This window comes from Pan troglodytes, chromosome 11 (genome assembly GCF_028858775.2).
Source record: "Pan troglodytes isolate AG18354 chromosome 11, NHGRI_mPanTro3-v2.0_pri, whole genome shotgun sequence".
NCBI classification, from domain to species: domain Eukaryota; kingdom Metazoa; phylum Chordata; class Mammalia; order Primates; family Hominidae; genus Pan; species Pan troglodytes.
The window spans coordinates 26,792,501-26,853,437 of NC_072409.2; the positions used below are offsets into that span (position 1 = coordinate 26,792,501).

At 41.3% G+C, this 60,937-nt stretch overlaps 3 protein-coding genes and 1 long non-coding RNA gene across 13 annotated transcripts in view; 2 read left to right on the forward strand and 2 right to left on the reverse strand.

The window, feature by feature from the left end:
• The window catches only part of SHOC1 (shortage in chiasmata 1), a 108,851-nt gene extending 108,628 nt beyond the window's left edge, over positions 1 to 223 (forward strand). For all 8 annotated transcript variants that reach the window (XM_016961425.3, XM_016961426.3, XM_063788422.1 and 5 more), the window contains one exon: positions 1 to 223. This exon is cut by the window's left edge and continues 529 nt beyond it. The gene's annotated coding sequence lies outside the window, so the exon portion shown is untranslated.
• A 15,896-nt stretch (positions 224 to 16,119) lies between these two features.
• Positions 16,120 to 24,787, reverse strand: GNG10 (G protein subunit gamma 10). Of its 2 annotated transcripts, none has more exons than XM_024345482.3 (3): positions 24,638 to 24,787; positions 19,397 to 19,528; positions 16,120 to 17,073 (listed from the first exon to the last, which is right to left on the reverse strand). In XM_024345482.3, exons 1-2 carry the CDS (start codon positions 24,716 to 24,718, stop codon positions 19,403 to 19,405), a joined length of 207 nt encoding a protein of 68 aa, XP_024201250.1. In that variant the 5' UTR covers positions 24,719 to 24,787; the 3' UTR covers positions 16,120 to 17,073; positions 19,397 to 19,402. The 2 variants fall into 2 exon arrangements, with proteins under 2 accessions (XP_024201250.1, NP_001316664.1); NM_001329735.1 differs by having other exon boundaries at positions 16,189 to 17,076; positions 24,638 to 24,778.
• A 7,207-nt stretch (positions 24,788 to 31,994) lies between these two features.
• On the reverse strand, positions 31,995 to 52,212 carry DNAJC25 (DnaJ heat shock protein family (Hsp40) member C25). The gene is made up of 4 exons (NM_001204969.4): positions 51,821 to 52,212; positions 39,088 to 39,240; positions 36,433 to 36,903; positions 31,995 to 33,247 (listed from the first exon to the last, which is right to left on the reverse strand). The coding sequence occupies exons 1-4, from the start codon at positions 52,154 to 52,156 to the stop codon at positions 33,125 to 33,127; spliced, it is 1,083 nt and encodes a 360-aa protein (NP_001191898.3). The 5' UTR covers positions 52,157 to 52,212; the 3' UTR covers positions 31,995 to 33,124.
• Positions 52,213 to 52,254: 42 nt separating this feature from the next.
• Positions 52,255 to 56,656, forward strand: LOC129136046 (uncharacterized). Of its 2 annotated transcripts, none has more exons than XR_008537304.1 (2): positions 52,255 to 52,691; positions 56,129 to 56,656. It is a non-coding gene; the product is annotated as an uncharacterized LOC129136046 (long non-coding RNA). The 2 variants fall into 2 exon arrangements; XR_008537303.2 differs by having other exon boundaries at positions 52,305 to 52,526.
• The last annotated feature ends 4,281 nt before the right edge of the window (positions 56,657 to 60,937 follow it).

Sequence of the window (60,937 nt, forward strand, 5' to 3'; positions counted from 1 at the left end):
AGGAAATATTTGCAACCCAGATAATAGGAAAAAAAGTTTACATTTCTCATATGTAAAGAATTCCTACAAATTGATAGAAAGAAGACAACCTGATAGAAGAATGGGCAAAATATATGAATAGATATTTCCTCAGAAAAAAACAAAAATTGTCAATAAACATTTGAAACACAATGAAGCTTCATTACTTATTTAGACAAATGCAAATTAAAACAATGTTACTGTTTTTTCACCTATCAGTTGCCAACATTTTTGAAAATTCATACTATCCAATTTCTACATATTGAAGAAAAGAACACTTTCCTATATTGTTTGTACAGCTTCTTTAGCGCAGTTTTCGTAAACCCACTAAGATGAAAAATGCTCCTATCTTTTGACTCAACAACCACATTTCCAGGAATCTGTCTTAAAGAAATATCCAATTACACAATGAAATGCCATATAATTTGTAATAGTTAAAAATTATAGACAATAAAAATGCTAGCAGTAGGGGAATAGATCAACAATTTAGACTGTAGAATATCATGAAACCATTAGAAGAAAGTAAGTCTGTGTGCTCTGACAAGGCAGGATGCCCATAACATAAAGTAAAAAAAAAAAAAGGGAAAAACAATATATAAAATACTATATGTTGCACAACTCCATTTCTGTTTTTTAAAAATAGACCTTTGAAAATTCAAAAATTTTCCAAAATGATCACCATATCAGGGAACAATGTGGGCATAAGATGAATTTCACGTTCTTATATGCAATTTTGTTCACAAGAAACACTAGGTGAACTAAAAAATGACACCCAACTGAAATAAGCTGCATAGGAATACACAAAACACACATACACACCACACTTCACAGGGTCATTGAGCCACACAATGTAGCTAATGCCACATTCGGTGTCTCAACTTTTGGCTAGATAGCCCACCTGCTACCATCTCACAGTAACTCGCCAGTTGCAACTCAGCTAAGCAGCTTCCTACCATCCCCTTTCTTTAATTGTTCTCTACTTTCCTCTCAGGTCTCTGCCATTTTTCTCTATTTATTCTCTCACTCTTTTTCTATCTCTCTTTTGTTCTTTTCCTTGAGCAGAAAGGGTACCGGCCATGGTCGCTAGGCAGGGCTGGCCAGTGGGGCCTACAGGCTCAAGAGCAAACTTTGAGTATTTTTCAAGGTAAGGAGCCATATATATTATAGTATTTGTGTATTCCTTAATCATTTAACATGTTTAAAACTGTGCTATCATTTTCATTAGGTTTCTGTCTTTTTTACTGTCACTGGCAACATTTTTTAATATTAAGTCCCAACTCCATTTTCCCATAGGCCCTGTGGTGGTTATTGTGTGATTTTATATAACTTGGTGATTTTTAGGAATGCCTGTGTCATATTATAGCAGCACTACTGAATACATATTCTTCTTAGCAGCTGCTTAATATAGTCTGCCATAATATATTTAATCATTCTCTCACTAATGAACATTTAGGTTGACTCCAACTTTGGCATGAAAAATATATGGACAGATATATTCTCAAACTTTCAACAGTGGGAGATAGAGTAATAAATACAAAGGTTGTCATTCTTTATGCATTTGGATATATTTTGAAGGTACAGTGGAGGAATCAGGGATAGCACCAAGGTTTGTGGCCTAAGAAGAATGACATTGTCATCTATTGCAATGGGGAAGATTATGAGAAAGGTATAATTTACAGAGCTTGGGAGCTCAATTTTTGGGCAAGTTAAATTTGAAATACCTACTAGACTTCCAAGTGGAGTTACTAAGTAGGTATTTGTATTATGTAAGTCTCAAGTTCAATAGAAAATATAAATCTGGGAAGTATAAATTTGGGAGTCATCAGAGTATAGATGATGTTTAAAGCTATAAAAATGGATAAGATTACCAAGGTAGTGAATATAAACAGAAGATAGAAAAATTTCAACCACCAAGCCATGGGACAACATTAGACAGAAATAGAAGAAAATGGAAAGGAGATTGAGAAGAAGGGATCAGTGATGTAGGAGAAAAACCAGGAGATTTCCTGAAAGCCAGATGAAGAAGATGTTTCCAGAGGAGACAGTAATTGGTTGTGTCAACTGCTATTGACAAATCAAGTGAGAGGAGGAAAGAGAACCACTGGATTTACCAATGTGGAGCTCTTTGGTGATCTTGATAGGAGCAGTGTTCGGAGCAAAGGTGGGGGCAAAAGCCTGATTATCATAGATTCCAGAAAGCATAGGAAAGGAAAACAGGAGATAGGGAGTTTAGACAACTCTTTCTGAGACTTTTGCTGTATAGATGAGAGATGGGGTATTGGCTAGAGGAAGAAGTCAAGAGAGGGTAGTTTTAAAGTAGAAAAATCTCAGTGTTTGTAAATGGATGGGAAAATTCCAGTACAGGAGCAAATGCTAATGGAGACAGAGAGAGATTTGCTGGACACAAGTCCCTGGGAAGGTGAAAAGAGATGGGATATAGTGCAGAAAAGGAGGGAGTTGGTCTTGGCTAGGACCATAGAGAGTTGATCCACAGACATAAGAAGAACCATTGAGATTATGGGCAGAGATACAGGCAGATGTGGTGGGAGATTATGGCCATTCTCTTCTGATTGCTTCCATTTTTTTTCCTCTTTACTTTTCTGTTTTCTTTGATCAGAAAAGCAGAACCACTGAGAGTTATAGAATAAAGAGTTTATTATAAGGATTAGGCCTTGTACAAATGTGGGAACTGGTTTAAAAGTTATGTAAGACAGTTGTCTTTGCATCTGGTGTTGGGCCTGAAGTCACTTCAGATCAGCCAAGCTCATTGTCAGGAGAGTTGGAAGCAAAATGGGGAAGATAAACTGGAACTTGCCAGGACAAACTAGAGTCACTTTCAACCTCAGTGATATGAAAGCGAGGAAGCTGAGAGTGAAGAAGGAGAAGGTATTGGAGATTTGAGAAGAAATAAATCATGAAACAATCATCTAGGAGAGTGAGAGAGTGAAGGGAATGGGGAACTGTAGGGTATGTTTGCCCGAAAATATAAAGATCCTCTTAAATTAGTGATCATGACTCTAAAGTGAGAGCATTAAGTAGGTCACAAATGGAGGAGGGGTGCCCACTAGAAAGGAGGAAAACAAAGAGAATTGCATTTAAAGGGCTGTGGTGCAGGCACGGTGGCTCACGCCTGTAATCCCAGCACTTTGGGAGGTGGAGGTGGGCGGATCACGAGGTCAGGAGATCGAGACCATCCTGGCTAACACAGTGAAGCCCCGTCTCTACTAAAAATACAAAAAATTAGCCGGGTGTGGTGGCGGACGGCTGTAGTCCCAGCTACTCGGGAGGCTGAGGCAGGAGAATGGCGTGAACCCGGGGAGGCGGAGCTTGCAGTGAGCCGAGATCCCGCCACTGCACTGCAGCCTGGGCAGCAGAGTGAGACTCCATCTCAAACAAACAAACAAAAAAGGGCTGTGGCTTAGTCAAGACTGTGTAAGGAAGCAAAAGTGAGAGTGGGGTAAGGGAGTTGACAAAGTATGCAAGGCAGTGACCATAATAATGATAATGTTATAATGTTAACATTGTAAATGGGACACAAAGTACATTTTATTATAAACTGAGCTGTGCATATAACCCCTATATAGAGCTTTCTCTAAACCATGTTCAAAACTCTGAGGCTAAATCTGAAGTCCACATGGGGTCTCCCTTCCTTCCTCCCCTCAACAATGGCCTTCCCCTTGACATTTAAATGTACTTAAGCTTCTGAAGGAAGCTTTTCTAGACTTCATATCCTCTCCAACTACTCCTGCTCTGTTCTCTTTCACAGCTGAACTTCTCAAGATGATATATATCAGAAGTCTTTAGACTGAGGTACACCTACCGTTAGGGCATATTACAAAGACATTTCAAGGAGTGAGTACATGGGCACCAACAGTTTTAAAAGAGTAAATTTCCAGGGCTTCAACTTCCACAGGCACTCTTTCCCAAGCCAGAGAACACACCTGAGACCTACCCATCACAATGGTTCTTTTTTTCTATCGTCCACTTTTACAATTGTCCTTCCACTTTGTGAAATAAATATATATCTCACCCATCCTGAATCTTACTAAGCCAAGACCTAAGATCTAAATACTACCAGAGCAAGAAATAAAGGAATAATTTGAAATATTGGGATCAGCAAAATCTCCTTTAAACCACCGTAACATCCCATTCATCTCACTAAGAGATGCATTTCCATTACATCTACTTTTTAAAATTTAAATAAATTTTCTTTTTCTTTATTTTTTTTTGAGATGGAGTTTTGCTCTGTCACCCAGGCTGGAGTACAGTGGCGTGATCTCGGCTCACTACAACCTCCGCCTCCTGGGTTCAAGCAATTCTCGTGTCACAGCCTCCCGAGTAGCTGGGACTACAGGCGCAAGCCACCATGCCTGGCCGATTTTTTGTATTTTTAGTAGAGACAGGGTTCCACCATACTGGTCAGGCTGGTCTCGAACTCCTGACCTCAGGTGATCCGACTGCCTTGGCCTCCCAAAGTGCTGGGATTACAGGCGTGAGCCACCGTGCCCAGCCAAAATTTAAATAAACTCTCAATTTTAGAATAGATTAACAGAAAAGTTACAAAAATAGTATAAAGAGTTCCCAAATATAAAACACCAAATTTCTCCTATTATTAATATCTTACATTACTATTACTATGGTACATTGGTCACAACTAATGAACCAATATTGATACATTATTATTAACTAAACACCATCCTTTATTCAGAACACATTAGTTTTTCTTTAATGTCCTATTTATGTTATAGGATCTCATGTAGGATATATCCTTATATAGGATATATATACCCTCATGTAGGATATATCGTTAGATTTAGTCATCATATCTCCTTGAGCTCCTCTTAGCTGTGACAGTTTCTCAAACTTGCCTTTTTTTTTAATGACCTTGAAGTTTTAAGGAATACTGGTCAGGTATTTTATAGAATATTGCTCAATTTGGATTTGTCTGATGTTTTCCTCGTGATTAGACTTGGGTTATGTGCTTTGAGGAGGAAAACTACATAACGAGTTAAAGTTTCATTCTCAATACATCATATCAAAGGTACGTGTTATCAACATGACTTATCACTGATTATGTTAAATTTCATCACCTAGATAAGGTACCATTTGCCAGGTTTCCCATTAAAAAGTTACTCCCTACCCTTTTCCATATTGTACTTTTTGGAAATAAGTTGCTAAGTGTAGTCCACACTTAAGGGGTAGGGATTTATGTTCCACCTCCTTGAGGAAAGAGTATCTATATAAACTATTTGGAAGCTTTCTATACCGGAGATTTATCTCTTCTCCCCCAATTTATTTACTTATTCAATTATTTATTTATATAGTACTTGCTCATAGATATTTATGTATACTAAGGGTTTGCTATGGTTTGAACATGATCCCCAATAGGCAAGTGTTAAGAACTTAATTCCCAATGCAACAGTTTTGAGAGGAAGGATTTTTAAGAGCTTATTAGGCTCTGCCCTCGTGAATGGATTAATGGTATTATTGCAGGAGTTAGTTAGTTAGTACCATAGGAGTGAGTTCCTGATAAAAAGGATGAGTTGAGCCCCCTTTCTCTATTGCCCTATTGCACTCTCTTGCCCTTCTGTCTCTTCCATGGGATGACACAGCAAGAGGGTCCTTGCCAGATGCTCGTGCCGTGTTTTCGGACTTCCCAGCCTCCAGAACAGTGAGCCAAATACATTTCTCTTCATTATAAATTACCCAGTCTGTAGTATTCTGTTATACCACATAAAATGGACTAAGACAGGTTTATAATCCAATATGACATTTAAAAAATATTATTGGCCAGGTGTGGTGGCTCATGCCTGTAATCCCAGCACTTTGGGAGGGCGAGGAAGGTGAATCACTTATGGTCAGGGGTTCCAGACCAGCCTGGCCAACATAGTGAAACCATATCTCTATTAAAAATACAAAAATTAGCCGGGTGTGGTGACATACCCCTGTAATCCCAGCTACTTGGGAGGCTGAGACACGAGAATCTCTTGAACCCAGGAGGCAGAGGTTGTAGTGAGCCAAGATCGTGCCATTGAACTCCAGCCTGGGCAACACGGTGAGACTCTGCCTCAAAAAAAAAAAAAAAAAAGAAGAAGAAGAAATATTGTTAAAATTATTCCAGGTATAGCCACTGGGAGCTCTTTCAGTTTGCTCCTATGTTCCTTAGATAAATCCCCACCATTTAGGTTTTTGACCACTTCTTTACTTTCTCACATTACAAGATATCAAGACTCATCTAGTATATTCATTGCCCCAGCTCTAGGATCAGTCATTTCTCCAAGAAGCTCTAGTACCCTTTATTGGAGAATGGTATTAGCAACCAAAATCTGGGCACTGGATATGCTCATTGCTACTGGAGTATCCTTGCTCTAAGGCCCTCTGAGCAAACAGAGCTAGAAATAGATGTGTTATAGTTATCTCTGTATAGACACATATCTACAAGTTTATCTACATCTATCCATCAGTATCTATATTAAGATAAACATGAGTTCGGCTGGGCGCAGTGGCTCACGCCTGTAATCCCAGCACTTTGGGAGGCCAAGGCGGGTGGGTCATGAGGTCAGGAGATCGAGACCATCCTGGCCAACATAGTGAAACTCTGTCTCTATTAAAATACAAAAAAATGAGCTGGGCGTGATGACACATGCCTGTAATGCCAGCTACTCAGGAGGCTGAGGCAGGAGAATCGCTTGAACCAGGGAGTCGGAGGTTGCAGTGAGCCGAGATCGCGCTACAGCACTCCAGCCTGGCGGCAGAGCCAGGCTCCATCTCAAAAAAAAAAAAAAGAAAGAAAGAAAAAAGAAAAGAAAGAAAAAAGAAAGATAAACAGAGTTCATTCTTACGTTTGTATTCTAATCCAGTACCACATGGTTCATTATAGCTTCCCTGCTTGCTTATCTGTAAACCCACACCCCACTCCAACAGTGAGACACTTAACTCCCACCATCCTCTATCCATTTACTTTTTTGTTCAATCCCAATATACATCTATGGTAGGTTCAGATTTGTTAACCCATACCCCATGAGAAACAACTTCACCAACTAGTGTACAATGCTTATGAACAATCCATTTGTCTTTAGAGTTCCAGTCATTTCCAAAGTCAGCCCCTCCTTTCTCTACCCTCTTAGTTATGTCATGCATTTGTAATATGTATTTTCTTTTTATATTTAATTATCAAAATGTGTAATATATTTATGTGGTTTTGAATACTTGTACTTAAATAAATTGAATTAGTAATTAAGAAAAACGATTTAACTTAGAGTCTTAAGGTCACAAGAAATATTTTTTAATTATTTCAATTTATATCCTATTACAGAGAAGTATGATAGGTTGATCATAAAAGGCTTTCAAGCATAAACATTACATTAGGATTTGCGTCAATCTGGGTTCAACCAAGAGAGAAACTGCACAGTAATTTAAATAGGGGAAATTTAATATAAAAAATTTTTAAGCTGTGAATGAGAACTCTAAGGGTACCCTAAAGTTGAGGGAGAGCCCAAAAGAAAGACAAACCTGGTCACCTATTTGAAGACCTCTTTGAAGAAGGTGTGGTTGTAGCCCACTGGACGACAAAGTAATTTTATTTTATTTGAGGCCAGAATTGGTCCATAATTGCTGGGAAAACAAGAACAACCCTTTGGGGCATTGGCAAGCCAAGGCTGGTAGGCCCGATAAGGCCTGTAGCACACAATGTTCATGACAGGAGGGCTGTGGGGAAAAAACCTTTTGCACACAGGAGAGCCAGAGTTGATGGAGGTGGGGGACATGGTGAGAGTTGTGGCACCACTGTGGGCATTGCTGAAACCAGGAGATAAACAGACTGCCCTCTGTCGAAACCTAACACACTTCTGTGTATAGCTTGGGCTTGGAAAGCTCTGGGCTTTGGTGCAGAGCAAAGGTCAGTTGGCTGGCTTGCTAAATGGCCATCACTGCAGGGCCCCAGCAAGTACGCATGAGGCGCTGAGGATAGGGTATGAGGAGCAGCAGAATGGGCTAAGACTCAGAGCCACATTGTCTGAGGCTCCCAGCTATAGCACTACTGCCTTCATGAAGAGCTAAAAAAAAGCTGCGCTTTACCTAGCATTGGAGAAAACCACGTGAGACCCAGGAAGACATACCCATTCCTTCCTCCTGGAATATCTCTCCAACACCTTCTATGAACAAATCAGCATTATGCCAGTTGGCAAAGAAAAGATATTTAAAGGATCCAGATCCATTTTCACAAAACCAATGAAGTATGACTTTGTAGATGAGAGGCAACAAAAGGGTAATTGAGACAGGATTAAATTTTGTGGGGAAATTAAATTGGAAGTATGATTTTAGAGAAGAAAAAAGAATCATGTAAAATTTCTGACTAAAGGAGAGTATGGTTTGTATATTTTTAAATGGATGATGGTAGGTTTCAAATGATGATGGTATTTGTATTCCATTGAATATATTTAAAAGAAGAATGAAATAATTTCATGTTAAAATGCTAGACTTTTAATAAAATTATATATTAAAATATATACTTAAACTTACGATGATATATATAAACTTATGATGATATATATTATATATATTTAAACTTATGATAAACATTTAGATGCCGACTGTAAAATGCAGGTACACAGGGTTGACATTATTTCATTTAGGTTGCATATAAGCAAAAATGTTTGAAGACCACAAGTATAATCCACCTTTATTTCCTGACTTCTGAAATTATCACCCTATCACTACCATAATTAACCTCTACCTTCTTAGATCCAAAGGACATTCAGACATCACCTTAATTGACCTCTCTTCAGCATTTGATACTTCTTCCTTTTTTAAACAAGCTTAACTTGACTTAACACCGCCTATCCTACTTTCCTCTTTCTACTACACTTTCACCGTCATGCATGCTTGCTACAGGAATACATTCTCAGAAATGCATCATTAGGCGATTTCATCATCGTGTGGACATGATAGAGCGTAATTCACAAACCTAGGTTGGGTAGCCCACTACACACCTAAGCTGTATGGTGTAACTTATTGCTTGTAGGCTACAAACCTGTACAGTACATTACTGTACTGAATATTGTAGGCAATTGAAACACAATGGTAGGTATTTGTGTGTCTAAACATAAAAGGATACAGTAAAAATACAGTATAAAATACTGCATACAGTGCAAGAATACAGCACAAAATACAACATCCGCATAGGGTTCTAATGGGAATTGCTGGCCCTTCAATTCATTGCTGGTGATAGTGATGCTCACTTCTGAGGTCTTTTGAGGGGCTTTACTCCAAGTCCCTAAGCCCAGCCCAAGTCTGCAGGCCTCACCAAACATCAGCTGTCTCTTCCAATTATGGATGGACATAAGATATTCCTTCCCTTGCCACTGAGACTCAGAAGATAACTAGGGAAAAATACCAGGATGTCCCATTTCCTTGCCTCTCACAATAGAAGACTCCTTAACTACACCCAATAATTAGGCCTGCCCTAAAACAAGGGATCCAACAATTTTAATAAGTGGAGTAGCCTGGGTTGAGGGGGATGAAGAGTGCAAACTATAGTAATCCAAAATGAGAGCTGAGAAAAAAATGGCATGTATTGAGGCAATTATTGGACTTATTCCTAATTCAAACATAATACCCATAAAGAAAGGGATCAATGTGGGGGTCCATTTTGGATCCATGATCTATATTAAATGGCAAAAAAGGAGAAAGTGTATTTGCAGAATTATCTGGTAATACTAAGGGGCCTGCAAAATGAGAAGGTAAAAAAAAATGTGCATTACATCCTGTAACAATCTAGAATTAAAGGAGCTGTGAGGGGAAGCTTATGCTACTTCTATAGGATGGAATCCCACTGTTATGGGATTCCAAACCATCCTGTTGATAGAAAGTATTTTGGAACTGTTTGATTTTATAGGCAAATACCATCCCTCAATCAGTTAGGGTAAACTTAACATGATATATGGAATTGTTTTGTTTCCACAGACGATTTATGGTGATATTCCAGTCACAATCTTTTTTTAAAAATCTTATTTAGAAATGCTGAGACAAGCTTTTTCTAGGTAAATAACTAGATAAATAAAAATTAAAGGAACTTTTAACAAATATCTGTTTGATACAGGACAATAATCCAAACAAATTTTGAACAAAAGGCTTTAGACTGCAATTTTTGGAAGGGGCAGAAAGAACGCAGTATACCTTACTGAAGAATAGTAGTCATGGCCAAATGTGGTGGCTCATGCCTGTAATCCCAGCACTTTGGGAGGCTGAGGCAGGCAGATCACTTGAGGTCAGGAGTTCAAGACCAGCCTGGCCAACATGGTGAAACCTCATCTCTACTAAAAATAAAAAAGTTAGCCAAGAGTAGTGGTGCACACCTGTAATCCCAGCTACTCAGGAGGCTGAGGCAGAAGGATCATTTGGACCTGCGAGGTGGAGGTTGGGGTGAGGCGAGATCATGCCACTGCATTCCAGCCTGGGTGACAGAGTAAGACTCCATCTCAAAAAAAAATAATGGTAGTCATTATCAGTCCCACTTGCTTCTCATCAAAGAGAAAAACCATCTCTATGGCAGTTTCTGCACATCTCAGCTCCCATGTGAAGATTTTTGCCATAATTTCTCAGAACCTCTTAAACTGACCACCATCTATCGACACCCAAAGTGTCAATATAACCAATCCACCATTCTTGTCTGCCCCTGCAACTAAATAGAAGCACCTTAACTTAGTAATCAAAAAGCTAGATAAGGGATTCTGGTGTGATGACTTGAGCCTATTTAGTTTTAGCATAACTATGAAGAAAAATGAATTTAATATGAAGCAGTAGGAAATTAAAAACTAAGCCATTTGATTTAGATGACAGTTGACTATCATCTGTGAAGCTGTAAATATCAACTATGTTGAACATGGGGAATATGGGGATATGAGACATGGTATATGGCTACAATGTCAACTCAGCTAAGCTGAAGCTACCACTTCTTTAATGTTATATGGTTGACGCTTGAACAACAAGGGTTTGAACTACCAGGTCCACTCACAGGTGGATTTATTTCAATAACATGTGAATAGAAAATACAGTATTTTGGCCAGGCGGGGTGGCTCACACCTGTAATCCCAGCACTTTGGGAGGCCGAGGCGGGCAGATCACCTGAGGTCAGGAGTTCAAGAGCAGCCTGGCCAACATGGTGAAACCCTGTCTCTACTAAAAAATACAAAAATTAGCTGGGCATCGTGGTGTGCACCTGTAATCCCAGCTACTCGGGAGGCTAAGAGAGGAGAATCGCTTGAACCCAGGAGGTAGAGCTTGCAGTGAGCCGAGATTGTGCCATTGCACTCCATCCTGGGCAACAAAGAGCAAAACTCTGACAAAAAAAAAGAAAAAGAAAAAAGAAAAGAAAGGAAGGAAGGAAGAAAATACAGTATTTGCAGGTTGCAAAACATACTTATAGGGAGGGCCAACTTTTCATATACACAGGTTCTGCAGGGCCAACAGCCAGACTTGGTATGAGTGGATTTTTGTAAACTGGAGTGGGGTGGAGGGGGCACATCCTAAAACCAATCCCCCATGTATATTAAGGGAAGACTGTACTTACTATATCATAGATATCTTTCTAGGTTGTATTTGTTACAGTAATACTAGGTGCTGTAACAGAAAAGCCCTGAAACCTCAGTGGCTTAACATTGAGAAATGTATTTCTTGATCATCTGAGATCACTTGCTTAGGGCAAGGAGAGTACTCCACTCCACAGAGTCACAGAGAGAGCCTGTCATCTTCAACATATGGTTGCCAGCCCACCCAGGGTATTTACTTCCAAACAGACAGCAAACAAGGGAAGAGCAAAAACATTCCACTGGCCAGAGGCACATGGCCACATCTAACTAGAAAAGAGGCTGCAAATTGTAATCTATCTAGCAGGGTGCCCAGAAAGAAAAACAAATGGGATTTGGTGAAGAGCTAGAAAGTCTCTTCTCTACCGCACTCTACCATTCTGGTCCCCAAATAGCCATTTCATTCATCCTCTCACACGCAGAACACAGTGAGTCCCACCTCAAAAGAGGAAAACCAAAGCTAGTCACTGCAGGCAGCTCAAAGACCAGGATTATGAGGTAATGCTCATTTTTCCCCATCGGGGCTAGATATAGCTCCTCAAAGTCTAGTGACCTAGGAACTTTTTGGTTATCTATTGTCATTTCCCCCACTCTCACATACCAATATTAAAAACACAATGGCGGAGCAGAGACTCAATGAACTTCGCTGTAGAAGGGGAAAGAATGAGAGACACATAGAAGTCAGCGGTCAGCATTCTGAAATCCAGCCGTGCAGATGTGAAGGCCCTCCTCTGGTAGGTCGTCATTTTACTCTCTGGAAGAAACCCTTATCCATGGTTTTCCATCCTCACCCCATCCTCAGCTCCTCCCTCTGGAAGTCCTCCCTTATCCATTATTCTCCTTGGACCCCTTAAGAGAGTGTCTTCCTTAGGGACTACAAAGCTTTCTCCTCTTACTTTCTGAAATGTAAGTTTAAGGGCCTCAAGTTAAGTTTACTCGACTTCAACAGTTTTAGGGCCATTTTCTCAAATCCCCTCAAAAATTTGATGGGTTCTGATCTATTTGTTTCCAGTGAGTTTCATGTACCAGCAACTACATCCAATGTTCTTGTATAGACATAATCCTCATCCTTAATTTCTGTATTTATTTATTTTTGCTTCCTTGTACCATGCCTCTCCAAACCTGAATGACAGTTAAGTTGAAGCCATGAGGGTTAATCTGATCTCAGACTCCTCAATCTTGTTTCTTTCTGATTGGGATTTAAAGAGATTTTGCCAAATTCCTCTCCCAAAGGGTTGTAGCACATTACACCCTAATAAGGTATAAAACTGCCCAGTCTCCTTTATCCTTACCAGCAATGGTACACAGCACAGTGGTTTAGGGTGTGGGCTCTAGAGCTAGACTGCTCGACATCGGATACTAGTTCTATCATCTATTAACTGTTGGATTACGGACGATGTTCAACTCACCTGCGCCTCACTTTCCACATTTGTGCAAAGGAGATAAAGCAGATATTCTTATCCAAATTTAAAAAATAATTATGGGTGATGAAACTGAGACCCAGAGAATTTGATTTGTTCAAGGTCACACCAATAAGGAGTAAATGACCTAATACACATAAATACTCAGAACATGGCATGTAAGTTCTTAATGAATATGCTCTTTTATTTTTTGTTTTCTAATTTGAGGGATTGAAAAATGATACCTCATTATCACTGTCTTTACATTTCCCCTGCTTACTAGTGGAGTTATGTGCTCTTTTGTTTGGATTTTCTCCTCTGTGAATTGCTTCTTCACACTGTTTACTCATTTTTTTCTCATCATGCAATCAGAATATTCTGTATATTAGGGATATTAGCCCATTATCTCTCCTATACATGGCAGGTGTTTTCTCTGTAGTGCGGTTGTGCGATCTTGGCTCACTGCAACCTCTGCCTCCCAGGTTCAAACGATTCTCCTGTCTCAGCCTCCCGAGTAGTAGCTGGGATTACAAGTGCACAACACCATGCCTGGCTCTGCTTTTTTTTTTTTTTTTTTCTCTGTAATGATTTTTACAAGAGGTGTTTTTTTTTTTTTTTTTTAATTTAAAAAAAATAGAGACATGGTCTCACTATGTTGCCTAGGCTGGGATTATAGGCATGAGCCACCATGCCCACCCCCTCCTCATGTTTTACACTTACTTACACACACACACACACACACACACACACACAATGATTAATGATTAATTAAGCAGAAATTTTATTTAGTAAGATTGACATTTTAATGAAATTGTCTTTTTTGGGGGGGTTTTTTTGAGACAGATTCTCACTTTGTTGCCCAGGCTGGAGTGCAGTTGCGTGAATACAGCTCACTGCAGCCTCAACCTCCTGGGCTCATGTGATTTTCCTGTCTCAGTCCCCCAAGTAGCTGGGACTACAGGTGCATACCACCACATCCAGCTAATTTTTGCATCTTTTGTTGAGATAGGGTTTCACCATCTTGCCCAGGCTGGTCTCGAACTCCTGATCTCAAGCAATTCACCCACCTCGGCCCCACAAAGTGCTGGGATTACAGGTGTGGGCACAGCACCTGGCCAAAATTGTCTTAATATCCTAGAATTGCCATGTCCCTCCATTTATTTACACTCCGTTTTATAACATCAATAAAATCTTTTTTATGGCCCTTGCACTTTTGTTTATTCCCAAGTATTTTTATAGTTGTATCATTAAAGTAGAAAGGGAATATAATTTCCATTTCCATTTTAAACTAGCTATTGTCAGTATAGAAAATGTTATTTTTCTGTCTTTTTTATCCAGCTAGCCTCCCAAATTCTATTATAAATTCAAGTATTTCTTATACGAGAATCTCACGAGTTTTCAAGGTGTACAATTATATAACCCATAAATACAGATAATTCTTCTAAAATGTTTACATCATTTCATTTTTTCAGCTTACTGCATTAGCTAAGACTTCCAAAGCAATGCTGAATAATAGTGGTGATAAAAGGTATTCTTGTGTTGTTCCTGATAACCTGAATGTGTCAGCCTTTCACCATGTAGTATGATATTGGCTATTGGTTTTGAAAAATTGTCTTTATCATCATAGTAATTTCTTTCTACTCTCATTTCACTAATCCACTTAGTTTTTATTCAGAACAGCTTTTTTTTTTTTTTTTTTCTGAGACAGGGTCTCTCCCTCTGTTGCCAGGCTGGAGTGCAGTGGCGTGATCTCGGCTCACTGCAACCTCCGCCTCCCAGGTTCAAGCGATTCTCCTGCCCCAGATTCCCGAGTAGCTGGGACTATAGGGGCGTGCCACCATGCCCAGGTAATTTTTGAATTTTAATAGAAACGGGGTTTCACCATGTTGGCCAGGATGGTCTTAATCTCTTGACCTCGTGATCTGCCTGCCTTGGCCTCCCAAAGTGCTGGGATTACAGGCGTGAGCCACTGTACCCAGCTCAGAACAGCTATTGAATTTTATCAGATGACTTTTTGGCATAGGTTCCCTTCTTTAAGTGATTCAAGTAATGAATTACATTGATAGATTTCCTTATGTTAAAGTAGTTTTATCCGGCTGTATTTTCTCTAACTACTGAATTTTATCTGTTTATATCTAGGACATTTGCATCTATATTCATCTATAAGTGAGATGATTATAGTTTCATTGTGCTATCTTACCAAACGTTTGCTGAAAGGGGAAAGTGGAATCAAAAAAGAATTTTGTTTTTCAATGAGGATTTTTAAAAATGCTGTTGTTGTTAAGACAGAATGGAACATGCTAAATTGTGATAGAAAGGGTCCACTGGAGGCCAGACACAGTGGCTCACGCCTATAATCCCAGAACTTTGGGAGGCTGAGGTGGGTGGATGGCTTGAGCTCAGGAGTTCAAGACCAGCCTGGCAACATGGCGAAATTCCATCTCTACAAAAAATACAAAAATTAGTCGGGTGTGATGGTTCACGCCTGTAGTCCCAGCTACTTGGGGGGCAGAGGTGGGAAGAACACTTGAACCTAGGAGATTGAGGCTGCAGTGAGCCAAGATAGCGCCACTGCACTCCAGCCTGGGTGACAAAGTGAGACCCTGTCTCAAAAAAAGAAAAGAGAAGAGAAAAGAAAAGAAAGCGTCCAGCAGAGAATTTGAAGATGAAGGAGAAAGGATCACTGGTAGTGTGCAATTTCAGAGAAGGTGAAACAGATCCAGAGAACAAATAGGTTATAAAAGGGATGCCTGAATTATGACTGAATGGAAGGGATTCCAATCACTAGATCTAGAAGTTTAGCAGCTAAAAGTTAAGGGAGTTCCCATCTAATGACTTCTGTTTTCTCTATTGTAACACTACTTACACTCACAGATATTTTTGTTTATTTATCAGTTTATATATAGCTATTTCAGAGAACAAATGTTGCCATTAATAGAGATATTTTCTTCATGTTATACAGTTATCTATTTTTCAGGACATTTGCAAAATTCTACAAAGACTTAAAAACAACAATTTCACTCTCTCATTCCAGCACTCAATCTCACAGGCAAACAGAAATCCATGAGTCCTTAATACAAAATCAGACACAAAATATTGCTGTCATAGAAAAATGATTAATTAAGCAGAAATTTTATTTCCAAGCTCTTCAAAGACCGTTGCAAACACGAATAATGTATCCTTCTAAAAAAGTGTCCCAAATTAAATCAAAGGCACATCGTCGAAGTAAAACACTTGTGAAGTTAAGAATTCTTTTAGGTTGTAATATTTTCATGTTAGTTTTTAATCATTTACAATGTTCTGTGGGTCACATTTTAAACATTTTTAAATATATGAAATTCTGTATTTCTTTAAGTACAGCCACAACTACAAAGCAGAGGAACGTAAGAATACAAAAATCAAATCTGCTTCATTTATATACACGATGGGGCAGCCTAATGCACATCATAACATTAACTTTTCCAAAGAAGTTTGCTAAGAATCTGCTCCCATAATTAGTGTTAAAAATAAAGCAATCTTCCCATTTAGAAAAATCAAGACATCAGTTGATTAATAAAGCCTATTCTTCCTCCCAGCAATTTGTGCTTTCTGGTCTTCATTTAGGAATTATAAATTCATGAGAAAAGAACAAATTTTTTATGGAATAAATATCTTCCAGGAACAACAGTTTATAAGTATTCAGTTGTTTAAATAAACAACACTATTTTCCTTCCTAAAATGTAAACATCCAGTAAATGAAACATACATGATATTCCAGGTATAGAAATCTTAGTAACTCACTTATGAAAGAGGTGCATTTTGGTATGTTTTGTGATAAGGTTTTTGTTTATCTTATGTATAAAAGTACTTGCACAAAAAAACAAGCAGTTATTACTATTTAAAATTCTATTCCTTCACCCAGTTTCCTCACTCAAGTAGAAACTCATGAATATCTGTGATTTTGGCTATAGGACCAGGCCACAGGAAAGGGCTGAAATATCTCTAAAAGTTAGGTAAAAGTGTTTTCTTGAGACTTGAAGGCAGTCATTCATCACTTTGTGCTTGAAGGCATTCCTCAGCGAACTTCTCTCCTACTGGAAAAAGAGTTTGTTTGGTTTTCACTTTAGTAAGACTTATTTATACAATTAACTAGTCATCATTTAATAGGGTACTTTAGTATTCACGAAATAGAAAGCAACAGGTGAGCCAGGCGCGGTGGCTCACGCCTGTAATCCCAACACTTTGGGAGGCCGAGGTGGGTGGATCACCTGATATTGGGAGTTCAAGACCAGCCTGACCAACATGGAGAAACCCTGTCTCTACTAAAAATACAAAAAAATTAGCCGGGCATGGTGGCAGGCACCTGTAATCCCAGCTACTAGTGAGGCTGAGGCAGGAGAATCGCTTGAACCCAGGAGGCAGAGGTTGTGGTGAGCTGAGATCGCACCATTGCACTGCAGCCTGGAAACAAGAGCAAAACCGTCTCAAAAAAAAAAAAAAATGAAAGTAACAGGTGAATACAAAAGACATCTAAACCACACCACTGAATGAGCAGCACCCATGAAAGTGCTTTATGAGGCCAGGCGCAGTGGCTCACGACTGTAATCCCAGCACTTTGGGAGGCCGAGGCAGGCAGGTCACCTGAGGTCAGGAGTTTGAGAACAGCCTGAGCAATACGGTGAAACCTCATCTCTCCTAAACATACAAAAATTAGCCAGGCATGGTGCTGCACACCTGCAGTCCCACCTACTCGGGAGACTGAGGCAGGAGAATTACTTGAACCCGGGAGGTGGAGGTTGCAGTGAGCCAAGATCGTGCCACTGCACTCCAGCATGGGTGACAGAGTGAGACTCCATCTCAATTTAAAAAAGAGAAGGAAGGAAAGAAGGAGGGAAGGGAAGGGAAGAAGAGGGGAGGGGAGAGGAGGGGAGGGGAGAAGGAAGCTTTGTAAAAAGAAAAATGCTATGCCAACATAAGACTATTATCTTAACACCATAAATATGAACATTTTCCATTAAAAAATACAATAAGATTTGATCGATTGCTTCCTTCTTATAAATGTGAACAATTTCCTTTTGCTACTTGTGAAGAAGGACCTAAGATAATTACTCACTGTATAAACACCCCTTAGAATACATCATTTGAAATATGTTGGTCCCAAAAGACTCTAATAATTCATGCCCTTGTCCTCTTAAAAAAACATTGTGTCACACCTGTAATCCCAGCACTTTGGGAGGCCAAGGCAGGCAGATCACGAGGTCAGGAGTTTGAGACCAGCCAATTCAAGACCAGCCTAGCCAACATGGTGAAACCCCATTTCTACTAAAATACAAAAAAATCAGGCGGGCATGGTGGCATGCGCCTGTAATCCCAGCTACTCGGGTGGCTGAGGCAGGAGAATTGCTTGAACCCAGGAGACAGAGGATGCAGTGAGCTAAGATTGTGCCACCACACTCCAGCCTGGGTGACAGAGAAAGATGTCTCAGCGATGAGGGGGGAAACACATTGTGAAAATGACCCCAATACAAAACATTCGAACCCAAGAAATTTCTAATATGCCACCAGAGAGGTGTTTTCATTTATCAATTTTTAAAACTCTTTTAACCCCACTCACACTTTTTCCCAATAGCTATATTTCTTCCTCCATTAAAACAGAGATATATTCTGAAAACCATTGAGAAAGAAATCACAGCGGGTGGTAGGCACACATCTCCCACTCTGGGGAGTCCTTATTCCCAAGAGTAGCAAGTCAGTTGATAGCACTAAGTAGCAAATCCCAACCCTTGGATGCTATAAGGACAGAGAGGGTGGGCTTAAGGTCAAGAAATTACTGGCCAGGTGTGGTGGCTCACACCTGTAATCCCAGCACTTTAGGAGGCCGAGGCGGGTGGATCACCTGAGGTCAGGAGTTCGAGACCAGCCTGACCAATATGGTGAAACCCATCTCTATTAAAAATACAAACATTAGCCAGGCATGGTGGCAGCCACCTGTAGTCCCAGCTACTCAGGAGGCTGAGACAAGAGAATTGCTTGAACCTGGGAGATGGAGGTTGCAGTGAGCCAAGATCATGCCACTGTACTCCAGCCTGGGTGACAGAGCGAGACTGTCTCAAAAAAAAGAAAGAAAGAAAGAAAGAAATTACTACCAGCCAACTCAAAGGGCTCAAGTACAGAAGGATGTTGGCATCTCATGACTTAGTGCCAAAGAGACTTCAGACTGTCCTGATTAGATGTATTCTACAGGCAAGGTAACTATACACTAGAATCACACTTCAGGGAAAGTTGTGCATTTTGCTGGCTGTTGTTTTAATTTCCCCAAGAATAGGAGACATTCAAAACTCAGTTGCTCAAGTCCTTTGGGAAGCCCTGTGATAATGCTATGGGCCCAAGACATCATGGTGTATCATTACTCACGAGTCTTCAGAGTAAAGCACAGGATCTAGGCTCCCGGAAGGGGTTACTTCCAGCTGGAACACCCACCAGCAGGGCATCCTTGCAGGCATTCTGCATACAGTACTGTTGAAGCTCTGCAGCTGCCTGAGAGACCTGAAACAAAGGGACAGCAACATGGCACCCTGCTCACAGCCAAGCCACCCGGCAGTCAAGGATATTCTGAAAACGATCATCCAACTTGGTAAATATCAACTTTTTGTGACCTCCAAAAGTCTCTTTCTGCTGAAAGTTCTAATACTTGAACTACAAAGAGAAAAGGTTACAATTTCCATGAACGTCAATTTAGATATTTTTTGGTTTAGTTGCTTATTCAACGAAGGCAAGAAAAAGCTGTATCTTTGATCCATTTAGAAATCTAGTTTTGAGACTGAACGGGTAAAGAAATAGCTCATTCTAGCATTCCCTTTACAAATTTTTACTTATATAAAACATGCATCAATATATCCAAGTTTGCCAAATGAGCAAATTGTGTTAATGTTTACAAGTCTGAAGCCTTATTCAGTCTGCTCCAAACAAGTGATAAAGTTCTTCCGCCTTGCTTTTGAGGCGGTATAGCTTATTATTTGGGAGTATAGCCTCTGGAACCAGACTGCGTGGACTCAAATTCAGCTCTGCCACTACCTATATAACCTTGGGCAAGTTACTCAACGTCTCAGTAGCTGCTTCCTCATCTGAGAAATAATTAGAAATAGTAACCCACCTCTCTGGGTTGCTGTAACAATTAAGTGAGTTCACGCATATAAAACTATTAGAATAGCGCTAACATATAGCAATACATTTGTGGTAGACTGCAAACGTGATCACAATAGTTTGCAGCTCCTTCCACGAAGAGGTAGAGTCTCTTGACGCACCCCTTGAATCTGGGCTGACTGTGGCCGGGCGCAGTGGCTCACACCTGTAATCCCAGCACTTTGGGAGCCCAAGCGGGGGCAGATCACGAGGTCAGGAGTTCGAGACCAGCCTGACCACATGGTGAAACCCTATCTCTACTAAAAAAAAAAAAAAAAAAAAAAAAAAAAATTAACCGGGTGTGGTGGCGTGCACCTATAATCCCAGCTACTCAGGAGGTTGAGGCAGGAGAATCGCTTGAACTCAGGAGGCGGAGGTTTCAGTGAGCCGAGATCGCACCATTGCACTCCAGGCTGGGTGACAAGAGCAAAACTCCGTCTCAAAAAAACAAAAAAAGAAAAGAATCTGGGCTGACTTTGACCAGTAGAATGTGGTAGAAATAAAGGGCAAGTTCCAAGCTAGTCCTCAAGAGTCTCTGCACCTATCTCTCTTGGTGCAGGTGGAACTGTAAGACAACCATCTGAAGGAGCCCAAGATAGCCTCCTGGAGGTCTTGTAGAGGAGAACTGGTAAGCTACAACCAGCACCTGCCTATCAACCTGCAGACATGTGAGTGAGGCCATTCTCAATCACCCAGACACCAGCCAACACGAGTTAACACTCTATCTGATTACAGATGCATGGGAGAGCCCAGAAGATCAGCAGAACTGTACACCTGAACCTAGCTCAAATTGTCCATCTAAGAACTGTGAGTATAAATCTTTTAAGCCACTAAATTTTGGGGTGGTTTGTCAGGCAGCAAAAACTAACTGATACAATATCATTATCCCTTTTCTTATCTTCCATTTGATGCATATTTCTACTCGGAGGTTTTCCTCATTGTACTTTTTTTTTTTTTTGCATTAAAAGGCGTTTTGAATAAAATTCACCCATATTGTACAAAAATGGTTCCAATTGCTGTTCAGGTATTACTACTAGTTTGTGTTAATTTTCCAAGCCTTCAAATAACTGGAAAATTAACTGTTTATGTTACAATTGCTACCAAGTTTCTGGACAGCTCCAGGAATTTTGGTTGCATTAATGTAATGACAGTTTACTCCATATTATATGAATATAAAACCATAATATAATATTACCAGGCTAATGCTAAAGTTTGCTTTTGCTCTCAATAGAAGCTCTGACATTTTCATGTGAATTATAATTGGAATTAATGGTTATATATACCAGTTATTAATTCAAAAGAAATCGAGAATCAATTATGCTCAGGCTTACTATCTTTGCATTGGGGTGGCAGGTAAACTCCACACATGGTAGGTGGAAGGACACTGTCTCCAGGACTCCTGGAGAAATGAGACTAACTGAACTCTAGGCTCAAGAACATGGTCAAAAAGTTAAGGTAAGGGGATACGCAGAGAAAATAAGAGAAGAGTAAACGTGATCAGCATCTCTCTAACACTAGCAAGGGAGAGACGCTGTGGGCTGGGAGACTATAAGCCCAAATACTTGCAAGCTGTCCCCTGCCATTGGCGGTGGGATAACCTCCACCCAGGTTACCTGACTTTCCTTGGTTTGAGCCCATGTTTACCCAGCAACTTCTGTGAGGCTCCTCTAAAGGAGGAGTTCTTGGAAGGATACCAAGCATTCCTATAGCTGGGAAGGGATGTCCTCTATTATATGTTAGAAAACTGGTGTCCTGGTTTATTTTTCAGATAGCAAGTCTGTCAAAGAGAAGACACCTCTGGCTATGCTAAGCACATCCAACACTGAATGAGGATGTGAGGTAGACCAGACCCTGGAATGTTGTGACTCTCTAAGGTATTGTCTGAGGGAAGCCCTGCCAAGTACCCCAGATCATACTTCCATGAGCGCACCTCTTAAATAGGCTTATTATCCTATCAGTAAATAAGCTTACTGTGAGCTCAGGCAATTCACCTGAATTATATGGCTCTCAGTTTCATCATCATTTTTAAAAGGTAGATAAGCACATCTTTCCGGCCAGGTGCCGTGGCTCACGCCTGTAATCCCAGCACTTTGGGAGCTTGAGGCGGGAGGATCACCTGAGGTCAGGGGATCGATACCAGCCTGGCCAATATGGTGAAACTCCATCTCTACTAAAAATACAAAAAAAAAAAAAAAAAGCCAATTAGCAGATGTGGTGGCAGGTGCCCGTAATCCCAGCTACTCGGGAGGCTGAGGCAGGAGAATCGCTTGAACCTGGGAGGCAGAGGTTGCAGTGAGCTGAGATCATGCCATTGCACTCCAACCTGGGCAACAAGAACGAAACTCCATCTCAAAAAAATATATATATATATATCTTTCCTCTTTCTTAGCTACTTGGCGGGTAGACAGGCATCTGACTGGCTCACAGTTTTCCTTTCTACCTCATGTCCCCACATTGTCTTTGTGAATTTCCAACAACCCTCGTTTCAGTTCCCTGACTTCCTCCCCTCAAACAGCCTTCTCCTCAATGCCAACAGATATAGTTACAACACCTGTAACTGCTCCACTTCTGAAATTTTACACCCCAGTATCCTACTCTCTGATCACAATCTCTCCTTCCCATCCAGGGTGCTGCCTCCTTTATTCTTCCTTTATTCTGCTCTGACCTCACCGAGGTCACCAGGCATCACCTCCTCCCCTTCTGTCTCACCTATCACCAGGAGGCTGGCTGCATTCCTTCTCTATCCATCTAGGCTCAGCCTCTTTCTGGCCAGACCTTCACACGCCTTGCCCTCCGGCCCCACCTCCACCTTTCTGGCATACCTCCCCTGCTAACTTACTCCTCTTTCAACTACCGTTCACCTTCAGCACTCACATTCCAGGATGGTCAAAGATTGCTGCAGGAAAAAAAAAAAATCACAAATATGACCAGCAGTCTCCCTTGTCACAGCAGCTGGGTCTTCAGTCACAGCGCATCTGTGTGCCTGCTCAGGGGCCACTCCCTTAGTCCCCTTTCCTCTGCCTTAGAAGAAAACCTGGCCTCCTATTTCACAAAGAAAAGTGTCACCATACAAGTTTAGCCTATATCTAGAAACTTATCTTTACACACACCCTTACCTTCTTTCTTTCTGTCTCAGAAGCTGTGCCACCAATCCCCCGCCCCCCGTAGCCCTGTCTCCTCTACCAGCAATTGGCTTCCATTTGTTTCTTCCCTGGAACCTAAAAATATAATTTGTTACTTCCTCTCAACCCTAAAACATGGCTTTTCATTTCCTAAGTTAAAAAAACACGTTATTTCCTCTTTAAAACTAGGTTTCTTTAAAAAGAAAAACGTCTGCCTACCCTATGACACTCCAGATTCTGCTTTTACTAACACATAAGCCACCAGACTTCTGCATTCCACAGCCCTCTCCCTTTACCCTGTTTATTATCTTCACTCCACTTAGTACGTGAAGCGATGCTATGTATCCGTTAAGCTGCTGTTTACCTTCCCCTCCAGAACCACCCTATTCCCTGTAGCAGTGCCAGGCACACAGCAAAGGCGCCACTGAGGCACAGGGACTATCCTGGTTGTGTTCCTTCTTACAGATCTTCTGCAAATAATGCTGCACTCGTAGCTAAACACAGCTCTACAACAGACGCCTTTTAGCCAACTGACTAAAACGCTGGACATGTTGACTGAGCCCCCAGTTGTTGGAAATCCCTACTTCCTTGCTCGGAAACCTTGCTGTCTCTTATTTCCTCTTCTCTAGGCCTTGCTCGGAAACCTTGCTGTCTCTTATTTCCTCTTCTCTCGGCCACCGGCCATCGGTGTGGCTGGTCCCCGGGTCCCAGGCTCTGAGCTCTGCTCTTCATAGAAGAGGCTTTTTCGCCCCAATGCACTTGAATGACCTCTTTCAGCCCTGGGCGCTGAGCTTCAGGCCATGAGGACAAATACCTCCCGGATGACTCCCCGGAGTCCCCAGGTCCGCAGCCGAACTCATCATTTCCCCAAACCTGTTCCCCCTCCTCTCTACCTCGGCGGGTGGCAGCGCCGTCCACCCTGTCACGACGACAGAAACCCGAGCATCCTGGCTCTCCTCCCTCTCGCTCTCATCCTACCAATCCATCACCAATTCGCCGCCCTGCGGTGGCCTCCCCAGCCCTGGGTCCACCCTCCCGGCCCGCGCGTCGCCGGCATCCCGTGTGCCCTCCGAGGAACTGACCACGGCCGCCTTCTGGAGTGGGCGCACCCCCCAGGGACCGGGACCGACCACGACCGCGGGGCCCCCCAGGCGCGGCCTCCTCCCGTCAGGCCCGGGCCCCCGGCTTGCCCCGCGCGCTCCCTCACCGCGGACCCCACCGCCCCCCGCGCCCCGCCGAGGCCTCGCCGCCGCCACCGAGTCCCCCGCTGGCGCCCGGTCCGGGCCGCCGGCCTCCTCTTCTCACGCCCCGCGGGCGGAAGGACCGGAGCGTGGGTACCCGGGGCCCGCACCTTGATCCTCTCCACGCCAGCCTCCAACTTGAGCTGCTCCACCAAGCGCTGCAGGGCGCTCGCGCTAGCCCCGGAGGACATGGCGGCGGCGCTGGGCTCCTAGGGGCTGCTGGGCCCGGCTGGGCGGGGAGGAGCCGCCAGCCCCGAGCGCGGGTGCCGCCCCGGGGCGGGGAAGCAGCTGCGCCCGCCCCGCCGCCCCAGCCCACCCGGCGCGGAGCCGCTTGCCAGAGACAGCGGGGACCCCAGCGAGCTGGCAGTGCTCTCCGCTCCTCAGCGCCTGAAACCTGGGTGGCACCTGCAGCTGGGCCTGGAACCGAGGCGGGGACCCGCAGAGCGGGGCGTCCTCCAGCGAAGCTGGCGCCCCTAGGATGAGCAGGAATCGCGAGGGCGTGGGACGCGAGGATGGAGTGGGCGGCAGCAAACACGCACCCCTGAGAAATGAGAACTGGAGCCAAGGTGTGACATGAGTTGGAGAGATAAGGGGCCTTGCCAGACAGTATCACCGGGGAACCAAGGAGAGTTCATAGGATTTTCATGAGGCAGCAACAGGTGTCTAAATGACCCTGTTACTGTTTCATGGAGATCCTACCAGTTGATTTGGTGGAGTGAGTATGGTAAATTGGATAAAATCCCAGACCCTGACATCTTTGTGAAACATACAGAATAAAATTAAATTCAGCTTTTCTCACTCTCATCTCACCATTTAACTGTCATCATTGTTTCTATTCTGCTTTTTTTTTTTTTTTTTTTTTTTTTGAGACAGGGTCTTGCTCTGTCACCCGGGGTGGAGTGCAGTGACATGATCACAGCTCCTTGTAGCCTCCACCTCGTGGGCTCAGGTGATCCTCCTGCCTCAGCCTCCTGAGTAGCTAGGACTACAGACACACACCACCACGCCCGGCTAATTTTTGTATTTTTAGTAGAGATGGGGTTTCACGATGTTGGCCAGGCTGGTGTTGAACTCCTGGGCTCAGGTGATCCTCCCACCTCAGCCTCCCAAACTGCTGGCATTATAGGCCTACTGCATTTTTTAATAAGTGTTTTACAAAACTGGGATCATTACTATATTTAAAATTTTTGTGTTGCTTTTTTCCATGTATCATTAATACATCATTATTCTTGTACACCATTGTATTTGTCAGAACTCACTTAAACTGAACATTGCAAAAGGTAATATATTGGCTTGTGTAACTGAAAAGTCCAGGGACTTTAAACTAGTGAATTCAATTACCCAAATAATAATTTTGGGGCTCTCATCCTCCTTGTTTTGACTCTGCTTTTTCTGAGATTAGCCTCATTTTCCTTGGTGGGAGATGGACTTCTCTAGTGGTATGAAGGAAGGCACCACACTTTCACTGTCCCCATCTAGCAAACCCAGGAAAAATAGTACCTCTTTTCTTTCTAGTCGTTCCAGCAAAAATCCCCATAATGAACTTCACTGGCTGGTATTAAGTCATGGGCCCACCCCTGGCCCAATTACTATTTGAAGGCAAGGATGTGTGGCATTGACGTGCTCAGATTAGCTGTGCCTGGGCCAAAGGGAAACTTGCACATTTGAAAGCCCTCTCCAGTGGCCAATTTCCTCCCCACAAAGAAATTAATATGTATCTTAGTAAAGAGATGAAAGAACATGTTGGGAACATTCAACAATCAATTCTGAGACTGATGAATAGGACAAAATAGAATTATTTCATATTTAAAAGATATGGCAAATAACTCAGTGCAAACATGTACATACTGGATTAGGAAAGGCTCATCATAGATCCTGAGAGCCGGACTTTGGAGATACGTGTCTTGCAGATGGCTCAGAAGGAAGAACATTCCAGTATGGAGGAGAGCTGGAGGCGATGCACACATGTAGAGTGAATAAATTTAAAAACAGAGATACAAAGTTGCTAGGGCCAGAAGTCATAGAAAACCTCACATACACACAGAAGTTTATGGTAAACAGTGGGATAGCCACAGGGTGAGACATTTTGGGAATATTAATCTGAGACGAATGTGCAAAATGAACTGAAGTTGAGAAGATAAATGGCTGATGGTGGGGGAGTAGCTGGAATGAGGCCCTGGGTAGGACTCTTAGAGTAGGAATGAGGGGGAACAAATTTAGAAGACGAAATCAGTGGTACTTCATGGTGGTTATGAAATGCAAAGAAAAGAGGACAAAGGGTTCTGTAGCAGAGAGTGGGCCAGAACTAATGCCAAAACAGAAATTAGGAAACAAGACTTGGCTTGAGATGAGTAAAAAATAATGTGGGGTTTGGTTTAGGAGTAACGAAGTGACTTCCATGGCACTGCTACATGCCTTTAGGCTGCTGAAAATGTTGAGTAGCCAAGATGTTAATGTGAGAGATGTCTCCACAGCAATGGCAGCTGAAATAATGAGATTACCTCAAAATCATTAGAAATGAAGGCTTTGGAGTTGCCCTCAATGAAGGGACACACGTCAGCCATGTCATACTGTGTGTATCAGCCACGAGGTAGCAGGAAAAGTCTAGGGGTGTGCTGTGTCTGCCTCCTTCATGCCCTACACACCCACTGCCCCGCCCACCTCAGTGTTACTTTGCACCGTTCAAGAGGAATGGTCTGTGATCCATGGATAAGCAGGCCGGGTGCCGCTTGTACTTGAGGAAGGCTGACCATCTGTGTGATGCTCCACACTTTCCCCAAAAGACTTCTCATCCATTATTTTTGCATCACGGAACTTCAGAGTTGAAGGGAACCATCAGATACTGCGGCGCGTCTACAATTTCAGAGATGAGGAAACAGATTCGCTAAGGAAAGTGAAGTGACTTGCCCAGTATCACAGAAAGTGGGAGCAGGGAAAAGAATTTCATTTTAGCTTTCAAGAGAATTCAGGCCGGACGCGGTGGCTCACACCTGTAATCCCAGCACTTTGGGAGGCCAAGGCGGGCGGATCACTTGAGGTCAGGAGTTCAAGACCAGTCTGGCCAACATGGTGAAACCCCGTCTCTTCGGGGTTTCTGCCACGCCTGGCTAATTTAAAATACAAAAATTAGCCGGGCGTGCTGGCGTATGCCTGTAGTCCCCAGATACCTGGGAGGCTGAGGCACAAGTATCGCTTGAACCCGGGAGGTGGGGGTTGCAGTGAGACTGCGCCACTGCACTCCTGCCTGGGCGACAGAACAAGACTCCGTCTCAAACAAAGAACTCAGGGTTTACCTAGAGGACCAGAGGCCTTTCCCACATGTGCTGTGATTTCCAGAGCTCTGAAAGGTGAGGGATGGAGACAGAGTACCCTTCTTTCCTTCTCACTACAGCTAAAATGCATGGGTAACCAGTAGAATATCTTTCAAATTTTGTCACACATTTTTTTCCCTGGTTAAGCACAAACTTATCTCATTTCCAAGAAACTTTCTAGAAATGTCATTACCCTTGTAATGACAAATGTTTCATTTGTTTCCCTGTTAGGAGCTACAGTTCTTCACTCCTCTGACTTGTATTTTATCACCTTTCTACTAACAGTGGATTATTCTTCCAGGAAAGGGGTTTGTGAGTCAATCTTCTCCATAAAAATAATGACATAATGGGAAGATATTTCTGCCAATGTTATATCAAAATGACAATAATATATACCATCTATAGTTTGCAAAATGATTAAGAGTAGGAAAACACATTAATAACTATATCTAATGTGACACAGTATCATGTACTATAAAAATTATTTTACTTCTTTTTGCCTATTACATTATTTTTAGAACCCAGAAATAATGAATCAGGAGCTGAAAGAATCACCAGCAGGTTTGTAGATTCAGAATGGCTTTTCTGGAGAGATTTTCACAGGTACTTTTGAGACTTTGGGAGACCACAGAACTTAGGGCTATTAGATGTCTTTTTGAGCAACCATTCTAAGCATATCTGTTTGCTACACTGAAAATGTCCCTTCACTAAATGTAGGCCTTAGACTAGCAACTTGCTGATCATTCTGTCACCTCTGAAAGTTTTTCTTTCTTTCCTGAGTCGTCATCTCGGCTGCTCCACCTTGCACACTGGTGGCAACAGGGCAGGCAGCTGCTTTTTAAAATACACAATTCCAACCCTAAGGAGCATCACTCCTTCACTCTAGCACCGTGCCTTGCACAAGGGATTAAAATATGTATTAAAAGAATAAACAATGGGTTTGTAATCATCACAAAACACTCTCCTGTTACCATGCATTTTTTTTTAACAAATGGGACTCTTTGTTATTCCCTCTGAAGGCAAAATAACTCACATTTCCTGATCACTTAATATATGCCAGGCATTTTACGCTTGTTATCTTCTAAGAACTGTCTGAAATAGTATCTTTACATGAAAGAAAACAAGGCTCACAGGTTAAAGTAACCTGCCTAGTCAACTTTGTTCTATCCGGTTATAAAGCCAGTCATTCCACTATGTCCTGCTTCGGGAGCTTATAAAGGAGAGACTGTCACATGACAGAAGTTTCTCCACCCCCGAATGAAACCAGGAAGGAGGAATCTGTGACACTGATCTGAGACCACATGATCCATTCCATACACAATTGTTGAGGATATCCTAAATCCTTTAAGAATTACGAAGCTAAGGCCAGGCCCTATAGCTCATGCCTATAATCCCAGCACTTTAAAAGGAGGATCCCTTGAGCTCAGGAGTTCAAGATCAGCTTGAGCAACATAGTAAGACCCCCGACTAAAATAAAAATAAAAATAAATCAAAAAATTAGCCAGCCATAGTGGCATGAGCCCCTGTAGTCCCAGCTACTCAGGAGGCTGAGGTGGGAGGATCATGTGAGCCCAGGAGGTCAAGGCTGCAGTAAGCCATGATCAAGCCACTGCACTCGGCCTGGGCAAGAGATGCTGTCTCCAAAAAAAAAGCTGAAATATGTACAACTATCATATATCAATTAAAAAAGAATTAAGAGGCTAAAGTTTACAACTAATTATGTAGGTTTCTACTGAAATAATTTTATGAAGTAAATTTAATTTAGTTATTAGGTTCTAGATTTGGCCTTTGCCAATATTTAAATGTTAACATCACATTTTATAAATATTTAATTATAATTCATCCATACACAACTAGTTTGTATCAATACCAACATTTATCTATTTGCTTCAAGTGTATAATTCTAAGTCAAAAGAGACCAGGTTTGATTTAATGTTTTAAAGTAGCTAGATTCCATTTATACTATCTAATAAAAGCCACTTCTAATTTCCACATTATTTTCAGTTTGTGGCCAGCAGTCTGGTTCACACTAGCTGAGTGATACCCTAGCAATTGGCCTCCACTCAAGAAAAATATCTCCAAGGTTTGGGTATTAACAGTTTACTACTGGCCGGGTGCAGTGGCTCACGCCTGTAATCCCAACACTTGGGGAGGCCGAGGTGCGTGGATCACGAGGTCAGGAGATCCAGACCATCCTGGCCAACATGGTGAAACCCTGTCTCTACTAAAAATACAAAAAATTAGCCGGGCGTGGTGGCAGGCGCCTGTAGTCCCAGCCACTCGGGAGGCTGAGGCAGGAGAATCACTTGAACCCAGGAGGCAGAGGTTGCAGTGAGCCGAGATCCTGTCACTGCGCTCCAGCCTGGTGACAGAGTGAGACTCCATCTAAAAAAAAAGTTTACTACTAGGCCAGGCGCGGTGGCTCACGCCTGTAATTCCAGCACTTTGGGAGGCTGAGGCGGGAGGATCACCTGAGGTCAGGAGTTCAAGACTAGCCTGGCCAACATGGTGAAACCTGTCTCTACTAAAAATACAAAAAATTAGCCAGCCATGGTGGCGGGCACCTGTAATCCCAACTACTTGGGAGGCTGAGGCAGGGAATCACTTGAAACTGGGAGGTAGAGGTTGCAGTGAGCCAAGATCACACCATTGTACTCCAGCCTGGGTGGCAGAGCGAGATACCATCTCAAAAAAAAAAAAACCAAAAAAACAAAAACTCCTCAAAGTAATGAATTATGATTTTCTAAACATAAATAGTACTAGTTAATTCTCTAAACTGAACATTCTTTCATGTAACATTTAAAAAATCCTGTATCTCAATGGTCCTATTTAAGAGTAGACCTAATACATGTTATGAAACTGTAACCTATGATTTGTAGAACTTAGAATTCATAAATTAAGCAATGAAGAGTTAGTCATGGAATCTGTTATATCTGTTATGCATATAACCTGAAGGGTAATCTTAGCAGACCTCAACTATGTAACACAATGACGAGTAGATAGCATTGAACAGCTATGCTCTATAAACCCTTGAATACCAACCAAAAAGGCAATGGGAATAGCCCTAAAATGAAGTTCAAGAAAAATGTTCTAACTAGTGGAGTTGTGGGGTTCTCTACCCAGGATTTTTCTCCAGATGTTTCTAAAATGGAGAGGCTTTTGGGTTTTTGGTGAGGGATGGGCAGGGTACAGATAATAAGGACACCCAGAAGACATGACTGACATTTGTGACAACTAACGGCTCTTCCTTCACCCTAGGATTATGAAGCATAAGGTCCACCTGTTGAGGGAAGGGGAGAAGAATCTGTTCTTTTGTTAAGGAGGGCCCATTCATCTAGACTCACGCAATGACTGTGATTCCAAAAGACTGACCAAACATTACCAAGTGGGCAGGCTACTGGGGACAATTCCGGAAACATTTCTAGGAAGACTGGAAGAAATACAGTAATCTAGCACATATGCAAAAGAATATCAAAAGATGAACTGTTTTCATCAGCCAACCTTTATGAATGCTAACATGTCCAGTCCTCTTACACTTCATCGCGAGGTTAATAGAGGCATTCAAAAATTTTGAGAGTCGAGTACTGACATTTCTTTTTGGTCCTCATAATATATGTCACGTACTTATGTTTTTAGGTGGTAAATACCATTGTGTGTTAACTATATGATAATACATTCACCAGGACAGGGATTACTGACTCTACCGGCAACCACAGCATCTTTGAAAGGCATTTTGTCTATAGCTAAGAGGTGGGCGTTTGAAGTCTAAAACACAGCTACCTGTAATTCAGCTCTGTACCTTGTCCACACTCCTCCAACAGAATGGATGCATAAAACACTTTCATCTAAAGTTTACAAAAATATAAATAATTTTAGAGCTGCAAAAGGGCCCTAGTGATAATCTGGTCAGACTCTTCCCCAAGTTTATAATTGAGCCAACTGAAGTCCTCGCAGATTAACTACCTTGCCTCAGGTCTTTGTCTACGTTAGCAAGAGCCTTCCTGCTTTGTCTCACATTGACTGGGGCTAAGCTCTCAAAACAACTAGCTTACTTTAGCTAGAAACAGACTCTGCATATCAACTATGCTATACTAATCTTTAAAAATTATATAAAAGCAATTTTAATTTTTCACTTAAAACGTCATATCAACAAACTTGTGATATATTGTAACCATTTTAATAATATGAAGCAATGGGATAAATCCTTTAACAGGGATACTGATTTACTACCGTGAATATGTACCGACACTTTGGTGCAGTATCATGCCTGATTCAGTCAAATAATGTGTTATTTACTTGCACTGCCACACATGTGAAAACACTTACATCTCATTGGTTGACAGAAGAGCACACAGCCATGTACCTCGTTTCTGGTTTAAATGCATAGAAATGTTCTCATGTACAATGGATTTTTCACCACTCAGGGACTTCATAATAGATGAACAACTTTTCAATACACTATTTCTGCCTTGCTATTTTTTTTTTAAGTGAAGAGAGAGGGGAAAAAACCAATACTGTGGTACAAAAGACCTTTTTACAAGGTCCTTTCTGGAGAAATGTTGAGAATACAGTTATAGTCCTATAATAAGACTATAATCAAGATCATCCTACAAGGACGTGAGGGTAGACTCACTCTCCTGGAGAGTTTCTGATCTTATTAAGACTATTATATTTGACTGGCTTTAAAAACAAAGAATATTATAATGAATAGAGGGGAGAAATTCTAGCAGAAGACTTTCCTAGAGAGGTTATTTTGAACGTATTTCAATCCTATAATGACTGTAATGAAAACGACATGTTAGGTCATTCTACTGCAGAAGTTTGTGTCCAGAAACACACTCATGATAATATAATTAATGCTGTTTTTGGTGTTTTGTGAAAATACAGAGGCCATGAAAGCAGAAAAATGTAGCACTATTACAAACAGTAAGGAAACATTCTCAAAGAATAAACACATAACACGTAAAATTTTTAAATGGTATCTAATAAATTTTCATGTCAAATCTTTTAACTAAACATATAAAAATTTTAAATGGCAACTAATAAATCTTCATGTGAAATCTTTTAACAAAATCCACAAATAGATTATAAAAATTGAACAATCATAAATGTCTTATGTATAAAGTTTTAAGGGAAGGTTTAAATTTCGACATTATTCTGTTTAATCAAATACTTGAGGAATTTTAGTTACTGCTGAGCAGCAGTCAATTGATACATTTCTAAAATAATTCAGTTATGAAAATAATACCACAATTAAGGTTTGGCATAGTAGCATTCCATCAATCTTCAGTCATCCACAAATGTTAACCGCCCAGGCCCTTCATTCTTCATCCATCTCCTGTATCTCTTCCATCTGGGGTCATTTGCCAACTTTTTCTTTAATTCTTCCTCTTGTTCTTGCTTGTAGACCTGTAAGTATAAATAACTAGATGACTTCACAATCCAAAGAGGAACATTTGCCATTAGCTTTATGGCATATTTACATTTTTCTAACATAATGTTAGGTAAAAAGTTTCCAGTGAATGTATTGATAACCATTCACCTAAAATACTAAACAATTAAGCATTTTATTTATTTATTTATTTATTTGCAATTAACCGTTTTAACATTCAGTGTTAAACATGAAAGAACAACCTGTATAAGAACTAGTAATTTTGTGGCCGGGCGTGGTGGCTCACACCTGTAATCCCAGCACATTGGGAGGCCAAGGCAGGTGGATCACCTGAGGTCAGGAGTTCAAAACCAGCCTGGCCAACATGGTGAAACCCCCGTCTCTACTAAAAAAAAATAGAAAAAATTAGCCGGGCGTGGTGGCACATGCCTATAATCCCAGCTACTTGGGAGGCTGAGGCAGGAGAACTGCTTGAACCTGGGAGGCGGAGGTTGCAGTGAGCTGAGATCATGCCATTGCACTCCAGCCTGGGCAACAAGAGTGAAACTCCATCTCAAATTAAAAAAAAAAAGAACTAGTACTTTTTTTTTTTTTTTTTTTTTTTGAGACAGGGTCTCTCTTGGTTGCCTAGACTGGAGTGCAGTGGTGCAATCTCAGCTCACTGCAATCTCTGCCTCCTGGGTTCAAGCAATTCTCCTGCCTCAGCCTCCCTAGCTGGGCCTACAGGAGCATGCCACCACGCCCGGCTAATTTTTTTGTATTTTTTTTTTTAGGACAGATGGGGTTTCACCATGTTGGCCAGGCTAGTCTCAAACTCCTGGCCTCAAGTGATCCACCTACCTCAGCCTCCCAAAGTGTTGGGATTACAGGCGTGAGCCACTGCACCCTGCCTAGAACTAGTAATTTTTTGTCACTGATTTCTGTAACCTAGGAATACATTCTTTTCCTCAATGAAAATTGACTGAGTTTAAAGGGCTTAACATTTCCTCTCTACAACTAATGTCTAATATTAAAGAATCAAAACTTTATTTTTTTAATATAGTCCTTTGTAAATTTAACTGATGACTTTCAGATTTGGTGATCTTAACCAAGGAACAAAATGACCTTACATACATGTTTATCTCCAAACTGAACTTACACCTACGTTCATCTAATTATGAATTTTTCATTTTTTTAAATTAAAGTTTCCAAAGAAGGTTAAATAAACCACAGAGTTAAAACTTGTGAGAACACAGAACATCTGCATTTATGCAACTTTTTTTTTTTTTTTGAGATGGGGTCTCATTCTGTCATCCAGGCTGGAATACAGTGGCACAATCTTGGCTTACTGTAACCCTCCGAGTAGCTAGGACCACAGGCACCACCAAGCCCAGTTAATTTTTTGTATTTTCTTGGTAGAGACAGGGTTTCGCCATGTTGCCCAGTCTGGTCTCGAACTCCTGAGCTCAAGCAATCTGCCTGCCTGGGCCTCCCAAAGTGCTGGGATTACAGGCATGAGCCACCGCACCCAGCCTGCAATTCTGTAACTTTTAATGCTGTCAACTAAAGCAAAATGAACAAGCTGTCTTAGCCAGTTTCACAGCCACATCAAATTTTGGAAAGAAATTATTTTACTTCCAAATATTAGGAAGTAAAGACTAAGACAACTTCATACGATAACATATAATTCACCCCACAATAGCACCCTAAGAAAGACACAGTTTTGCAGATTGAGCTGCTTTACCTTCTTAAAAAAGAAAACTTTTAAACTTTTAACCTACTTAAAAGAACAAGCTTTTCAAATAGTTTAGGAGCTAACTGGCTAACTGGTATGCTGTAACTAAATAACATTTTTTTTTTTTTGAGATAGAGTCTCACTCTGTTGCTCAGGCCAGAGTGCAGTGGTACAATCTTGGCTCACTGCAACCTCTGCCTCCCTGGTTCAAGTGATTCTCCTGCCTCAGCCTCCCGAGTAGCTAGGATTACATGCATGCACCACCACGCCCAGCTAATTTTTTTGTATTTTGAGACAGGGTTTCACTATGTTGGCCAGGCTGGTCTTGAACTCCTGACCTCAAGTGATCCACCTGCCTCAACCTCCCAAAATGCTGGGATTACAAGTGTGAGCCACCACACCCAGCCCTAAATAACACTTTTATTTTATTTATGAACAGGTATACTTGGTAAAACATCGGGCAATTCACAGTAAGTTAATTTACATAAATATAATTCAGACCAAAACTTTAATTTCAGTGAAATCTATTTAGGACATCACGTACAAAATGAAATGACTACGAAACTAAAAAAACTAATGTATCTCAGACTTCTTAAGCAGGTTTTGGCTGGGTGCAGTGGCTGATGCCTGTAATCCCAGCACTCTAGGAGGCCAAGGTGGGCAGATTGCTTGAGCTCAGGAGTTTGAGACCATCCTAGACAACATGGCAAAACCCCAACACTATATGATAAAAATAAGAAAGAAAACAAAAAGGTTTCACTGTGCTCTATTCTTATATTTAACATAATAGCCAATGAATTTTATCCTGAATCTAAAAGTGTCATTATGATAATGAGACTGCTAATCCCTTTAACATGATGGCTAGGTAGCGGATCACCTCGAAGTAATTTTTGTAGGTGACAACTGTAGCATAAAGCATTTATTAAAATGCCCGAAAGTTTAGAGGCATTACAGTAATTCGATTTAATTTAAAAGTAAAACAAAAGTAACTTTCTATAGATGTCAGTTATTACGCAGAATATCTTGTGCTCAATTATTTTGAAATGAAGTCATCTCAACAAAATTTCCACCTCTTACTCTGGTTTTTTTTTTTTTGTTTTTTTTTTTTTTTTAAGTCTCTGTGGCTAGGTTTACAGGATTGGAAGAAAACTTGGGAAGGGCCAAATTTTAGTGCAGTTACCCAAAAGTTGTTGTAACACCCTTGCAAACATGCATATCATTCCAATGCAGTTTAACATTTTTAAAACGTTTTCAGAATTTGTCGATTAAAGTATTTGAAGTTCATCCTCTAAAAAGAGAAATTACAGGTTAAAAACCCACCGTCTCACTACCAAATAGAGTCCTACTTTCAATAAAAGATCTTTACTAATTGTTTAACTCTAGGATTTCAGAAATGTGAGCACACTTCTGTGATCCCTCATTATAATACACCTGATTTTAACTTGATCAGGTGGATGACACTTAAATCACAGCAGGGTGACTACTCACCTCATAATTCTCCTTGATCCAGAGCTCTCGTTTAAGAAAAGTTTCTTTCTGATGATCTTCTAGACTATCAAATTGAGACTTTGACATCTTCATAGATTTACGTATAATGTATAATCTCTCTTCCTCTCCATATTCTTTGCCTTTGATGTTAAAATTATAGATCCACCGACAATACCAAACTATATATGAGCATAGGTGAAAAGGAGCTAAGATAATTTGAAACAGGAGAAGATCACAGATTTGGGGTTTCTGATAGCCCCCCTTTATATCTATTTTACTTTTTATAATGTTCTTTATGATGTTCTCCTCCTCGTCACGAATTTCTTCTTTGGACTTTTTGTTTTTGCCTTTTTCTTTGGCTTTTTTGAGCAGTCCCTGCTGCTTGGCAATCTCTGTAGCTTGGATACGGTACTTGGGCACTGTGGCTAGGTAGCTGATTGCCTTATTGTAGCTATTCCACCAGCTGAAAAACTAGAATAATTAACAGAGAACAATGAGTCATTTTCATTACCCAAATTCATCTAAATTAAAGGAATGATAGAGTCTCGGTGAATACCATCTCCCAAGAAACCATTACAATTAAAAATAGGGATCTCAAAGATCCTACTTTGTAAGTAAAAGATACAACTGAACGAAGCCCATGCGTACACAGGATCTGAAGGCTGGATAAGTAAGGTAAACTCTGAGCTGAGCCAAAAATCACTGCTGCAGTCAGTGACCCAAGGTCAAAGGCTAATCAATGTATCATACCACACCTGTGGTTCGTATCTTTACCATTTGGCTCTTCCCCAGGTCACTTTAAAAAATTGTTTTTCTTTTTTTTTAAACAGCAACCTACTTACTAGAGAAAGAGTTAAATGGCAAAATCTAGCTGGTGAGGAATTTGTTTAAAAAACTCATAGTGTATAGACTCAGGCAACTATATTCATTCCCATCTCTTTTCCTAAGCCATCTGCAGTGGCACTCATCCTATTCTGATGGGAGACTCAAATATGGTTGAACTCTACCTATTTGGACAGGAGAACATTAACTTACTTCATAAATGTATTCAACCATAAAGCATTTGTCAGAAAATGCCCTGCTCCTCACATAGTACCTCCATAAACTTCAGCTCCTGATTAACTGAATGAATATAGCAGACATACAAATAATACCCTGCAATAGTAGCAATCTATTAAGAATATTTTTTAAAAAGTTACTACAGTATTACATTGTTTAAAACAAAAAAGTAAAATTATCCCTGCTCTCCCCTTTGAAAGGGTAAATCGTTCTACAAATGCTGACACATTTTAAACATACCACCTTAGTTTCCAATATAGTTTTTATTCATAAAAATTAAATGTTGGCCAAGTGCAGGGGCTCATGCCTGTCATCCCAGCACTTTGAGAGGCTGCGGTGAGTGGATTGCTTGAGCCCAGGAGCTTGAGATCAGCCTGGGCAACACGGCAAAACCGTGTCTCTACCAAAAAAAAAAAAAATACAAAAATTAGCCAGGTATGGTGGCACATGCCTGTAGTCCCAGCTATGCAGGAGGCTGAGGTGGGAGGATCGCCTGAGCCCAAGAAGTCAAGGCTACAATGAGTCATGATCACTCCACTGCACTCCAGTCTGGGTGACAGAGTGAGACTCCATCTCTAAAAAAAAAAAACACTGAATCGTTTCTGGGAATGAAACTGGAGAAGTAATTTTCAAACAAGCAGATTGCTTCATTCTAGTCATTTGACTTGTTCATTTCCTTTAAAGGAGCATGTGATAGGAATGGCTAGTTTAATAACAGGGAAAACTTATTTCAGGCAGAAGTTAAATTTTTGTGATACTTTACAACATGAAAAGTCCCTGGCCGGGCACAGTGGCTCACGCCTGTAATTCCAGCACTTTGGAAGGCCAAGGCAGGAGGATCACGAGGTCAGGAGTTCGAGACCATCCTGGCCAACATGGTGAAACCCCGTCTCTACTAAAATACAAAAAGGTAGCCGGGTGTGGTGGTGCGCGCCTGTAGTCCCAGCTACTCAGGAGGCTGAGGCAGGGGAATCGCTTGAACCCAGGAGGCGGAGGTTGCAGTGAGCCCAAATTGTGCCACTGCACTCCAGCCTGGCAACAGAACGAGACTCTGTCTCAAAACAAAAACAAAAACAAAAAGTTCCTATGCCTCTTTTAATCTATTTCAATGGTTTTCAACCTGAGCAGAAGCACCCTTAAAGGGGCACACAGAAATGCGTGGGACATTTCTGATTGTTACAATAATGATGGCAAGCACTACTGGCATTTGGTGACTGGTGCCAGGACTTGTTAGGCCAGGTTAAGGAATTCAGATTTCTCCCAAGTTTAATGGTAAGTCATTGAAAAGTCCTACAGAGGTAAATGATATGAATTAGCTGACGTTCACTCTAGCTATTATGTAGAAAATACTCCAGAGGGAACAATGAAAAAGGGTCTGGATTTTTGAGGGGTTGTTTTGTAGTAGTAATGACATTCTTCAACAATTTCTTAGATTTGCCACTGACAAAGATTCCAACATTGCCAATGAATAAAACAGATCTCAACTAGAAGTAAAATTTTACAAGAAGATACTCGCAGTTAGGTTTTAATGACTAGCACTAGGCAACGTGCACTCAATGCACATAAATATCGATAAAAATATCCACTGATACATACCTGAAACACCGAAATAGCACACACGCTGACCAAAATCACGACTCTAACATCCACCTTAGGGGCCAAGCGCCTGCTATAGTAGTGGTAGTAATGGCTGTAGTACTCTTCTGGATGATCCAGCATGTAATCATAATCTTTTCGTGTTTCTTCATCCTGTAAAATGACAAGATATCCAACTTCATAGGACAGTCCATTAAATGGCCTTAGTTTATAATCTGTTAAATCACATACAGAATTTTATAATTATATAAGGTTAATCTGAGTAAAAATACTGAAATTGTCAAAATCAAAAAATTTCCCATTGCTCTTCAAAGCCATGTAAATTTCCAGAACTTCAATGTTAGATATAAAAACATAACAAAAATACTTCTCTAAGTTCTTGAGTATTGTTAGTCCTCCTGGAAAAATAAAAACACTTTAATAACAATTAACCATTCAGCCTTTTTAGCTGATGCTTGGTGCTAATAAAAGCCTGTTCACAACTACTCTTAACTGTTGATTTTTTTTTTAATGCTTATTTCTTGTATATATTCACAATCACGTCCCAGCCTTGTATAGATAGTTTTCTGCTAAAAGCAAACAGTAGGTGAAGCCAGTCTGTGCCTACAAAACTGAATTATGCCCATCCCAAAGAAACACTGAGACACCCATGCAGCCCAACGGTCAAAGTCTAGCTTTGTGACCTTAGATAAAATATTTAGCCTCTCTGAGCCTCCTCCTTCTTCATTCACAAAAAGAGCTAACAATCCCTGTTGCTGTGAATATCAAATAACAAACATTATACAAAAACATGTTACAAACATGTAGTACTTCATCACTATAATATGTTGTCCAGCCCAGGTCACAAATGAGGTAACATATAGATCTTCCTTACCGATACAAACTCCTTGAAAGAATTATAGCATTCCAAAATGCTGCTCTGTATGTTCACAGATAAAACATTTAAAAAAATATATTCTCTGATTCTAATCAATTTCTAACAGGGATAAATGCAATGTTGTACTGAGCTATGCAGGTTGCAGAGTTATTAAACCAGGTCACGATTTGTTCTTTATCTCACAGGAAACCTATTACATTTTCCAACTTGCCCCATTTTCAAAAAAATTAAAGATAAAAACTATTATAAAATCAAAACAAATTCTTTAATCTCTATATATGAGTATAATAAAAACCATTACAAAAACAAAAGTCTGTTTTGCCAGGTGTGGTGACTCATGCCTGTAATCCCAACACTCTGGAAGGCCAAGGCGGGAGGATTGCTTCAGCCCAGGAGTTTGAGATCAGCCTGGGCAGCATGGTGAGACCTTGTCTTTACAAAAAATAAAAAAAATTGTATTTGCACAGGGCATGGTGGCATGTGCCTATAGTCCCAGCTTCCCAGGATGTTCCCCAGGTGGGAAATCACTTATGTGATCATGCCATCACACTCCAGTCTGGGCAAGACAGCAAAACCCTGTCTCCAAAAAAAAAAGTCTTTTTTTTATCTTAGAGGAATGAATTATTCAACATTTATTAACTGTAGATTCCTAGCTAAAGGCATTTCAAAATCTAAACTTAGTGCCTTGCTACTGCAGACAGATTCTCTGGGGTCTGTTTAGGATCACCTTCTGAGTCCTCCAACATGTAGTTTTTTAGATTTAAAGTAAGAAATTTGTTAATGACTAAATCTTGCTTGTATCCATTAAAATCATTACGTATTTTCTATTAAGAATTTTGGGCCGGGCACAGGCGCTCACTCCTGTAATCCCAGCACTTTGGGAGGCCAAGGCAGGCAGGTAACTTGAGGTCAGGAGTTCGAGACCAGCCTGGCCAACATGGCAAAATCCCATTTCTACTGAAAATACAAAAATTAGCCAGTCATGGTGGCTTGCGCTTATAATCCCAGCTACTCGGGAGGCTGAGGCAAGAGAATCACTTGAACCTGGGAGGTGGAGGTTGCAGTGAGCCGAGATTGTACCACTGCACTCCAGCCTGGGCGACAGAGCGAGACTCTGTCTCCAAAAAAAAAAAAAAATTTTGAATTTGTGTGAGATCATTCTCAGTAAGTTCTCCTATATTCATTACATTCAAACAATTTCTTACCTCTCACCAGTATATGAAACGATGTAAACTAGTAGCTAGCTTAATTAGATATGAATATATTTATATGGAGGGCCAATATGAAAACTCTCAGTTATACAACGAGGTGTGAGCTCAAGCTAGTATTATTTTCAGATTCACTCCTTGTATGTTCTCTTCAGTCAAAAAGGATTTTCTTGTGGCAGCTGCTATATGCCTCAACTGTCAATCCGTGACTCATTCTTTAAGTCATCATCCTATTCCAGAGCTTCTAACCTAGAAAGGGTAAACCTATATAAGGGTCACACAGACAGCGCTGAAGACTAAAGCCTGTGTCTCTTCATGTGTCTCCTTTTGAGTACCTCAAGAAATCATCTGAGAATTTTCCCATTCTCCCTCTGCTTTTTGGGCTAATTTTATAGAAATGCCGTTTTGGCGCCTTAAATCCTTGACTTTAACTCGGCATCCCAATCATGACAGATGCCTTTTGAAATGTATTTCTTCAAGTACAATTCTTCTTGCTACAACTAGATTACATGTAGCTTTTAAACGAAATGCCACACTGAGATCAGACTCCTATGAGCCTCATTGTCTCTGCGCAGCCCTTTGCCCCGGCTGTCTGCACTCCTCCTGGTTGAAGTATATGGAGTAAGGTCTTGGAGTGTCGTTGAAATCTGGTAAGCGGACATCATGTGTCCAATGACTATCTTCTCTTTTTGTTCTCTTATCTCTGTTCTACAGAACGTAGATATCATCCCTCTTCAAACATTTCACTCAGATCTTTCACCAGGGTCACCATTTTCTCACTGGTTTCTAGATTATTGACTTTACCAAGTCCTGAACTCCTTTAACACAATGGTCAACTAATGCTCCAACACAAGCAACTCCAAAATTTATACCTTGTGTCTGGCCTCTCTACTGCAAGCAGAGCCTGTGCAATCTGTTCAAGGTCCCCTAATGGAGTCCTCAAACTACCAAATTCCTGCAAGACATCTCAGGGTCAAGTCTGACTTCTCTTTGGATGGTGTTCTTTTCTTTAGGGTCACCACAAATTTATGACCCTGTTTTGGCCATGATTAGACTAAAAAGTTGGCCACTTCCTCGTTACAGCATTTATTCAATTTATTTTATCTCCATTCTAGGGCTTAAAGCTTTCTCTCCAAAATGAAGAAAATCATCAGTTTTCATGCATACTGATGATGATCAGTGAGGCATGCATATACTTTAGAATCAAGAGCAGCACAAATAGGTAAAACTTAGGAGTTCTCAACAGCCTAAGTCAAAATTCTGCTCTTTAGTAACCTACAAAGTTTAGAATCAACCTAGTAAGAACAAGAGGATACCAAGAATATTAGCAAAGAAAAGGCATAATAAGAAGGACCATCCTTCTGGGACTCAAGTAGAAAGCTAAGGTACATTCTTATTTTTTTCATACTCATCTTGAACTAAGGTAGCCACACAATTTTTTTTTTTTTTTTTTTAAATCTCCAGTGCTTTCCCATGGCCAAAGTTAAAATTTCCTTCGCATGCCACCAGGCCTTCACAACTGCTCCAAACTTACCTACCTAGCAACATCCCTTATCAGTTTCCCCTCTTTTACCCATAGCAAACATTCAGACAGCAGTTTCTGGAATTTGGTGTGTTATTCCAACACAATGTTCCTTTTCATACCTATGTCTTCAAACGTCTATTTCTCTCTAATTTGAACCTCATGAGTCCTATTAATCCTTTAGAATGTAAACATTACTGCCCCAGACAGTCGGATCGTTCTTATTACACTTGGTACCTATTTATTATAGCACTTATCACATTGTAATCATCAGTTTTTTCTTTTCTTAGAATGAGAATTTCTGGAAAGTAGGTAGGGTAACTCCAAGGCCTAGTACAGTGCCTGGCATTCAGTAAACATTATTTCAAAAACGAGTGAACTTTTGTGAAGGTTTTTCCTTGCAATATGCATCTCTCCACTACATAGGTCTCCATCTCACCAGCAAGGCTGGATGGGTGGCGATGTCATAAAAACTTCAGTTTGGCAGAAGTGACTGCTTGAATTCATAGTTTATGAAAATATGCTACTGTGGCTAACATAGCTTAAACCTTAAAACAGTTTAATATCTTACCTTTCAATAAGGTAGTACTTTTTCTTTCAGCAATTTTGTGGATCTTAAGGTCCCAGGGTCTGGAGATTCCAACTTCTTTCCAAAACCAAAACCTTTATACTTGTTTCTTCCTCCTGTCTGTCCTGAGCCTTGACAAGCAGGGCAATAAGCTCCTTGTTTCTAATCTCTACAGGAATAACTGTGGTGCTTCTGCTGGTGTCCATTCCACTCCCAATCCTCTTGGGCATATGCAGGAGGACTGGAACATAACCACCAATATCTAGATCAAAAGTGAACAAGAGGAAACCCACAAGCAAAGAAAGTACTGAATCCTTCCTTCTCTTAAAGGGTCATCCCCCCTCCCCAGAGGCAAAAATATATTATGTTCCTGCCCTTGAAGGAAATCATGAATTGTTTGATCTCAGTACATAAATTGTAATAATTTGATATTGCAGCTAGTTTTACATTTAAAACTTTCTATTACACAGAGTATAAAAACCATCTTTGGGGTGGTGAAGGTCAGGAATCAATGATATATGAAAATGTATTACTGTATTCACTCAATATATATTAATCTTACTATTTTTTTTAAATCCACACACACACACCCATACACACACACACACACAAATGATCCTTCAAAAAAAAAAAACAACCTCTGGTCTAAATTTTTTTCCAGGCCATTATATCCTATAAAAGAGGGAGAAAATTAACTGCTACCCATTTCATTTTTTTCTTGTTTCCTGCCCACTAGTCACTAGTGCAACTTATCTTCTTCTCTATCTTCTCTTCTCATTCTGCACATAGTCTCAAAAACTTCCATGATTTGGAATATTACCTACATACTAGTAATGCTTGTAACTGTTTTTCTTGCCTCCTCCTATTCTCAACTATGTCCTGAACATTTTCTAAATGCAACATAAATATCTCAAACTCAACATGCTCAAAAACTAATCTATCCCTCTGTGTATCAGTTAATACTATCAGCATCTACTTGGTCACTTGAGCTTTTAAAAACTTCAGTTGTTTTCATTTCAAAAATGGTGATGCAGGGCATTAGGCCTTGTATTGAGCACAAAAAGAGAATAAAAGACAAGACAGGTCCGTGGCCTCAAGAACCCTCCATCTAGAAGAAGAATCTAGCAAGCAAGAAAAGCACAACTGAGTGTGCTAAGGAACAAGAGGCTGACTCTGTCTAAAAACACTAGCAATGGGATTCACAGCGGAAGGGAAATGGGGGCTGGATCTCGGAAACAAGTAAGGTATAATGAAACTTGTTTCAGGCAAAGGAAACAGCAAGTGTTAAGGGTATAAAAGTATCAAAAAATATCATGGATTCAGGGAAGCTTGAGCATTGGGGAAATTTAGGAAGAAACGAGTAGTAAATATAGCTAGGAAGGCAAGTTTGGATAAGAACTGTTGAGGATCTTGTATGCTGCACCAAAGAGTTAGGATGTTATCAACTGTGCTATTCAAAAACAAAAATGTTTCCAAGTATGAGAACAATAGCATTATGTAGAAGTATGTATTTCTGAAAGACAATTCTGGCAGTATTGCAAAAAGTCGAATGAGGGAGAAACAGATTTTAGCAGCTAAGAAAAAGAATAGGACTTGGTAAGTAAAGGGGTACACAAGAATCAAAGGAGATGTTGAACATGACACCAAAGTTTTTAATCAGAGTTACTACGTAGACAATGTTACTCACTAAGATAATGAATACAGGAAAAAAAACAGCAAGTTTGGAGAAGATGCAAGGAAAACTTGTGGAAGATTTTGAACTAGGAAGAAAAAAAATTACTAGCTATCCTTTCAATTTCTGGAGCCTCAAGGATTATCTATTCCTGCAGAGGAGTGCACCTTTGTCTTTGACTAACCTATTTTAACTCTAGAGACAGAAGTAACTTGTAGAAAACTGGAAATAATGCAAATGACTCCTATTCACAGAAAGACAAATTATGTCCGTGGAATGCAACACATTATTGCTTGGTAGGTATTTTCCAGTTTTACAGGCATTTCAGCATTCCCTATCTGATTAAAAATGTTGGCACTTTTTCTCTTTCAACTAGTTTTAGTATCTTACTGGTTCCCTCATTGATTAATATGTTAAATAAAATCTCTGACACATGTTCATTCTGTATTTGTGAGAGTCATAATTATATCTTCTTTTGAAGTTTATGCTTTCACAAAGATAAGATTGATTTCAGACATGTTTAATTGCGGGTACCTGTGCTACAGAGGAGAGGCAGCTGAAAATATGAGCCTGGAGAACATGCAGGTTTTAGAGCTGTCAGCTTAAAAGCAGTGGCTTAGGTCAAGGATACAGTTGAGTTTCATCAGGAAGAGCTTAGAAAAGAAAAAAGAAAAGAGTACACAAAGGAGAACTCAACAGAATAGCAATGCTTAAGGGGTAGGTAGTAGAAAAGATGATAAAGACTGAAAAGAAATGGCGAGGACAGGAGAAACAGACAAAGATCACGTCAAGGAAGTCAGGGAAGAACACCTTAAAGAACGAAATGGTCAACAATATCACATGACACAAAGTTCCAGGAGGAGGAAGAAATGAAGAGCAGTCAATCTGATCAGATCTGGCGAGCAGAGTGTCACTGTTCACCTCAACAAGAACAGTTCCAACACATGTGCTGCTGCACACGCCAGTCTATGACAGCTTGAATGAAAGGGAGATGAGAAAGTAAAGACAGTGAACACCAAAGAAAGGAAAAAATGTAAGTGTAGTTTTAAAGGAAGCAAAATGAAGCGAAAGGAGTGGGAAATGAACCAAGTAGGAGATTTTCAAGTTGCCAAAGAGGAATGACAGAAGAAGATTCCAGAAGAAGAATGACAGAAGAGGGATTCCAGAAGAAGACAGTGTAAGTAAAATGAGTTCAGTCAAGAATACCTTTTTGCCCTCCCCAAACCATTCTCAAAATTGCTCCCAGAGTTTTCTTCCTAAAACAAACATAAGATTGTGTCATTTCTCCACTTTAAAACTTCTGGTAACTATTCAATACATAAAGTTCCGATTCCTGAACACAACTTAAGGGGTCCTTCATCATCTGATCCCAAACTATGTTCCAGTATCCTGCAACATTCTCCCTCCCACGGCACCTCGCAGGCTCCCAACCTAGAAATAGCAGATCCCCTAAAGTCTATGAAAAACAGTAAGGGTCTTTGCACTCCTGTGAATATCTCAAAATGTTCCATTTACCTACGATAAATCTGTACAAGCTAAATTAAAATGTCTAGTACTCAGTGTCTGGCTAGTATTATATCAAGTCAGTAGTTTTCAGGTTGATTAAGAACTCTGATTGGTTGTTGATTACATCATGTCAGCCAGTCATGGCACCAGGATCAAACACAGCTAGTATATAATCACCCTTGGCCATAAGTAGGGAGTAACCACTGAAATTAAGGAACCAGTAAAAACTAACATTTACGGGTTCACAGCAGAAATAGTAAATGTGGTACATACACTACCACATCATTTTTCCAGGGCCGTGGGAAACATTACTATCAAATATGTTACTCTTTCCCACTAAACCCAGAAAAGGTCTCAAAACTCTTAAAAGGTAAGAGTTTTGTTCCAGGTAATCATGACCAATCAGGATTGGCATATGAAATGGAAACTATATGCCATCTGTGGACTATAAATTAACTTAATTTGGTTGTTTATCAGCATCACACCTATAATAGAAATTTATATAATTTTAGGGTTCGGTGCATGTGCCAGTAATCGCAGCTATTTGGGAGACTGAGGCAGGAGGACTGCTTGAGCATAGGATTTCAAGACCAGCCTGGGCAACACAGTGAGACCCTGTCTCAAAAAAGAAAGCAATTTATATAATTTTTAAATATTTTTATGATTATTCGATTACTATGAATGACTGATTAAATACAATCTGGGAAATGTTGAAAAAGAATAGTAATACATGCAGTTCATTTTTTCCCCAAAGCAGAGTCCCTGGGACAAATACGATAAAACTGATCCTTGGTGGAGAAAATGCTCATTACTATAATACCTCATGAAACTACATCTCATTCCCGGAACAAGCCTTGCACACTCATGACTCTATGTTTCTGTTGATCAAGTTTCCCCTCTACCAGAAATGTCCTTTCACCATCAACCTTGGTGACTTCGTTCCTGATCAACTCAAAGGGTACATTCTTCTCTAATCCAAGAAGACATAATCACTTCCTCTCAGCACAGCAATATAATCTGCACAGACTTGTATTATATAACTTATATAATAACTGAACAATAAGTATCTGTCTCCCTTGTTATTAAAAACTTTAAGTCAGAAACTGTGTCTTTTCCTTTGTTATGGTCTCCTCCAAGCCCCTATGTCAGTCCCAGTTAAAGAAGGGGTTGAGTAAGAGAATATAAGGAACGAACAATAAACAGAAACGTAACAGGGCAGGGAGTTCAGAATCGTTTTTTGCTAAATTCTTCCTAAGTGCTAAAGCCCTGCCACATCAGACTGGTAAAAGGAAACTGAAGTGTTGTTGTAATGCTTCCCTTCCAAGACAAGTCTGGAGTAGAATGACCTCTCTACACATCCTTTCAACTTATCAAATAGCCTTCACCTTCATGCCAGAAATATTCCCAAGACCTTTTCTAGGCTCTTTTCTTGTGATCCTGCAAAATGCCATCAAATTCTACGCTTTTGCATTTTTTACCAATCATAGTTTTTCTAAGTGCATCCTTTCAAGTTGTTCTCTCATCTGCTTATTTCTATGCCATTTCTCATATTTCATGTATTATCCAATTTTTATCTACATTCAAAAATTATCACTCACTTAAAAACCCTCAGAACATTAAAAGTAGAAGTGCAATTTTTCTCTCATGCAGGAATTTTTCACTCATAACCGTCCAATTTACTTATCTATACCACTCTTTAAAACTGCAATTAATTTGAGTGAAATGGCAGAGGGCGTTGCACATACCAATGTCAAAATGCCAGAAATCCACTTTCCATTTCCATTCTATCTGAATGTCTCCAGATACGAGTTTTTATAACATTAATGCTCTGATGTGCCAGACACTGTGCTAGGTGCTATGGATATACGCACAAAAAATGAGGAGCATGGTTTAGTAGGAAAGAGAGACCTACTCAGTACTTAAATGCAGTGTGATAAGTGCTATAGCCACTTTAAAAACATGTAAGTGGGACCAGATTATTCTACCTCATGAGATCCAATGTTGACACAGAGGGTAAGTGTCCACTTGTTTAACTTCCAAAGTCCATAAACTCCCTAAATCCCCAAAAGTCAAACACACTAAATACTACTGCATGGTCTTAGTTTATAAAGCAGTGTGTGAAATCATAATGGTTTGAAGTTTTGCTGAGATCTGGAACTGTAATTTATTTGGGAATCTGAACTAAGCATGACTTGGTGAAAGCATGAGGCCAGTGCCTTTGCCTTCCATTATTACCCACACTTCTTTTTTTTTGGTTTTCCTCCATTTCTCCATGCACAGGTAAAATCTTTTTGCTAAAATAGTGATGATCAAATGTCATATCTTCTTGTCTTACCAACTGTATTTAAGTCATGTTAGTGTACTTATTTTTTAACAACCACCACCTAAAAAAAAAACAAAACCTCCTCAAAAGGGCATTTATTTGACCAAAACCACCTCAGAATCATAAATCCACTGATGTTTTACATAATTATAGTTTCCATTTTGGTGATGTATTTATTATCAACATTCAGAGATAGGCTTCTGCATCCCGTTTTTATTCCAGAGCCACTGGAACTCAGCTTCTCCCACTATTCTATCTGACCTGCTCTTAGCAAACGCCACCTGGACCTTTTATCCTTCACAAACCCTTTTTACAGCCGGAGGATACAATCCAAACAAACAGCCATTACATCTCCATTGCCTCAACGGATAATGTGCAAGGCTGAAGCCCTCCAAATTGGATGACCTCAGTTCATTAAAACCTTGCATTACCCAGAAAACATATTCTTTGGCAACTTCCTCACAATTCTCCGTTATGACAGAAATTAAAGCAGACCACCCTGTAATAATTGTTCCCACACACAGCAAGTCAAAGTCCTTATCCTTATTCCAAGAGAGAGCATCTTCAATGAGGTAAATAGTTCTTGGAGGTGCTCCACTTGGAAGATGAATATATGTTCATCTCCATAAATTTAAAATGCAAGTTTTCAAAGAGTTCTGCTGGGTCTGATTTTCCAGGGTCCAAAATATCTCCAGACATCCCTTTTGTCTCACAGATAATTTCCACAGTAAGACAGTGGGCGTTCTGGGGGAGCTACAGAACACTCCCCTCATTCCCTCCTCCAGCAGTACAACTCCACTTCCACTCCCCTGTTCCAAGATATTTGTAGCTATCACAAACCCATCAGAGTCAAGAGTACAAGTGTTACCTACTCCAGACATACTGGTCTTTAACTGCCTAAACGTTCCTTGATCTTGAGTGGATCACTTATTTTATCTAGCTTTTCATTAGCTGACAATGAGTGGTAAACTTTAGGGGTAGAAATCTTTAGAGGCAACCATATAGATTCATCAGATCAGTCCCGGGATGGGGGGACTGATAGGTCTCTCCTGGTGGCCCTCCCAGCAGGAATCTCTACAGTCACTATCTCTACCCTCTAATCATGGCACTTGTTTTCAAAGTTCTTACCAACATGCTCACCATTCTCATGCCAAAACTACTCATCTCCACTCCTACAAAGCCCAGCAGAAGGCAAGAGCTGGCAGTGTTTCTGCTGCCCTCTCTTCTGGAAGTTCTCCATCTTCCAGAAGATGGGTTGACACAGAGGGTAAGCATCCACTTGTTTAACTTCCAAAGTCCATAAACTCCCTAAATCCCCAAAAGTCAAACACACTAAATACTATTGCATGGTCTTAGTTTATAAAGCAGTGTGTGAAATCATAATGGGATAACTGATATACAATCCAAATATCACTATCTTTAACCTAATTATCTATATCATCCTAACAACTACTGCATTCCTGACACTCAACCTAAATTCAAGCACCACAACCCTATTACCATCTCGCGCCTGAAACAAATTAACATGATTAACATCCCTAATCCTATCAATTTTACTATCCCTAGTAAATCCCATTATGATTTCACACACTGGTCCAGGGCTCCCTCACGCACCAGCAGGGCTTCTGGCTGACTACAAGGAACAGAAGTTGGAGCTTCATATGCTGAAGTGCCTTGGATGGAGAGTTCTTTCCTATTTTTTCTGGAGTCTTTTTTCCATCACTTTTTACATAATCGGCAACAAAGCCCTTTGGGGCCTCAGCATTTTCCCAGTTCCCCAGCCATCCCTCAGTTAACTGCCAATAAAAATTACAATCTCACTAACGCTAGTGAGAATTTAATGAACTAGGTAAATTAAATTTTACCTAGTTCAATTCACCTAGTTTACCTAGTTCAGGGCCCGCCCCTCCACCACTCATTTTATGACTCCAAATTATCCAAACTGCTCTGGAAGGCATCAATAAAGTTGTTAGCTCCTTGACTATTTTCAGCTCTGGAAAAACAATCTGGAGGAACAATCCAAGGTTAAATTATATCCACTCAAAGTACAATCATTAAAAGCAGGCTACCTGGCAACATAGAAAATTTTGCCTCGGGAAAAAAAAAAGGCTAGAAAAGAAATACTTTACAACTACAATCGCTGACGCATTAGTATGATGGGGCCCTTCAAGCAGTAATACCACCATCAAGTACGATTTATACTTCGTGATGTCCTAGATGGTTTGATTTTTTGCAGTAGTAGAAGAAAACAGCATCGGGCTAAATCTCTCATCCCCACAAGACTCAATAAAACCTGTCAAATGAAATACAAATACATATTCACAAAATATTTCCTACTAGAAATTCTCAGAATTTTGTACCCAAGTCATTAAGCACCTATTTATGGGTCCTATGGAAAGGGGGGCGGTTCGCACACTTATCATTTAATCCCCATAATAACCCTGAGAGGAGGTATCATGGCCTTAATTTTGCATATGAAGAAACAGCTATTTCAACATAATAAGTCACTATCCAAGGTCATACAGGGGTGTCACAGCAAAGACTCACATCCAGCCTTTTGACTGGTGTTCATTGTTCTTCTCAGTGTTTTCTTAGTTCCTTAAACCCAAACTAAGCGTCACCTTTAACACTATTTCCAGAAACCAATTTTCTGTCATATCAAACTGATGCGATCACAGTTGTCACTTGATATTCGAGACTTTCCCTGTTGTGGGCTACCCCAGATCCTACTAATAATGATCACCCTGCTTTTCGAATGTGAAATGCACGTTATTAAAATATTTTCACGAAATCGTAAGATGCCCAAAGTTTTGCATAACAATGTCACAAAAAGGAAGAGGGCAAGGAGGCTAGCTAGCTGTGCCCCCCAAGGCCCCGTGGGGCCGACTCGGCTCTTTCACAGGGCCACGTGGGAAACGTGAGTATCTTAAAGGTCGCGGTGGTGGCTGTGCTCAGTTTCGGGGTCACAGAGGCCCACGCTCCGCGGACCGGGGTCGGAAGGCGCCGTGGGCTTCCCGCGGCCAGTCTTCGAAGCCCCTCCACGCCCGCAGGCCTCACCTTGAGTGTCTCGTAGGCGGTTGCCACCAGCAGGAAAGCCTCCTCGGCGCTCTGCGGCGTCCGCCCGGGGCCCTCGTCGCCGGGCTGGGGCCGGTAGCGGTCGGGGTGGTAGCGCCGGGCCAGCTGGCGGTAGGCCCGCGCGATCTCCGCCTTGCCCGCCGAGCGGCTCACGCCCAGCACCTCGTAGCAGTCCCGCGTGCCGCAGTAGAGCCCCTCCACCAGGGCCCCCGCGGGCCGCACCAGCAGCAGCGCCGGCAGCAGGGGCGCCAGCAGCATCCACCAGCGCCGGCCGGCAGCCCCGGCTCCCCGGCCGGGAGAGAGCAGCGGCGCCCCCATCCCCAGCCTCGCTGGCGGCTTTGCCACCCCAGCGATTCTGCAGCACTCAGCCTCGCGCCCGGATAGTCCCGCCCGGCCCCAGCTACACGTCAGCAGCCGACGCCTCCGCGCAGGCGCACAGGGCGCGGCTACAGCAACTACTTCCTTCGCAACCCGTTGGTAGGGAGAAGGACGCCTCAGCCACTAGGCTGCTTCCGGTGTGTCACTGAACACCTTCCCGGTCCCAGCAGCTGGAGGATTTGTGTTTGGTAGCACCTGGGGGATGGCTCTGTCCCGGGCGCACTTAGGCGGGGTGTGCGGAGCGCTTTACCTTCCACAGTGCTCGGCACACGCATCCTTTTCGACATCATCACTTGACCTGCTGCAATAGGTAACCTACCTGGCTCTCTCGCATCCCGTTATCAGCGTCAAGAAGATTTGCACGTAGGCCTTTAAAGCCAGCCGCCAGCCCCGGACGCCTTCCTCTCACTAACCCCATGCTGCCTTTCCAAACGGAAGATGAACTTAGCAATTCTAGGCGCTGCCTGTGTACTAGGTAGGGACCCTGAAAGTTCATAGCCATCTAGTTCAGTTTTTCTCAGCCTCCACGCTATTGACATTTTAGACCAGATAATGCTTTGCCTTTGAGGGGCTGCCCTTTGCATTGTAAGATGATTAGCAGCATCCCTGGCCTCTCCACACTAAATGCCAGTAGTGCCACCACCCCCAGTCATGACAATAAAAAATCTCTGTACGCGGGTCTGTGCGTCCACCTTGGGCTACGCGTTCCCGGGACAACCTGCTGGAAGGATCAAGCGATCCTTCCAAAATGCTAGGATTACAGGCGTGAGCCACCGTGCCCGGCCTACATTTGAATTTCAGATAATAATTTTTTAGTATAAGTATGTCCAAAATATTGCATGGGACTATATGGCAACATGAAAAACTTTGCCTCAAAAAATCTGTTTCTATCATTCATCTGGTAAATGTTTATTGAGTCTCTACTCTGAGCTGGGCACTGTTACTTAGGCACTGGGGATACAGTGGTGAGCAAAGTAAACAAGAAGCTCAACTTCAGAGAGCATATATTCTGATGGAGGATGACAATCAGTAACAAATAAATAAACGTTCAGATATAATCAACTATTTTAATAAAGTGAAATCGAATACTGATACATAGCATTATATACTTATAATACATAATGAATATACATTATAATTTTGTATTTCTCATTGAATAAATATAATATATATCTCTCATTACATATATCTCCCTCATTACATATATAATATATATAATCTCATTACATATATATGTCTCTGTCATTACATATATAACATATATGTGTCTATTTTTCACCTCAGCCTGCTAAATATTGCATGGGACTATATAGCAACATATACAGTTATATATGTAATGAGAGAGATACATGTATATGTAATGAGATACAAAAGTTATATATATAATAACAATTTTGTGTATCATATATGCTTATTTACATTTGTATCTCATATATGTTTATATATGCTTATATATGCCTTATATATATGCTTATATATATATAATGAGAAAGATAAAATGAATGGAAACACATGGGAGGGTCTCCTGAAATTATTAGGATCGGGATCAATTACAAGCATCAGTTCCAGTAGGAGCTGACAGCTAAACTGACTTTGGAGGACGAATAGAGAATGGCTTGAAGGATGTGAGTTAGAGAGGAGTTTGGGGACAAGGGAGTGTGAAATAAGTACCAAGAAGAGAAACGAGCCATGGGCAAGAAAAAAATAATAATAAAGCTTTTCAAAAAATGAAAGACAACCTATATGACTAGGAGTAGAGGTAAGGAGTGTAGGAGATGAAAATGGAGAAAGCCAAGTTGCAAAGGGTCATTTTATCCCATGTCAAAGAAGTTGTTCCTTATCTTAAGACCAATGGAAAGGCCAATATGGGGTCTTTGAGCAAAAAGTGACACCTTCGGATTGACATTTCAGAACCATTACTCTGCCTGGGAAAATGAGTTGGGATGTATCAGGAAGACCATTAGGAGACAGTTATGAGTCCAAGTAGCCTGTAATCCCAGCACTTTGGGAGGCCGAAGTGGGTGGATCATCTGAGGTCAGGAGTTCAAGACCAGCCTAGCCAACATGGTGAAACCCCATCTCTACTAAAAACACAAAAATTAGCCAGGCATGGTGGCAGGCACCTGTAATCCCAGCTACTCAGGAGGCTGAGCCTGGGAGAATTGCTTGAACCCAGGAGGCGGAGGTTGCAGTGAGCCGAGATCACACCATTGCACTCCAGCCTGGGTGACAGAGCAAGACTCTGTCTCAAAGGAAAAAAAAAAAAAGTCCAAGTAACAGATGCTACAGGTCTATTTCTAGGTAGTGGCTCTGGGAAAGGAAAAGAAATAGAAAAAAGTTAAAATATATTTATGCAGCAAAATGGACAGTATTTAGTCGTTGGTTCTGGAAGAGTGAAGGAGATGAGTGAGTCATGATAATGCCCAGGTTCCCAGTTTGGGCAACCAGGTACCACTCTGGAAACAGGGAACACAGAAGTAAAGCAGACTTATGGAGTAGAATGGGGCATTTGCTTGAAACATGTTGTGTTGTAGATGCCAACAATCTCCACACTGGATCATGTCGTTTCCAAATTTGAAACCTTTGAGGATTCTCATTGACCCTTGCCTCCCGTGAGGCCTTTCAGATATGCAGCTTACCCAGTCCATTTCCTCCATGCAAGCTCCTCTTATAGATGCTCACTGCTACTTGTTCAGGGCTCTTCTTCCCAAATTGAAGAAGTTCCCACGCTGCCTTCAGATAGAGGAAATTTCCCATATTGCAAATTTGGCGATGTAACTTTTACTCAACTTTCCCCTCAGATTAGATTAGAGTTCAAACCCCTGAGTGCTATGGTTTGAATGGATGTGCCTGCTGGGATTACAGGCATGAGCCACTGCGCCCGGCCTCTACAATAAATTTTAAAATTTACTGGGTGCACTGGCTTGCACCTGTAGTCCCAACTGCTTGGGAGGCCGAGGTGGGAGGATTGCTTAATCCTGGGAGTTTGAAGCTGCAGAGATATGATTAGGCCACTGCACTCCAGCTTGAGTGACAAAGTGAGACCTGGTCTCAAAACAACTCCCAGCACTTTGGGAGGCCGAGGCAGGCAGATCACTTGAGGTCAGGAGTTCGAGACCAGCCTGGCCAACATGGTGAAACCCCATCTCCACTAAAAATACAAAAATTAGCTGGGCGTGGTGGTGGGCGCCTGTAATCCCAGCTATCCGAAAGGCTGAGGTGGGAGAATCGCTTGAACCCGAGAGGTGGAGGTTGCAGTGAGCTAAGTTTGCACCAGGGAACTCCAGCCTCCGCGACAGAGCAAAACACTGTCTCAAACAACAACAACAACAACAACGAGTTCTATTTCAGCCATAGAAAAGAAAAAAAATAAATGTGTTCGGAGGGTAGATCTCATGTTAAGTGTTGTGACCACAATAAAATAAAATTAAGAAGATCAAATGAGGCTAGCTGAAGCTCACTTCAAAGCAGAGAGAACTTTGGTCCCCTGATATGGCAGTTATTAATTTATTGCCTCTGAGCTTTGAACCCATCCTTCCTTGCCCTAGGGAACGATGCAAAGTCCATTCCCCTTTGCCAGCTGGCTGGATGTTAAACTCTGCCAGTAGAGGGTACTTGAAGGACACTACAAACGTGGAAAAAGAAAGGGATATTTTCTTCTCAAAGCAAACAGATCGATGTGCAGGTTTCCCTGTTCAGCACCAGTTTATTTGCTGCCACATTGGGGATGGCTCTTTTTGTGGGTTGAATTATGTCCCCCCAAAAATATATGTTCAAGTCCTAAATCCTGGTGCCTGTGAATGTGACCTTATTTGGAAATAGGGTCTTTGTAAATGTAATTAGTGAAGTCACTCTGGCTTAGGGTGGACCCTAATCCAATGACGGTGTCTTTTTTTTTTTTTTTTTTTTTAGACAAGTCTTGCTGTGTTGCCCAGGCCGGAGTGCAGTGGTGCAATCTCTGCTCAGTGCAACCTCCGCCTCCTGGGTTCAAGTGATCATTCTGCCTCAGGCTCCTGACTAATTGGGATTACAGGCATGCACCACCACACCGGCTAATGTTTGTATTTTCAGTGGAGACGGGGTTTTACCATGTTGGCCAGGCTGGTCTCAAACTCCTGACCTCAGGTGATTCGCCTGCCTCGGCCTCCCGAAGTGCTGGGTTTACAGGCGTGAGCCACCGCCCGGCCTCATGTCATCAAAAGAAGAGAAAACAGAGGCACAAGAGAAGATGACCACAGAAGACAGAGGCAGAGGCTGGGGTTATGCTACCACAAACCGGAGAATGCCAAGGATTGCTGGCAACCACCAGGAGCCTGGGGAGAGGCGTGGAACCCCTCCTCCCTCAGAGGCCCCAGAAGGATCCAACCCTGCTAATACCTTGATTTTAGACTTCCCACCCCCAGAACTGTGAGAAAATAAATTTCTAGCTGCTTTAAGCCATCTAGTGTGTGGTACTTTGTTTGTTACAACAGCCCTAGGACACTAATGCAGCTTGAGTCAGTTACTTTGTCACCAGGTTGGTGGCAGCTGGATGGGTGGATTCTGCCTGTATTCACTCCCTTTTTTTTTTTTTCCACATCCACTGCCCTTTACTGTTCAGCCCACTCAGTCACTTTTGTGGAGAAACTCATTTTACAATTCTCCCATTCCTCTGGCATTCTTATTTGGGGCAAGCAGAAAACTCACACGGCTCACACAAACCACTCATAGTGGGTTTAATACTGGACCTGCTAGGTCATCAGGGATACAAAGCAGCCGTTTACTTGCTGACCATCAGAGAGCCACAGAAAAATGCTGACGAGAGATTTTGGAGAGGATTCACCCTGGATCTGTATCTCCCCAACTGGTTCCAGTGCACCCATCAGAGACCATACTGGTTCCAAAATTGTCCACCAGAGGATGCTACCCACTTCTGCACAGCCTGTTGGAGATGTCTAAAAGCTAAATTCCCCAGTTTATAATGGTTTAAATTTTCCCTAGCTATCCTCAGAATTCATGAATGAAGCACCTTTTTAAAACCAAGAACCCAAGAAAGGAAAATAAATCTGTATGATTGGTTGCATAGACAAACGGGGAAAACTAAAAAAAGCTCCAATACCTGTTCCCCTGGCATACTTCCTATAAGGATGGATGTGAAAGGGATTTTTTTTTTTTTTTGAGACAGGATCTCCCTCTAATGTCCAGGCTGAAGTGCAGGGGCAGGATCATGGCTTACTGCAGCCTCAACCTCCCAGGCTCAAGCAACTCTCCCACCTCAGCCTCCTGAGTAGCTGGAACTACGGGCTCATGTCATCATCTCTGGCTAATTTTTGTATGTTTTTTGTAGAACTAGGGTCTCGTTATCTTGCCCAGGCTGGTCTCAAACCCCTGGGCTCACGTGATCCTCAAAGGGGACTTTCGAGCAAGCTAAACCTACTTTTTAAAACCTGGCAGTTGGTTCTGTCAGGGAGGAAAAACATTTGCAGATGAAGATCTCCAGTGTACACCTATTCACTTTTTGTCTAAATAATCTGTGAAGTTGGGTAAACAGGCATTTCAGAAATATTCTCTATGATAAAGTTTTATATGGGAAGCTCAAGGAGATATCCATCTGCTAATTAGCATAATCTCCAGGCAGGTCTGCCTGGCTCAGAGTTCCAGCTTCGCACCACTGTGTCCCACTGAAACAAAATGAAGCACAAACTAGAAGAACAAAGATGTGAGATGTGAATACTCAACAAAATTGTTGATGCAGAGAAGGCTTTTTAAATTAAGAAATGAGCTGGGCGTGGTGGCTCACACCTGTAATCCCAGCACTTTGGAAGGCTGAGGCAGGCAGATCGCCTGAGCTCAGGAATTTGACACCATCCTGGGCAATACGGTGAAACCCTGTCTTTGCTAAAAATACAAAAAATTAGCCAGGTGTGGTGGTGAGCGCCTGTAGTCCCAGCTACTCGGGAGGCTGAGGCAGGAGAATCACTTGAACCTGGGAGGTGGAGCTTGCAGTGAGCCAAGATCGCGCCACTGCACTCCAGCCTGGGCAACAGAGCAAGACTCCGTCTCAAAAAAAAAAAAAAAAATGGAAATTTTTCATGAAGTTGATTACATGAAATTTAAGGGTATGCATTAAAACTCATAATATTCAAGAAAAAAAATGACAAATTTGGGAATAGATATAGTAAATTTGACAAAGAATTAGTATATTTTACATAAATATTTATATACGTTATTTTAAAAATTAAAAGGTATAATTAAAATCATTTTAGGCCAGGTGCAGTGAGTCACGCCTATAATCCCAGCACTTTGGGAGGCCGAAGTGGGCGGATCACTTGAGGTCAGGAGTTCCAGACCAGCCTGGCCAACATGGTGAAACCCCATCTCTACTAAAAATACAAAAATTAGCTGGGCATGGTGGCGGGCACCTGTAATCCCAGCTAGTAGGGAGGTTGAGGCAGGAGAATCACTTGAACCCGGGAGGCAGAGGTTGCAGTAAGCCGAGATCACGCCACTGCACTCCAACCTGGGTGACAGAGCAAGACTCTTTAAAACAAAACAAAACAAAACAAAGTCATTTTAAATAGTAATGATCTTGAACGGACATTCTCAGAAAAGGAAATCAAACCAGTCAGGATAAATGGAAAGACTTAATTTGATGAGTAATCACAGGAATGCAAACATTAACCACAAATTATCATTTGCCTGACAAAATTAGCAATGATTCTAAAACTTGCAATAGCCAATTTTAGCAAGACCGATCGAAGAGGACAGCTGACACTTTTCTCAGGGCTGCATAAATTCCTAATTGAGACAACTTTTTGTAAAGCAATTTGGTGATTGTAATACCTAGACTAGAAGAGCCCAGGTATTGTTTCAACTCCCAGAAAGTATTTATACCCTTTGACTCAATACTTTCCTGTCTTAAGGAAATAATTCAAAATATGGAAAAGGATGTATGCACAAAGATGTTTATTCTGGCACTATATATGTGTTACCAGGCCACACCAATCTAGAGTTGCAAATGAGGTCAACATAATAACAATAAAAGCATTCTTCTATGGCTGGGCGCAGTGGCTCACGCCTGTAATCCCAGCACTTTGGGAGGCCGAGGCAGGTGGATCACCTGAGGTCAGAAGTTCGAGACCAGCCTGGCCAACATGGTGAAACCCTGTCTCTACTAAAAATACGAAAATTAGCCAGGCGTGGTGGCTCATGCCTGTAATCCCAGCTACTTGGGAGGCTGAGGCTGGAGAATCGTTTGAACCTGGGAGGCGGAGGTTGCAGTGAGCCAATATCGCGCCACTGTACTCCAGCCCAGACGACTGAGCGAGACTCCGTCTCAAAAAAAAAAAAAAAGCATGCTTCTAACTGTCCCAGTCTGCTCCATGAGGCCTGCAGCTGCCAGTAAAGCTTTGTGTTCTATCTCTAGGTTGTCTTGGGTACCCAGCATCTGCTCCTCTATACTCTGGTATGTTTTCTGTGGCTGCATTTACCAAGAAACTTAGTGATGCCACCCATACCCCTATTAGGATCACTGTTGCTGCTACTACAAGTACTGATGCTACTGCATACATGGCCAGCACTCAATGGTGGATCACTTGAGCCTAGAAATTCAAGACCAGCCTGGGCAACATGATGAAAACCCATCTCTACAAAAAATACAAAAAAATTAGCTGGGTGTGGTGGCACGTACCTGTAACCTCAGCTACTCGGAGGCTGAGGTGGGAGGATGACTTGAGCCAGGAGGTTGAGGTTGCAGTGAGCCAAAGTCACCCCATTGCACTCCAGCCAGGGCAACAGAGCAAGACTCTATCTCAAAACAACATCAACAACAACTCTGTGTGTGTGTGTGTGTGTGTGCACACGCGCGCGCGCAATCATCTCTGACCATGGTTTCTCAGGTTTTGTATAATTTAGTTCACCAGTATATAAACTGTACAAGGTCTCTTGCCAGACAGGAAAAGGTATCTAATTATGAACCTAGACTTTCCTATTTGAAGGCTATGCAAATAAAATAAAATCGTGTTGATGGCTTAATCTTTTTTTTTTTTTTGCGACAGAGTCTCGCTCTGTTGCCAGACTGAAGTGCAGTGGCACGATCTTAGCTCACTGCAACCTCCACCTCCTGGGTTCAAGCGATTCTCCTGCCTCAGCCTCCCAAGTAGCTGGGACTACAGGTGCATGCCACCATGCCCAGCTAATTTTTGTATTTTTAGTAGAAACGGGGTTTCACCATGTTGGCCAGGATAGTCTCGATCTCTTGACCTCGTGATTCGCCCACCTCAGCCTCCCAAAGTGCTGGGATTACAGGTATGAGCCACCGCCCCCGGCTGCCTTCATCATTTTAAACACAATGCTGAAGTCTTGATTTTCTACGGAATAGAAAGAGAAAGGTTAGTCTTCCTGAAACATGTGAATAGAATATTCCAGAACATACTCTGTTGAATGTACAAGATTAACTAAGTTTTCAAGGTATTTTGTACTGAAAAAGAAGACATATTGATAACAATTCTATATCTAACTTTCCCATTTGCTTTTCTCTTGGCACAAAGGTATTGTTTCTATTTTTTTTCTTACCTTTTGCTTTCTAAATGGAAAATCCACCTGATTCAATCCTCTTGAATCAATACAAATGCCTCTTTCTCTCTGAAACTCTGCAAAAAAAAAAAAAAAACTAAAAAACTAAAGTTGAAAAACATCATCCAAAGAGCACAAGAGAATTGTAACTCACATTGTGCAATTTTA

Bases quoted from the DNA above. Each gene is read 5' to 3' on its own strand.
- DNAJC25 (NM_001204969.4), bottom strand. From the start codon at position 52,156: ATGGGGGCGCCGCTGCTCTCTCCCGGCCGGGGAGCCGGGGCTGCCGGC. The intron at 39,241-51,820 runs GTGAGGCCTGCG...GTCATTTTACAG, and splicing joins CCGCCTACGAGACACTCAAG to GATGAAGAAACACGAAAAGA. The intron at 33,248-36,432 runs GTGAGTAGTCAC...TTATACTTACAG, and splicing joins GGATCAAGGAGAATTATGAG to GTCTACAAGCAAGAACAAGA.
- GNG10 (XM_024345482.3), bottom strand. From the start codon at position 24,718: ATGTCCTCCGGGGCTAGCGCGAGCGCCCTGCAGCGCTTGGTGGAGCAG. The intron at 19,529-24,637 runs GTGCGGGCCCCG...CCTTTGTTTCAG, and splicing joins CTGGCGTGGAGAGGATCAAG to GTCTCTCAGGCAGCTGCAGA.